The sequence below is a fragment of the Harpia harpyja genome, chromosome 6 (assembly GCF_026419915.1).
Source record: "Harpia harpyja isolate bHarHar1 chromosome 6, bHarHar1 primary haplotype, whole genome shotgun sequence".
NCBI classification, from domain to species: domain Eukaryota; kingdom Metazoa; phylum Chordata; class Aves; order Accipitriformes; family Accipitridae; genus Harpia; species Harpia harpyja.
Window position 1 is genome coordinate 40,674,720 of NC_068945.1, and position 72,089 is coordinate 40,746,808.

Consider the following 72,089-nt stretch of genomic DNA (forward strand, 5'->3'; position numbering starts at 1 on the left):
TGTTCATTATAGCACAGTCTCACACTATAGGCAGGTCAAAGAAACATATATTATATATGCACAGATATTGAGAAATGAAGTTGTCAGCATCCTTCAGTATGTCACATAAATATTTCTCTCAAGAATTATCTACTGCTTGGTGGAGTTTTGTATTTGTATTCATAAGTATGTCTCCTTTCTGATAAAAAACAAGATTATATAAATTCTGTTTTTCCCCCAGTGCCTGCAAAACATTCTAATACCATGGTGCTCTTTGCAGTTTCTCTGTCATGTACTTACTTTACTGTTTTCTGATTCTCACCGATGTTTATTCCTGATTTTAAATTACTTTTTACCACTCTGATGCACAAACCCAGGCTTGCTGCATACTTTCTGTGGTCTGCTTCTGTTCTTTCAATCTCTGCAGAACTGCAACTTTAATTAAAGTGAAATATAAAAAAAGTCAATATTTACAAAAAATGGTCTAGGTTCTGGATGTGTTGATTTCAGGATTTATACCACTTTAATTTTGTTAGAGGAAACTAACATTTTAGTGGCTGCTCTGACTCCACATTGCTAAGTGTTTAATTCATAGTAATTGCTATAAAAATATCTGATGTTTGTCCATACACAGTGTGGTTAGACTAGAGAGCAAGGATATCACTCCCATCGTGCGATCAGTTCTCCCCAAAATACCTTAAAGTTTTCTGCTCTCTTTAGATGGCCAGATGGATTGGATTTAACTCAAATAAAGCTTTCTGGGAGTTCTTTACCTGGTACGAACAATGCTCCTGATGGCATTCTGTGGTCTCCTGTCTTATCTCAGAATAATGAGGACAATTTGGATCAATTTGTCAGAGTATTCCTATATTTTTATCCTTTTCAGAAAACTAAGGTATGGTAAAACCAATTGGTCAAACCCTGTCCACACCTCATAGAAAGAAAACTACCCAAAAGTAAAGCAAACAAATGAGTGTACTAGGTAGCAGCTGTCTTCTTATTGATCCACCGTTCTTGGCAATCTTCAATATATTTTCCCCCATTATATTTTAAATTTGTAACTTAGAATGATCAGTAAATGAGCATGTCTCAGTATATTTGGATTTGCTTAAGTTTCAGCCCACATTGCTTAAATCAGGAAATGTGACTCCGTAACAACAATCTCCCTCTTTTTACCTGTTTATTTTCTAGAGAATAAAAGTTTCAGGAGTAACTTTCTGGCCACATTAATCACAAACACATTATTTTCAAATGCTGTGCGTTCTGGATATGGAGAGGGAATAACAAATTGGGTAAATTTCCTAGTGTAAATGCTTGTCTCTTCAGGCCAGTTAATTTTTGACCATTTCAGAAGTAGATGCCTCTGTTGGTAAAAATACTGTTCCCTGTTCTTCCTATCTGATTCTTTTCTTTCTTGTTTGCTTGCTTTCTTGCAGGAATTACTTCTCCCCAGTCTTTTAGGAACTTGAATAGATGAAAAAATAATGCTGTTGAGACACCTTTTTAATGCAAGACTTCCATTCCTTGCAGCCTGCCATTTCAGGCAAGGCTAATTTCTGCAGGTGGCTGTGTCATGTGATTTGTCCTTATCTTTTAGAAATAGAAAAAAAGCCCAGCAGTTCCTGCATCAGGAATATTAATAGAGCATTGAAGTTAAAAGCCAAGTTACATTGCTGTAGCAACAGGGCTTGCACATTGGAGGGCTAAACAGTTCCCAAAGTGTCCTGTGGCAGGATAAATCCTGGCTGTTGAATGAGAAAGGTTTAAAATGAAATACTCTACAGCTCAAATAAAGGGAAAGAAAACAAAAAAGCCTGACTGGGAAAAGATGGCATGCTGGCTCTGGGAAGCTGTGTCTCATCAGTTGTACTTACCCCACTCCAAGACCCCCTGTCACACAACGTGGCCACACACACGTGTGTGAACTGGAACACCTCAACTTACTCAAGTTACTCAATTGTAACTTACAATTACAGAAAATGCACTTTTCTGTTAAAATAACTTTCTTTTGTTATCTGTGAGATACAGTAAGATTATGGTGGCCAAGCTGATGTCTCCAAATGCTCATGCCACCGCTGTTTCAGAGCACTCCCATCAGACAGGGTTGCATTACTAGGGATGCACAAGGGGCACAGCTGAAGATCTACCAGCTACTGACTGAATATTAATTATCATTACCTAGTAAACAACTGCTAGATAATCTAAGCAGCATAAAGGGCAATGCTGGAACAATTCCAGTGTGGGAGATGGATGGATTTTCATTTGGTTACTATTGTGTTCTCTTCTAATGGTGCTTGCTTCGAGCGTAGGTATATGCTTCCTCTGAGAACAGCGAGTTATGCCTCTAATAGGTAAATCTGGCAGTATAATTTTTAGACCCTCAGAGTGAAATACTCACTTGTGTGCTGAGGCACTTGGCTTTCTTTACAGAAAGGGAATCAGGCACCTCAGAAAAGGATGTAAACAGCAGGGAGCCCTTAAAGCATTGCATGGTATTTGTGGCAGTGTGCTTGAAAACTCATTTCTCTCCAGAGCCAAAGTTCTCTGGAGAAAATCAGTGCTGAAGGAAACTGCATTTGGGATTTAGAAGACAAAAATATGTTATTTTTCAGTAGCACATTCATAGCATTATTCTTTCAAAAAGCCTAAGGAGGCTGCCTCTTTTGTTGAAGGGGGTGGCATCCACCATTTATGATAACCTTGTGGTTGGACCTAGGAAAGCTGAGTTTGATTTCCTCCTCCTTTCTTCTGAAAGACTGCCTTAGCTACCAGGGGTTCTCAGATATTCAAAGCAAGAAGGGTGCAATTCTGGCATTAGAAAGATTAATGCATAAATGGCCCCACATGCATTGCTCTAGTTAGAAGAACCTCTTGGGAGTGCCAGGACATCACTGTGATTGTGAGTGTCTGCCCTCACCCAGTATCAGATAACCTGAGCTCATCTACTTGAAAATAGTGATCAATCTTAATTTTGTCATGTGGCTTTTATATTAGGAAGTAAAATTTGCACCAACACCCCCCCCCCCCAGGTTTAACCTAATAACACAATCCACATGCAAAAAGTCATGGGGCAGAAAAAGCTGAGCAAAATCTCCTTGCTCAGTCCTGATTATGCTGTACCTCCTCCCACTCTGCCTGTTTTGATGATAGGCTTTGTAAGCAGAGATCTTTTCTTTAGTTTTTAACTGTGAAGCAGCTAGCATGCTGCTGGTGTCATAAGATAAATGATTAATAATCATCATTATGAGAGAGAGCAAAAGGGCAAATGATGGCCCCATATCAGTACTGAATCCTATTTTTGGCTGACAGCAGCAAGTTACAAGTCTGACAGGTTTAATAAACTGGTACTGATATTTACCAAATTTTTTTCAAGTTTGTTTCAGCTGGATACAGAAGGATATGCATTTGATCAAAAAATATGCAGCAATAGCCAAAAGATCTCAGTGCCAGGAGGCATTATTCGGATCCACATGTTTAGAAGGAATCAAAGTAGGATTAGACATTAAAACTGGTAGTGATAACAGGTACTAGAATACTGTGCTAGAAAAAATGGGTCATAAGACTCCATGTTTCAAGACTGTTTTGAAGCATATGTGTATTCGGGAAGAGCAGCCAACAAGAAGGTGTAGGTCCCTGAACTTTATTTTTCCCTTCTGCCTGAATAGAGGTAGGGCCTTTCTCAACTCCCACACTCTTTTTTTTTAAATGATTATTTAATCCCTCAAAACCATGATCACTGCGCACTGTGTCTTGTTAATGGCAACACTGTAATGCCTGGAAGTCCAGACTGCAAGGTGTTGTACAAAGAGTACAAGAAAGATATAAAGCCACAGAAGGAAAAGGGCTGAACAGTCACAAGCCAAAGGAGATGCTGGCCACATCTTGGCTCCTTGGCCCCTAAAAATCACGCCATTCAGAGTGCCCAAGGCAGAGCATCTCACTGAATCAATAGCACAGACCTGGAGAACATCCTGGGGCCCTCCTGTTGAGTCCTCACAGCACATCACACATGTCGCATTAGTTAGATTTTAATCACAATACCTGCCAGGACCAAAGGAACACATTCTGTGAAGATCTAAGATTTAATTGACAACCTAGCTAACATTAATGAGCAAGCATTAGTGAACAACTTTTCACATCCAAATTGGTACTATAGACAATCTACGTCTACCCAGGACATTGCATTAATCTTCTCTGTATTAGTATAAATTAACAATATAGAGTTCCAGGTATGTGACTGCGTGTTCCTTGCCAACAGCATCTGTCCAAACATCTGGAAGTACAGACGTAAAAAAGTAAAAAAATGAAAAACAGAATAGTGGTTGGTAGTCAGTAAGAAATTGAAAAAACCTCAACTAGTCAAATCAATACTTTTTGTTCTAACATAATCTGCATTATTGAATATCAATATGGACTTGCAGAAAAGGACCGAATGTCCTTCTTAATTATAAATAAGGATTTACTTTTTTTTTCTAAAGCCCCATAGATAACTAGAATATTCTTAAGCAGCTTCTCAGAATACTCTAAACACATTGAAAACTCATGCCAAGACACTAATTTTTTAACCTAAATCACTCACCTTCAAGCACATGATCATTTAAATCACAATATGTAGCAGCATATCTACCTACATGTATACGTAGGTATGTAAAGGAATCCTCAGCTTGACAGAGTCAACGGAGCCTCTCCTGTAATATCCCCATCCTTGAGGCTGATGGAGAAGAGAACAGTCGGAAGAAAAGATGATAGATCAGGAAATTTTCAGAAGGGCACAAGGGGTCAGACAGTGGACTAAAGTTAGAGCAGCCCTCATACTGCTTTGTATAATATTTTTCATTTGGTCCAATGATAGAAACTTCCACTGATTACAGGATCTTCTGGCTTTTTAGTCTTCTCTCTTCTGGAATAATGAACATTTATGTAAGTCTCAGAATGATGATGAATATATTCCCTTCTGTTATCAGAACTGGCTGAAAAAAGCATCTTTGATTAGCCTGCTGGGTTGGACAATGAAGTCACTGTGAGGATCATTAGTGGCCAGGTAAGTGGAGGCTTTTTCTGAGCTGTCTGCCAAGCAAAGAGGGTAAGCATTTTACTCTTCCAAATTGGAGCCTTTTTCATTAAAACTGATAAAACTAAGAATCTGGTATTTTTTTCAGCCACAACCTCTAAAGCAGAATGTGCTTTTCAGCTATGCTTTTAATGTATGGCATAGTTCAGAGATGGATTTGAATCAAAGCAAAGGACAGACTATAGTTTGTTTTAAATGGGTGAACAAAGGGAAGAGGAAGCCTCTGGGGCTTGTCTGCCTTCATATTATGTATAACACACTGTAATATGTCTTATGATTATTAACAAGATCGCAGAATTCAACTAGCCAGAGTGTTCCTTGGGACTTCCTCTGGGACTTGGTCCTTTTCATACCCTTCATGTTCTTCCCTTCAGAGCAGTTTTGTGGTTTTAAGGGACAGTGTCAGCTTGCCCCTATGGCCTGTATGCATTTCTGTTGTCCCCACATGGAGAATGAAAGACTTAAATAACAAGAAAAACAGAATGGCTGAATAATTTCAGCACTACCCTCTTTGAGCCATTTTGTTGTCTAAGAGAAATTCCCTCCAATCTAAATATTTTTACACCTCCCCAAATCTGAAGAGGTTCTGCAGGTGCTGCTAGCTGATAACTGTTTATAGAAATCTAACTAAAGGTGATATTTCATACCAACAAAATCCAGTTTAGCTTAGCATAGCCCAGATATAGAAAGAAAATATTCCCATAAGAAGAATATATGGGCTGACCAAGACATGTTCTTTATTTATGGCCTCTCCATTTCTCATCGGAGTCATAGAAGAAGAGACTATAGTATAATGACTGTACAACAATTTGGAGTAGCAGTAGCATAGTAATCTACACTTACCTTTGAATACATGTCTGTGTGTGATTGATACATGTAGTTCTTACTCACTTCAAGCACGAGCACACTGATAATTAATAATGTTTAATGAAATGGGGATCACTGACACATGAAGTTTTCTTTCATAGTACACATTAAAAATACGTTTCTCTTGTAGTGATAATTTTGAACCCATCACCATCTGTCATTTCAATTAGTTGAGGTACAAATAATAATGTTTTAATGAATTTCTAACAACCCAATTGCATCAGTAATTCAAACAGTTGGCCAGTTAAAACATATCCTTTGTGATTGCACTAACCAAAAATCTGTTAACTCCAGAATGATAATTAATTCCAATATCTGTATTTTTTTCACTGTCATCCTGGACTCTCTTTTTCTTTGCTTGGTTTTGTATTTTTTACATAGTCGGCTACACGCTTGCGTTCTGACATTACCCTTGAAAATCCCATACTGCAAAAATATTTCCTTTAGAGAGACTTTACACAGAGCCAGTCAGTCCTCTGCCAGAAGAAAAACTGGGTTCCCTGTTGCGGTGCTGGAACTAGGCTGAAGCTAGGTCATGTTTTAATAGCTGAGCGAGTGCATGTGTGACTGGATGTGTGGGTGGGTATGCCATTTCCTGCCTACACTGTTGAAGGTCATTTCTCACTGCGTGAAAAAAGGCAAACTTTGATATTAGCCATTGTATAGGACCAATTTTTCATCTAGACAGTTAAAATCAATGAAGCAGTGGCAATTTAGTCCAGAAAAGAATAAAGAATAATATCTTGTGAAATTAAGATTATTTTACCTAGAAATTTCTCTCTCTTTTTTTTTTTTTTTTTTAAATTTTGAAAGAATCATGTTGGAAATAAAAAACAGAAAGAACTGCTTTTTAACTGAACATCCCAGTGGTGATCCAGTCAAAGTAAGCAAAGGAATATTTCCCAATACTAGAATTTTATTTCTTAATTTTCCAGTCTATTTCTTGCGAAATGTGCATATATTTCAAGCACTTAAGTCTCTCATATCAATATTACTTACCTCAATAAATATGAACGTTTATCTATAATGAAGACCTGAGGAGATGAAGCAGCAACTTAGATATATCTGCAAAGACACGCTGTTTCTTGTGGCAGAGATGCTGGGGAGATCTATTTTTGTATTCCATATTATAGAGGATTTCTGACTCTGATTCTTTTGGGGAAAAATGATTCTTTTAGTCACAAACATCAAAAGAATTTTTTTTGGCACATGCATGGAGCCAAAACTAATACCAGATGTGAGCAAAGTGACAATATTGCAGTGATGAGATTGAAGTTAGAGCAAAGAATTATACAATACTGCAAAATTACTGGCAGGAAGGAAAAAAACCCACTTCCTAAGAGCTGGAAGTAGCTCTGTCCTCACCCTGTTTTGACTGATTAGCCTCCTGTTCACCCAGGTGATGTATAATCGTATTTGTCCTGTTGGATTTAGGTCTGTTCATAGACAGTCTCTCAACCAGTAAGATTGATGTCTGGATAACGACTTCTTGAATGAAGACTTCTTTTGCTGGATGGCATCTAATATATTTGTACCAATATATTTATAGGAAGTGCAACATATTAATGCAAATTGAAAACAGAGAGATGATTGTATTCTGTCTTTGCACTTTTTATCTCATCTTTGACATAGGTTTATCCTCCAGACAATATCCACCGTGAAACATTTCCCTGATATGGCCTTCACATGCTCTTGCCCTCTCTTTCCCTTGTAGTATTGATTTTTGCTCCTCTCCTGGAAGCACAGCTCGACAGGTCATTCTTCCAAATCCCAGTGCTGCAGCACTGAGGCTATTTTTTATCAGTGGTCAGGGAACATGAGTTACATTTTCTGACTGGACAGAGTTCTGTTAAAGGGTCTTTTGAAGCACTGTACCGAGCTTGTAAAACACAGTAGATCCTGTGCATTGATTTCTGAAAGAACACTTGCAGCAAATTAGTCACAAATTCCTTAGCCCGTAAAGAGGTTTCCAGGTTAACATCCTCACACCTGGGAGGAAGGTTTGGAAACCTAATATTTATTAGTATCTAATTAACAATTTTAACTTGCTTGCCATAGCTGCTTGACACCAGTAGCTTACAGCAGTTTCAGTGAGAAAGCAATAGTCCTCAATATCAGCACTTTGCCTTCATCCACCTTGGAGTATAGTGAAGTGCCTATAGATTAGACCTTAATAATATCTTTAGATCCTAATTACTAATTGTTAGAGTCTGCAGTTTATAATATATACATTTCCTTATAATATATTTATATATTTATATATAGTACCATATCCCATTATATAATAATATACTATTTATTTTCATATATAATACAATACAATATAATATAATATACAGTCTGAGGTGACATGGGTTTCCCTCCTCTGCTACTCTTGGAGAATCTTGAGTTCAAATTTTCAAACTAAAAGGATGTTTAAATCATCATCATCCCTTCACGTGACTCACCTGCTCTAGGTATTTCTTTGTCAGTTTTCCTTTAGTAATTTCATAAAAATAAAAGTCCTCCTCATTTGTTTTTGGAGGAACCCCTACCAATAACAGTGGTCATCTTAATCAGAGGCGAGATTAACATCTACCTGTTTTCCACCATTTTCAGTTTCCAGAGAAACAGCATTTAAAGTGTGAAGTACTCCGTCATGTACAGCTGAGCTGAGGCAGGAGAATATGAACCTGTCATCTTCCAGTCCACCCTGCTCTCCCACCTTTCCAGAAGTCAGCTTATTATTTGCTGATTCTGCACGCTTGATTGAAATTTGGTTTCTACAGCATTCACAGGCTTATGCAGACCCCAGCATTACATAGAAGGTTGAATAATAATACATGAATGAAATCTTAGAGCATAAGCTCCAGAGTATAGTAATGAGGATGCAGGGTGCTAACTTTATTAATCTCACACTTGTCAAGAAATTTAGCTGTGCATAGCAATAAATGATATAGTCTTGTTAAGCAGTGTGATTCATTGGATTACGGATATCAGAGATTCAGAAAGAAATCAATCTATTTTAGAGCCATCAAACCAATTACAGCTGCAACTGCAATATTTTCAGGGGGCCTAAAGCTTTATTTATTTTACCATTTTTATACCTTAAATGGGATTGCTTGTATAGTAACATGCAGTGCTGTGCAAGTGTATATATTTCATAACCAAACCCAAACTCTTTGTTTCCTATGCCTGATGACATTAAAATGAGTGCTCCTTAGTGAGAGATTACCGGCTGATTTTCTGCCACTTCTTTCAATTCTAAACAAGGCAATAACTTCTCCTTGAGAAGAAATAAAAGTTTATTTATGGTCTTTAGAGCCATGATATTCTCCTTAGTGGCATACTGAGTGATGATAGCCTGAAAGATTTTGATGTAGTCATAGTAAGATTTCATTCATTTGGCTGTTTGTGAAAAAGATGATCTTGAAGCAGATTTCTGAATACATCTTTGAGGCTTTGAAAGTATAACTTCTCTGAGGGTGCATAAACAAGAATTTAGTGTATTTAATATGAACAAATTCTTGTCAAGGCCTTACATAACACAATATGTAAATCCATTGAAGGATGAAATGGAACTAGTTAGATGCAAGTCAAAACACTTTGATAAGTCACAGCTAATCAGATACAAATAAAAATAGGTGCTGAATTTTTAAACAAGATTCAGTTGATTAGATTGGGATCATTCCATATTATTCAGGGGCAACAATTTTATGCAAGATGAGCAAACATCAGGAGCATTCATTGTTCTTTGTTTTTTTAAAAGTTTACCTGTGCATGAGTTCAAATTTGTCTTTCTTATTATTATTGCTGAATTAAAGTGATATAATATTACAAACTGGAAAACATTGATTACACTAAAATAGGTTTTAAATATAGTGTTGTATATAAAAATTTGTATTTTTATTAAATATCTGGCTGGAGACAGGCATTAAGTAAACAGAAAGGCACTGCAGAAGAGACTTCAGCCATTATTGCCTTGTGATTGGGTTATCATTAAGTTTCATCATCCTTCTTGCTAAATCCTCTATTTGACGTCCCTCTTTTAGCAGAAGACAAAAGCAAGAACAATTTGCTATATAGAAGTTAACCTGTTTTTCACAGAGTTCTTCATTCTCATGGCTTTGAACACTGCTCACAGAAGGAGCTTTCCAGCACACTCTCTAAGACACAGAAAAGTTCGTTCCAAGCCTCTGCCAAGTTCTCTGCACAGACAATTTCAGTTTAAAGAGAGGGTTAGCCTGCACATTCTTTGGAAGAAAAGCTACTTCTTACTCTGTTTGCCTAACACTAAACACATCAGAAGCCAGAGATTTGCCTTAGTCAACGCACATGTGGACTGTGCAATTAGCAAACTTGATAAACCATCTTGCAATCCAGATGAAACAAAGTTTAAGTGTCCAAAAGAGAGTATGCTCCCATTTGTAAGTACTTCATAATTCTGGCTGATAAAATAAAGCTGTCAGAAAATAAATGTCAAAAATGCCAGTGGGCAATGAGAGTTATTCCTAGATTGTGCAATCAGTTGGGGAATATGGTTCAATAGGCCGTACCAGATCTGGGTTATCTTCCTGCTTATGTTATTTCCACCACTCATGCTAATTCACTTATACTTAGCCGTTAGACTCCTGTTTGGACATGTGTCTGGGTTTTATTTCTCCATCAAAACTAAGATGTCAGAGGAGGCTGGCTTGTGAGAGGAAGTAGAGAGCACTCTTGGACTTAGCTCCTCAGAGGTAATCCTAGATGCTGTGTGTTGTATATGGCCTTTCAGACAAGGATAACACGACACTTGTTAAGTGCTTAGCAATGTGGATCTTCCCTCATAAATCAGGACCTAAAAGGCATATCTCAGTTGAAAGGGAAAACATTCTGTTCTTCAGAGAGGTGCTTTTTGGATAACCATTCTTAATTTCTATGATGTGCTCAGCTGCCACCAGAACGGATGCTACACAAATGCTTAGAGCTATCCAAAATTACCACTCATTCCAAGGGTACCTAGATGAGCTGGTACCTTTTGTATTCTGAACAGTTCATAAATATCTCGGGCATAAGAAGTGTTTGATCATTATGAATTCACATGCCATTAATTGTAATATACTGATGAAAGGAAATCATTTTATGTTCATGCAGCTGTAATGCGTACTGCCAGGGCTGTTATATTCTACTTTAGTGCTAGTCAATGGGCATAATAAAGGTGTTACTCATCAAATCTTGAACATGCTATATTTGTGTATCCTACACTGCAACCAAAGCAGAGGGCAGACGTAAATAGCTTCACACTGACATAAGCATGCTATAATTTCATGGCATCTTTAATGTCTATGCATCATGAAGATAAACTGGTAGAACGGAATAATTAATTAAATTGCAGTTTATTTTTAACAGAAACTGAGCTTCGTATTACACTTTCACCTAAATTGAATCTACCTGATTAGTATTATAGAATTAAAGCTGCTCTAAGATGAATTGGTTTCATATCTTTAGTTTCTTCATGCTTCTAGTATCTGTGAATTGCATTGTACTGCCTAGATATCCTGCCATCTTTTCAAACTGCAATACATACAAACAAAGATTGCTTAGCTCTTCTTTAACAAAATAGCTAAGCAAGGAAGAACACAATAAATGAAAAATATGTTACGCAATTCTCAAAGTCCTATACTTTAGGCCCACCACAAAAAATGGGCTTTGTGGCATGCCCTTCATGCACGAAATTAAAACTATTTTATATCCAGGAAAAAAAAAATTAAATTCAAGAGTCAGGAAATCCCTGAAGTATGCTGCCTCTGTTCTAAACCTCTGGTTCTGCTATATCACCAGGCTGTGACTGGTCATGAGCAGAAGAGCCATTCAAGGGCTGACAGTCCATATGTGACTTGTAAAGTGAAGGTGTGATGGAGCTCAAGAAATTAATTAAGACACAGATTGAATTAATGGTTAATATGGACTCATCAGCTCCAAAGGGAATATCAGATAACCTTCAGCATGGTTTATGCCTATTACTCGCATTATATTCTGTATAAACTCAATGGATGTACTATTAGTATTATCTATGAAGAATAAATCATTTGTTATGAACTGTGAATCTCAAACAGAAACCAGCTATAGATCACTAGTCTGAAATGTAAAAATGTTTCATGCAAAAAAATGTTGGACATTTCTGGCATAGGAAAATAAAGTATCCTGCATAAATTAATTGTATTTGTTAATTTTGATGGCATGAGCCCCTGAGGGAAAGACATTAACAGTTATGCCATTGTGCAGCATTAAATATTTAAATGTAGTTTGGTATACAGGGACACAGAGTGTATCCCCTGAGTAGTTCATAGGCAATAGTCCCTAGCTTTAGTCCAAAAGCAAAATACACTAGAAAATTAATACCAAAGTTTGGAAATGAATTCTTGAGAGCCCACAGCTCAGCAAGGAACAAAACCAAAATGTACAGTACTTCAAAGTTAGAAAAGTGTTTATAAATCTTGATCGAACCCTACTCCAATGCACTGGTTAGAGGGAGCATTCAGATGATGACATAAATTGTGTAAACCCAACAAAAACTGGGAGGAATTTAAGTCTCTACATCCATGAGAGCAATCAAAAAAGCTTTTTCTCTAGCACTGTCCAACCAGTAAAGTACCTGTCGAAACTCATCAGGTACCTCCTTGCACAACATGAAGGTTTCTGCTAGGAACCAGTGTCACGGTCTCTTTCACCAAAAGCCTAGCTGAGGATCAAGGCCTGTGCTCTTCTTGTGATAACTCTTGCCAAAGCTATAAGCTGAAGAGCTGCTTTTTGTTTCCATCTCAGCCTGCAGATGAAGTTAAAGGGGAGCACTTTCCAAACCTGTTCACAGATTACTGCTCGAACAACTAGGCTGTTGGCTAACGCACATGGTGGGTGGTCTCCCCTTGATGCTGTGCTACTGTGCAGCTAAAAACGCAAGTATCCCTGAGCCAAATTCAAGCAACCAAAGAGCAGTAGGACTCTATAACCTCAGAGTTATGATGCTTTGCTGTGTGAGATCATGACCTTGTTCCTGTCATTGTCTGCCTATGTGGTACACAGTAACTCAAAAGTAGATAGAAAATAACCCTCCCATTACCTTCAATTTAACTTGCTTTTTTGGTTGTGATTTTTTGGAAAAAAAAAAAAAATGCCAGGGCACAGAGAGATTTGTGTGGGATTGCTGAGACCCGGATCCTTTGGGCACAGGAAATTCTGAACCCTCTCCTAACGTAAGTAATGATATGTCATACTCATGACATCAGACGTTTCCAGACTCCTTTTCTGAAAGTGTTTATTTTCAGTGATTTCCTCCTGAGATAGCAGAGGTGGTTTCAAATAGTGCACTCTGAATGCAAAACAAAAGGCCAGTGCCCTCTGACCAGTGAAGATGGGAAAAAGCCATCCTAATTAATGTTGTTATTCGTTTGCCTAAAAGCAGCTGGGAATTTAATTAGTTCTGTAACTTGTTAGTTTTGATGGATATCTGCCCTCTGCCATGGAGCAGCTGTTATCTCACCTCCAGCTGCTTCTTGCAGATCAGCAGCTCGTAGTCTTTTTGGAGCCAGCCTCACTGCTACCTGCCTGGCCTTGCTCCTCTGACCCAGCACGCTTCCTCGCTAGCTTTCGCCAGGGCTGGATGCTGCTCCCTTCATCCCTGCAGCCTCCTTGCTTCTCCCTCAATGCTGAAACCCTGCTGCACCTTGCCTTGCCACGCTCCTGACGTTTGCTGGTTCTCTGGAGTCCCCCCAGCCAGCTCTTCCTCCCTCCCTCTCCTCTGATATTTAATGCTATGTTAACAGAGAGATCTGTGCCAACGAGCCCAGCAGAGCTTATGAGACTGGGCTCAATCCTGTTTTTCACTGCGACTCATCTCCGCTGTAACCCTCCCTCATGGATCAACAGCCCTAAACCTGCTGCTTCAAGAGTGGACATGGTAGAGCTAGAGAGCTGGGTGTTATCAGCTCAGGCAAAGTGATTCCCCTCATGAAAAGAATGGGGGGAAAAAGTATATTTTATATGTATATATAAACTAAAAAAATAATTTGGAAAATGAATTTCTGGTCAATCTGAAACAGAAAATATTAGCTTCATCCCACTGGAATGAAAATAAAAGGGGAAAAAAACAAATATTTCAATTAAATGCTTAATTCAGTCCAAAGCAAAGTTTTCATGTCTTTTTGCTGTGTAATCCTTTTAAATGTATTTGGCTAAATTCAAAAGAAAATTTATTTAAGTGGTTCTATTTTTGTATTTTCAAAAGTTTTTGATCTTTCTTTTCTGGACCTATCAAAGCTGTTCATATTCCAATCATTTTGGTACTCTCTGAAGCACAGTTTTCGGAAAATAAATGATTCATGATAACAACTTTGCCCAAGTCTGTCATTCACAATTTTCCCTCTTCCTTTTCCCTTAGTGGACTTGTAAAATAGATGGTCTTGGAAACACACCTTATTGTGTTCCAGCTGAATGCCCTGCTAAACTGAGACATTGCTTGGAGTTTGCATAAGAAATGTCTTTTCTCTATGTCTGTGTAAGAAAGGGGAAAAAACTATAACAAAAGGGTTGTGCTAATTTTATATTTATATTTTTGTAAAATTAAAAAGCCCCAAGAGATTTAACCTACATTCAAACAAGCCTGTGCTTTCTCATCTAGCTCTGTATATTGTAATTATTATATTATATTATTTGTTACTATGACTAGCATTAAATTGGGGATTAACTTGGCTAGATGGTCAATATTTTCATACAACACTGTTGGGCATAGAAAAACTTTCTTGAGAATAAAAGAGAATCTTCTCTTAGGACTATTTCTAGTATGAACACAGTATTACTCCCTTTTTCTCAACTGTTCTCTTTCTCGAATTTTTTTAATGATCCAAAATTTGCCCTTGTCATCCACAGCACAGAAAAAAGCATTTTAAGATGTTTTACTGGAATGACTCTGTGCTCACAAAGTCATTTTTCACAGATTATATCAGACCACATACTAATAACATATGCATACTCACTACCAGCTTGTCTGGGACAAATGATAATTTTGACACTCTCTAATGCATCACTTTCACTGTGTTCAAGGATTTATTATCCTGCAAATGTTCATGGGCACTGTAGGGGAATCAGATCTTACAGCCTTTCAGTAATTTTCTGAAATCTCTTAATCAACATTTCTGTTCTTTAGAGCTAAAGGTATTGTCAAAGTTAACTATAAAGTAATGCCAACCTGCTACATCTGGACTTTTTGCTTTACATTTTTGCTGAATCTCTTTTTAGGCTTGAGTGTATTTTCATCTCTCACCTTCAAAAAGTAAAAATCCATGAGGATCCAGATGTTGCTAGTATGGCCACCTGTAACCCAAATATAAGATTTTTGGAGTAATGAGATACTGACTTCAGGTGGCAAATACGTTGCTATCAGCCATTTGAACATTGCACATTTAGCCTCAGCAAATTGCTACTCAGACTAATTTATTAGTCTCAGTAAGTCTCATGCTGGTGAAATTTTAAAGTTGTTGTAAACTACATCAGTAGAAATGCATCATTAATTTTTCCCTGTATTCTTGATGCTTTGGTTAAAATGTACAATTTAGGAGATAATGTTTGAGGCTGGATCGAACCCCTCTGAAACTGGTAGGTTGGCATATTTACACAATACAAAGCTCTTCAGTGCTCTTGGAAAAACAGCTCCTTGCAGGTGCTGTTTGGGAAGGGACATACACAGCACGGCGAGAGGGGACAGAAAGGGGTGTACAGAAATGAAGGGCTATGGCCGCAGCCCGACGCAATGCCACGTGGACATACTGCTGCTCTTCAGCTCCAGAAAAGTACCCATGCCAAACTGCTTTGAGCATCTCACTCTCCTCTTTAGTTACCTGTATTTAGTTATTGAGCACAGAATTATGCTGTGATGATCTACGATAAAAGACCAGGAAACCTTGGTACAGTCTGACCGAGCACTAACATATGACTCACAAGGAAATAAGCTAGATGGTGGGCTCTCAGCTTGAGTGCTCATTGAAAATGTTTGTGTTGTGAATAGAGAAACTCTTTGTTTGTCTGATTACCCCGAATCTCAAGAACATAAAAGGAGATACTTTTTTCCCACTCATAAATCCATAGAATTGTATCAGAGGTACCTGAATGATTCTTTTTCTCCCCCCCCCCCCGCCCTTTTTTTTTTTTTTTTTTTTCAAATTTATGAACACTAAAATAACCTTCAGAGCCCTAAATTTTAACTTTTTACTAGCCTGGAATGGACCAGCAATACTTCTTCTTACAGCTTTCAAAATCAGGTTTCACCAAGTAAAAGGAGTTCTGGACACTGAAAATATAGGTCTTTGTCTGAAATTTGTTCTCAGATAAAACGTCAGGTATACTCAAGGATCAGAAGTCTGTCATTAAGTCTTACAGACTGCAAAAGGTTCTGAGCAGGCTTAATGTTTTTCACCAAAACAGTTACACAGAAGTTAAGTTTGCAAGTGTCAGAATCTTACAACTGAATGCTATGGCTCTAGTTAGAGGTAAAAAACTCCTGTGAAACCTGACATAAGCCAGTGGAACAAAGTACAGATGTAGTTACATACGTGTGTAAGGATTTCAAAGCTAAAACCCTGAAATGCAGCAGTCTGAAACCTTTCCAGAATTATTCCACATCTGCAAGATACCTTTCCCTACTCTCAGTTAGTTCTCTCTGTTCTGATACTCAGTCCTGATCGCAAATGCAAGCAGCAATGAAAGCAAAGTAACTTTCTGCTTACACAGAGAGTGAGACAATCTGGGGTGGCATTTTCACCTGTCCCATTTAAGAAGAAACTTTTGGGACATCTTTCACACTCTCCACACATCAATGCAAAATGATAGCAAAGAATCAGCAAGCTCTGTATCTGTAACTGAAAACTGAAGTTCTCCCATATTTAGATTCCTTTAGGCATTTCGTGGCTACCTGCACTGCATTAAACCATCTCACAATTTTATGTATTAAATCTTTCTCTTTTCCCTTCTGGACTTAAAATATGACAAATACAAAGCTCAGATACTTTTATAATCCATAAAATAAAGAGATTAATAATGGGATATTTTTGAGTCAAATTCTTTCCATGTTTCTCCTGTAAATATGTTTTTTTAAAAAAGTAGCCTCATGACTAACAAATACAGGTTTCAGATAACAAAGTGAATATTCAACTTAAAATAAAAGCCAATCCTTTCAAACAGCTGAAATCTGAAAATAGAATAAAAGAAAACAACAATTCTACAAAGGAGGAGAAAACCTGGTCCCACAACAGTGATAGTCTTCAGAATGAATCTCTGTGTGCATGTGTGTGTGCATATATGTATGTTTGTATTTTTTGTTCACGCATCCTATACTCCTAATTAAAGAAGCATTAGCAAACCCACAGAAATTGTTACTCTAACTAAAACTCCATTAAAATGGTAACTTCTTTCATTCATCTTTTCCAGTCATCGTTGCTTCATGTGTATGTATGTTCATCATAAAACTAGATTACCCAAAATACTTGATGCTACTGAATTCAAATGATTTTAGAAGAATAAATATACTTCTTTAAAAAAAATCTTTTGATCTCTCTGTTCTGAGAATTCAAAAGTTAGGACTTTAGTTATAATATCCCAGTGGCAGATAGAACTAAGAATGTCTTTCATGCTTCAATGTTAATGCATTTCTTACATTAACATATCTAGGTATATGAGTAACGTCAAGGCTTCCCAAGTTTGCAAAATGTCTTTCACTGAAATGTGGAATGCTTTGTACTTTCAAATACACACTCTCAACCCCCCTCTAATGTAACATAATATTTATCTGACCATATAGTAAGATAGTTGTGGGATATGTTGTAAGTTTAGGAGACACTTTTCAGGTGAACTTCATGACAACATAGTTCTTTTCCATTAAGAGCAGCAGACTTCACTTCACTCTAAAGAACTTCCTTTTGTATATATATTCCTTCCAGGTATAAGAAAAGATGTGCTATATAATAGCCTAGTCTAACATAATGCTTAACATGAATTAAGACCTCACATATCTAACTGAAAAAGCATGACATACATTTAACCATGTATGCCAACACTCAATGTGTACTGATGCTGAAATTGTAATGAGAAGTGCAATTTCTTGTGTCACACAGTGGCAGTTTTGAAAGTTAAGAAATACAATGGTAAATAGTGAAAAATAACCACCTTTTTAAGGAAACAACAGAGAATATATTTGTCTTAACTAACGGTAAAACTAGTGTAATGACAGCAACTTCCTTGTGGGTATCCCTCAGTTTCATTGGGAACACTAGCAAATTGTTACTTTTTTGATTTTCATTCTTTGTCTACAGACAGTTTCTACAACAGTACTGAAGTTCTTCCTGCAGAGAACAACATCTACCTGCAAAAGGATAGACACAATGATCAGTAATGTTCCTCAAAATCGTCATTCTGAGAAGCTGGAAGAGTTTAGAAGAGTTATATTTTTCTTTACATTAGTGCATTAGCCTCAAATAAATTAGACAGAGACAATTAGGTAATAGAAAGGGCATAAAAGCCCCTAGGAAAGGAGCAATCAATTAATGTCTAAAATTTCAAATACTCAGCTTATATTAAAGCTGTGAGAGAGCGTGTGAGAAGTTCTCTCACTTTTTACTTTACCTTCTCTGCTCTCAAATCCTGACACCAACTACTCCATGTATGACTGCAAATATGCACGGCATGGCCATTATTTTAATTATAGTGGGACAGGAATCTTTTCTTCCTTTTAATAAACCAGGTGGATCAGGGAGTGAATCCCTCCAGAAATACCTATTTTCTAACTGACTGTGTAATAAATGTGTCTAGTTTTACATATGTGTGTTGACTTTTTGTTTCACATTTAAGGTTACAAATGAAATGAAAGGCAAACATTAGCAGTGATGTCACCCGGTATCGCTTTATGATTCTGTATGAGTTTTGAATTTTTGTTTGTGACAATCACAGCCAAGCTTTAGAAAGACACATGGATTTGACAGGATCGTTTTGACTATAAGATATAAGCCAGTTCTGCTATGGAAATTCAAAAGACACTTTACACACTGCAGTCTGACTTCTATGTTATTTAACATGTCAAAGGGCTAAAAGAAGAATGTCAAGCTTGACACTGAAATGTGTACTTTGCCTGACATAAAGAATGCCCTCCCTGTAAAGGGAAACTGATTCATAATCGAACTTCAGGGAACTTACTAATGTACTAGGTTGGGCCTTCATGGAGCTTTAATTTCCAAAGCAACTAACTGAAGAAAAGAAAACCTTTCACTGAAACAAAATATGGAAGAAAAGTATGTATTTGTTAATTCCTTTATATATCAAGTATTCTGATACCTGATATTAAGAGCATTGCTGAGAGTTATAAAACAGTTCTGAAAAGTTTAGATTTAGGTATGGCATTTATATTCAAGTTACATGAGATATGTATTGAATTTAATGAAATGTTTGACAATCAGCATTCATCAGTATCTGATGGGAATTTTTGTACTGTGTGAGACTGTAACATAGCATTAGTTCATACAGAATGAATACTGACTGCACTGTGTTAGTTAGCCAGGAAAAGAAGATCATAGCATATTAGTGTCAAAAATTGTGATGTTAGAATCTTGAAGACTGTAACTATTGCAATTATGAAAGCTACCCTGGCAAAAAAATGATATAACGTACTCGGAAAACATTAAATTGGCACATATACTATTGTTATTGAGGCATATTTAGACCCCTTGCAGTTCTATAGAAATGCAGAGACCTGTGTGCTATTACAACATGTACCATTAATGACCACTTACTTATGCAATTTTTATTTATTACCTCTAAACTGCCAACAAAGCTTTCAGTTTTCTATACAACGCAGGAAAGAAAAAAGCATTATTACCACCACCCAGCCCAAAGGACAATGCTGAGGTTACAGTCAGAGCAAGAGACACGTTTCTCCTAAATTGGGATTCTGCCCTGAACTGATATCCATAAAAGCCTTTCCCTCTGCACTGAACAGATGAAGACTCTGGGAGGCTAAGTTTTTGGTTTAGGTACCTTAAACACCTAGCATAAGATATGCAGTGTAATTACATCCTTAGCAGCTTGTCTTGGTATTACTACAGTCTACAGGAGAACAATATATTCAGCACATGAAGACATGCTCAGAAGATGGAAGCTAAACTCCACGGGAAATCTCGGGAAGCAGTGGAGCACAGTGGCTTACAGCAGAGCAATGCATTGTCACCCAGCAGCGTCATTTTGGCTGTCATACAGCAATGGATACAATTCAGATCATCATGAAACTGTGGGAACAGATACGGGGGGAGGAGGATTTGTGCTAACTCTGTGTGCATGCATTTCATTCATTTGGAGGCTAACCTAGTGCTGGCTGATGCAAATGGTTCCATATCCAATTTCATTAGTATAAAACCTGGGGGAATTTTTGCACTGATCAGTAGCTAGAGATGGCCCAAGTCAGGCTATAGTCTAGCTCTAATAATTCACAAGGTTTGCAGATTGGCTACTCAAAGTTGCCAGTGATAGCATCAGAGCTCAGCATGCTCAGGTCTGGCGCTGTCCCCCTTAGCCATGGCAGACATTGCTCCCAGCAGGAAGACTGATGAGTGACTGAAGGAGTTAAAGAATGACTCTTGATAAGAAAGATCTAGTGTCAAGTTTTAAAGCACCGTAAATCCAGCCAATCGATTTTCTGACCCTTTAAAATTATTTTCTGGCTAGCATCATTCATATGTGGAGGTTTGAAAGAAAGCAATACCCTTCATCAAACAAAAAATTGCAGAATTAATTTCAAATTGGCTTAATGTGGTGACTAAAGCTAGAATTTGGCAAGTATCAACATATTTGTTTTCCCTAAATCTAGTTATATTTAAATCTATTTTCAGCAGCTAGAGACAGCAAACTTAAACATTTATGCTAGTCTAAAGCATTATCAATGCATATGCAGCCTTCTGAAGGTTTTCTATATTCCGACTATTTACAGTACAGTTAGTCACAGTGTGTCCAATGGACCATCTTTATGTTTATTGCTATGTATACAGCAAGAATTGTTTCCATGTCAGGTCTCTCTCCTCTCCTGTGGAGATTCTCACTGCCTTCTACCAGCCCAGCTCCCTAATACTAACCTGCCATGCCATCCTTTAATACTGAATTTTTCTACACGTTCGAGACTCCTAGACTTAGGATGGACAGACACCTGATTTAGATGAAGACCACTGTCTTGAGGTCTTCAGAAGTGACTACCTCTCTCTTAATTTATTTTAGTTTCAGTTTATCTTACAAGCAATCCAAGTTAGCTCCTTTGGAAGTACTGGATGACATCACTGTGTTGGATGCCAGTAATATTGGCAATGTAATGACTATGTTGGCGCATTAGCTTGGTTCAGAAATCCCTTCTCCACTTCCTCAAAGGTAGGAAACTACCCAAAGCCTACTTGGAAAATAGATTCCCAGTGAGTTTGGTGTTGGTGTTTGAGCCTCTCACTGAACATGGATAGGTGCTGCCCTTCTGTGTTCCCTGTCTGACAGCAGCCTGAAATCTGCCCTCTCCCAGATGAGTGCAGGAACAGGCAGAAAAGGACAGGAACAGATGCCCTTTTCCAATTCATCCTTCAACAACAACAACAACAAAATCTAACCCTTTTGAGAAAAATCTCTCCAGTGTTTGGCAGCCTGTATGGAAAATCAAAAGCCACTTTTGACAGTGCTTACTGGTATGAAGAAAAGAACAATATTTTAATACATATAAATCAAACTCTCTTCATCCTTCAATAAAAGGCATTTAAAAGTAGGCAATGAATTTGACCCACTGTGGCCCACAGTATGTGATGGAACATACCTACACTCCTCTTTTGTTTATTCCAGACTCTAATACAAGCCACTTCTGCAAGAGAGAATTGTTCAGTAATCTCAAGGACTAAGCTAAATCGATTTTTTAAACCAAAGTATTAATAGTTCAAATGTGTACCATTTGAGAAATTGTATTATTATATTAATTCTGAGCGACTATGCTTATTTTGGCTGTCACCTTTCTTTAAAGCCTTTCCTTTAATTAATAAGGAATTGGAAAGAAGAAAAAATTGATCATTAAAAAAAATAATAATCGTACATACTCAGTGGGAGTCCTTAAGTGAGTTGTAATGGTTCATTTTAATATATAAAATTACTTACTGAGTATATATGTTAATCTAGAACACAAATATTGCACAATTTTAACCCTAGAAAATCTCCTGTAAAAAAACCCCAACAACTGTACTGAAGATTGTGAAATAATTAAATTGTCAACAAAAAGATGACATGTGAATATGGGGCATTTTTCTTGTTGCAGAAGAAAATACTTGTTCAGTAAGAACTTAAAAATAAATCAGGAATAAATATTCATGGGTTATAGATGGTCAAGAGTAAACTCACTGGCAGTTTGAGAACTTCTTATCATGTTTATGTTCGAGTCTCACAGGTATGCTTTTTGAAGGAATACGAGAAAAAAAGCCAGTTAGGCAAACCCAACTGACCCCTTCAACACTGGGTTCCTTCATGTAGTTTTTTTATCTAAATATTACCAACAGAGCTGAATGTATATCCCTGATTAACGTAAGAGCTCTCTGTGTGGTGGGACATAGAAGTGGGTAAAAGCAAAGCATCAGCTGGCTGAGATGAGACAAATAAGAGTATCCACTCAAGTGTGTGTATCATGCCCTCATCAATGTGAGGCATATGTCCAGCAGTTCCAGCACTGATGGGAGACTGAAATCAGTCTCTTGAAATCAGTGGCAGCGGTAGGGTTTTTTAGCAGGCTGGGACCTTAAAAGAAAATTCTGCAGGGCAAGTCTGTGTGCACACACAGACACACAGGCATATAATACAACAGAGCTTCAGAGGACAATATTGTGCAAAATATAAAAAGTGTAGGTCATTCATTATCAAAATAATATTAACAAGACATGAATATTTAGTTATTATATGCTGGAAAGCAAAAATGTTCATTACTTGTAAAGGACCTTGTAACTTTCTCCAGTGTTCCCTCTTTTGTGCTTAGCCCCGGTTCCCCCATGCCCATCTCAGCAAACCTGGGGATAGCCAGAGAAATCCCCACGGACAGCTACTGCGCAAGTGCAGATGCATAAGGACTCTGTTACACATTTAAACATTAACAAATAATAATAAAAAACTATAGAAACTTTTCCAAGTTGCAACAGGTATCCTGAGACAGATGTCTGCTTGAAAGAAATCCACTGGTCATTTCGTCACTTTGACAGAAAGGTTTCTCCCTGGTCCATCCCTTTGAAGGTGCCACTGACCCACAGTTTCTCCTTGAATCCTCTTGCTTTCTCCAGAAAGCATTTCTTAACAATGACAAAAATTACATTTTCAAAGTTGTTTACAGGACACAAGTCGCTAAATTCCCTTTCAGAAGTAATGCCTTCAAGTCTCCAATAAAATACCATACACTGAGAAAAGTAAGAATGCACAACATTTTGAAAAAGGTGACATCCTCTGACGTTCTCTTCTTAGCCTGTTGCCTTTTTCTTCTATTACACTTGGTCAATATTTCTGCTTTACCTGTGTAGACATCTATCAGTTACTTACTTGCAGATATATATGAAGTATGAACCACAGTCCTATCCATTGGTTTAATTTACAGGAGACTCAAATTTTGATTAATACCATTAATAGCTGGCAGTCTAGTGTGATTAGTTCTGAATAAAATATCAAGAAACTTTTTATTTATTGATTATTACTTAATTGATTATACCATCTTACTAGACCAACAATTTTGCTTGCCAGTGAAAAACCTTAAATTTAAAACAGTGTGTGTGTTGGACTTCAGCTCTGAAATTGTTTTCCCTTGGCTTGTTAATGCTCAAGTATAAATCAGTAAGAAGTAAAACTGAGATGCAATTCTGAATGTAAAAGTCAGACCACCTGCATGAATTGTCTGAACATTCATACTCAGCTATAGCATATAGCCCCCAAAATCACCCATTTGGCCTCAGTTCCTTTATTTATAGGAACATGTTTCTATAGAAAGAATATAAGACGAAAGTCGAGGTAACCAAGCACAAATGTCTTCCATCAGTGCAATCAACAACATCATGTAGAACCTTTCACAAATATATCTGTTTTCATTCTAGGTCTTTTGACCCCCTATCTCCATTGAAAAACTTCAGTCATCTCACTATTTTAACATCTTGAATATTTATTTTTTTTAATTTCTAAAAACACATGTTCTTGTGGCAACAGTGTCCATTAGCTTTCTCTCACGGAAGACGTTCTTCTCTCTCTTCATTTTTTGTGAGATATTTATACAAAGCAATAATCTGCCCTCTTAACTTTCATTTTACACTTAGCTGTTGCTTAAAAAGAGAATTAAGGCATTGTTTGGTAGATGTTAACAGCATCAGCTAAAAATGCATCTGTCACTTAAAGTTACATTTCCTTTTCATCTGTGACTGCATAAATTTATCATACATACACTATCTCTTGACCTAAACAATAAACAACTGGAAGGAAGGACTCTTAAATCGGCCAGACTCTGGAAAAAATATATATGCATTTTACTGTAATTGATTGTGTTACTGAGATTAGAATTGTTGAAAACAGAACTTAAGCCTTCATTTATCAGACAAAAAGCTAGCGAGATGGAAAAGAACTAAGTAATTACTTCAGCAACTCATCTGTCAAACCTTTCACAATTCTTCAACACGGGTTTACTGAATGGAGACTCCAATGCACAGCAAAGAGTAATTGCAGTATGAAAAACTGATGCTCATTTTGGTGGACCTGTGTTTAATAGGACTGGGTTTTTTAAACTGTCATTCTATATTTAGTTTTCTCCTTTATCCTGTATTGCCCTAAAGCGTCTAATCAAAACAGTCTTAGATACTGCGTGAATTAGAAGTCACTCTAAAAGCAGTGAGATTATCACCAGCAATCAATGCTGCAATGTAATGACAGCTTAGCAAATTTCTGACCTGCATTTATTTTAAGTAATTTGAAACTCTATCTGGGAAGCAAAAATCAAAGGAAACTGGGGTAAAAGATAGAGTAGCATCTCAAAAATAATTCTTCAAAGGAGTCTCAAATTTAACTAAGGTATTTTTAAAATATTTAATATTTGATTAAACGGAATCAGAATTCATGCTAATCACAAATTTACTTCTGAACTAGAAAGACTACTTGAGTAGAAGATGTTGAAAAGTTCATTTTACAGATCACAGGCTAAAGATTTAGTAAGGAACTTGGTCCTTCAGGCAAGAAGTCAGATGGAATCAAAGCACCCAAGTCCCAAACTGTGACCTATAAATCCAATCACTGTTATTAAACTTCATTCTACTTTCCTTGCCCCAAGCCCCCTTCTTCAATCCCCGAGACCAGAACTCTTATCAGTATTATTGCAATATGCTTGTTACACACCGATGAGATCAGGCTGCTTATAAAACAAACATTTGGTTACATTCTTTTAAAAAGACCTCTAGGCTCTTCTAAGCAAGATGGTAATGCCTCCTACTCCAAAAGAACTAGAACCAGAAATTCCTTTCAAACTATGAACAGTGACCCCTATTTCAGAAAAAGGATGCTCAAGGCCCATATGTGAACAGAGGTCATCAGATGCCAGAAAAAGGACAGTGGCAGTCATTCCCCTGGCGCTTTGTGTCTCCTGCTAGGGAGATCCTAGACATATGTGGTCTTTTGGATTGGGTAACAAGGCTCCTTCCTATCTACGTCCCCAAGGGGGGGAACCTAACTCAGGTTTCTGCTCCAGGTATTGCAGTTTAAACAGTAGACACTGAAACTTCTAATGTGTTGTCTTCAAAGTCCTTTACTGGATTAAGCTACAGGTAGCTAAGCATTAAGGTATAATTATTTGGATATTACCATAAAACTGTTACAATTAAAGCACGCAAGACAATGTGCTGTATGCATTGGCCTTTTGAACCCAGCATCACCTTGAGAACCGCTATAAAAAATTCTTCTCAGTGATACCCTAATTTATGGTATCATTTAAATGCGATGTTACCATGCATGAGTGCTTTGTCTTTCTCCTGAATTAATATCAAGCAGGTCAAAGCATGTGCTAGCAACTAGATTCAAATATTGGTGGTTTTGACACTAAAAATTTTGAAATGACAGTGACTCAGTGATGTCCTGAAGCAATGCAAAGCATTGAAGAGACAGTGTACAAATTTGGCCAGAACTGATTTTTGCCAATCAACAATTAAAGTGTAGCTCACTATCTCAAATACTGGACACTCCCTATATCTCATTAGTATAGAATGCCTTACCAGTTGGCTGTTACTTACTACCAACTAGCTTTTCAACTATGGAAAATAAAACAGATTTTTAATATCCATATTTACAGTGATACCTGAAAAATTCAGGGCTCTTTGAAATCTTTTTTTTTTTTTTTTATATAACGCAATGACAGTGATAGATGTAAGGCCCCCAGCAGGTGGCCTGGATCTTGACTATACAGCCTAAGATCAGAAGAGCATTTATGCTCCTGCACTTTACAACATTTTTATTTTAACGTTTCACAGAGGTCAGACTTTGGGGAAGCCAATGTGTCTGTCTCTGAGGTCTCAGACAGATTGCCTTTTGAAAATCAACCTTATCCCTTCCTTCTTTTGCTGAATCCCAAACCATATGCTGACTACTGTCACACATCTCTCCATAATGATGCGAGCAATGAAAAGCTATAGCTTGAGTCTACTTTTCTGGAGCTGAAAAGGCGTAGACTGTATGACCTACCTGCAGACGAAATAAAGTGCCAAAAAGTGAATCCTAGTCAGGCTCAAACAAAGTAACAATGTCTGTGGGTTTTCCCCCCTTCCTCTGTAGTATTGCAGAGATGTACTAGAGAGGGCTTTCCTTGCGGTGTCCGAGGGCTAGCTTGGCTATTGGAATAGCAGAGAAATATTATTACATGTTTATGGGTTTGGAGATAAAAGTGATGCACAAATACAGAATAGCATGCTTGACTTTGGTACTGTGTTTCTGATGGGCAGAGGACAACTAAAAGTGTTATATACTAAACATTTGAGTCATGCATTTAGACAACTTTGTATATTTAATCATAGGCGTGGTACGTCTCAAGGAGTTAAATATATATAGCTTGTTCTGAACAAAGCACTGAATCCCCGCAAATGAGAGTCAAAGAAATTACTTCCTTGGACTTTGCATGACTTTGTAACAGTATCTCAAGTTAAGATTTTAATTCAGTTCATATTTTTAATAGGTACTTGTTAATTTTGTTTTAACCATAAAATATTTGTGTAACAGTTGCATAAAGAACATTCTTTAATGTTATGATAAAGAAGGTTACAAAATCTTCATCATGGGTCAAAGATTTATGCTATCACGGCAATCAGTTTTTGTTTGACCTGAAAATACAATGGCGAAGCTAATAACTTGGAAAAAAAAAAAGCAGCTAATTTTGGGAAAAAAAAAAGAATACATTGTAAAAAACTTTTCATCCTGGTACACGACTATTAATGATTTCTACACCTAATAACCAGAACTAATATACTATCTTCTTTTGCAGGTATCAATTCATGATTTCTTTAAATATAATATTCCTTTTTTGTAGTTCCCTGTAACATGTCAGAAGCCTACTCCTATTTTGGTAGAAAAACCAAGTTATTTCTGTGCATGGTAAATGTGTAAAACAATACATCTATCAGCTCTTTGTAGGAAGTTGCTGACCTATTATGTAAACAGTCTCCGTAAGATAAATTTAAGCCTTCCACTGTTACCAGTTGCAAACAAAAAACAAAAAGGGGATGTGCTATACCGAGGTCACTCCTGAAATAGGCAGTGTTTTAAAGCGAGTGGACAGGGTACTCCAGGGCATGGTTTAGGGGGCATGGTTAATGGTTGGACTCGATGATTTGAAGGTCTTTTCCAACCAAAATGATTCTATGATTCTATGATTCTATGATTCTAAGTGATTTGGAGGCAAGTCTGTGTGCAGAAGAGACAGAACTTTCCTTAGCTGTAGGAATGCGTAGCTCAGCCGGAGACCCCTCCTGCTCCAGGACAGAGAGCTCTCCAGGGAGCTCCTCAGCAGTGTCTCTCTGGTCTGCCTCTCCCTGTCTTCACAACTCTTACTTCAGACTGACAGTGCAGCAACTCATTTGCGCTGCCCTTACTAGGAGTTTTATTTGTGTGTGTGATGTAAGGGCACGCAGGTTTCTGTAGCTGAGCTGTAACCCTCTCCTACATTAGCGATAATCTAGTAACTCTAGCAGTTTCTCTTTCCAATAAAAGATTTTTTTCCAATAGTCTTATTATTATTCCTGGCTCTAGTGAGCTCATGGCTGACAGCTCATCACATATTCCCCAGGGAATCTCTTCTGCTGCAAGAATAGATATCTGTATCTTTTCCACTGTCCACTGAGATCTTTCTAAATTTTTCCTTGCCAATATTGCTAAGATCTGATCAGATAATCCTAATAAACACAACTCTAACCTAAGAGCATTATTGTCAATGCGCCTGGTCCTTCAAAGATCCAGAAATATGGAGGTAAAACAAATTGCACAGAGTCATTTTCCATGAGGGAAAAGAACAGAGGATTTCACTATGCCTAAAGGTTCACAATCCTTCTGGCAACTCTTCTGGAGAAAAACAAAATCATTGAGAAAAGCATTTACCTACTGTACTTTTTATATAAAGTACTTATATCAAGAGGGTTTTCTTTGAAAATGGAAAAGATTAATCCCCAAGGAAATTTAATTCTATTACAGAGAAAACATTTTATTTAGTTCTTAATTTTGGAAATAATGATAGAGGTAATTCCATGCAATTTATTTCCAAGTAAAATTAAGATGTTTACTCTCCAAGCTAATTTTTCTTTGAGAGAGAAACAGTGTTGAGTGCTTCTTCCTACAGAACAACAGCTTAATATGAGTTGGCTCTAATAGAAGACCTGGGCACATGGAGCTTCCAGCATCTAAAGGGCTGCAGAGATAATTATTTCCTGTGAAAAATGCAAAAAATCCTGATGCTGTTGAGTTGTTCAGAGCCCTGGCTCACACATGCTCTGGTGGGATTCACAGACAACATATTTCCCACCAGACTCACCCACAGGCTCACTACATGAGTTGTTTTCCAAGTATTCAAAATGTGAATACAGTGGAAGGACAAAGCCTTAGAATCTGCTGCCCATGACAGCAACTATTACGCACATTACTGCAAAAACAAGCATGTAGGAAACATGCATTCAAGATGTTGCTCCAAATCCAACTGCGCTCCTCAAAACAATTTTCTTTTGGTCCAGCTGGCCATGCACATAGGCCACTGGGTTTTGCTTTTCCCTGAAGGAATTGATTAGGTACTTTATTCCTCTATCGTCTACCTGACTCTCTGCTGGAACAGGCTCTATGCTCAGCATTGCTTTATGAAACTCCTTGTCCGGCACCTAACTTGCTCCTTGTGTTTTGTGGGGAACTGGGCTCCCTCACTTGGACTTGAAGTTACTTTACAAAAGGGGAATATATACACTTTAAGGAAAAAGCCTTTGTTATCTATGAAACTAATTTGTACACTCTCAAAAACCTGAATGGTTTTCTATTTTTAAAAATGTTTACCCTCTTTCATACAACAATTTGTCTACGTTTTTGGAGAGTAGTGAGGGGCAAGCAGAAGTTTGAGAAAATGTGAATTGTGATAAATTGCTCCTTTTGTTCTTAAGACCTAGAGTAAACAACATGTAATTGGAACTGATGGAGGTACTGAAGTTTAGCCGTGGTGTAATTAAGAGCAAAACATGGGTCATCACATCTAAGAAAGCTTCACCTTTTTTCCTGAAGCATCTGCAGAAAAGCACTAAAATCAGTTGTCTGCAGACTGAACTGAAATGTGAGGAATTAACTATTACAGCTTTGCCCATTTCATTTTTTTCTTTTCTTGAGCCTGATTTTCTCCGATATTATGGGTTATTCCTTGGACTTATCTATAAGATCAGTGACAGAGATGCCTTTATATATCAAAAATCTACCATATACTATAATTTCTTGGATGCACGGAAAGACAGATGTTAATTCTTACAATGCTCCATTTAATTAATAGAAATTAGTGAAACTTAAAGCATAAATATTTAGAAAAATATATTTAAAAATAAGTACTGCTGGATAGTTATTGCTGAGGGACAATTAGTTGGCCACAGATGGTTACTGTGTGCAATTTGTGCCTAGCTGCACCGAGTAAACATGTTTAGAAATTAATGTAACTTTTTTTTTAGAGGTTAGAACCCTCTTCATGCTTCTTCCATTCAGATCCAGCTGTTTTCCTACCAACCATGACTTTCAGACATGTCCCTTTCTCACAACTTTTTAAGCATCTTTTATCTGCAGAGCCCAAAGATTTCAATGGAGAACAGCATTTCCCCACCTGGAGCAAGTCTTTGGAGAAATACTAGGTGAAAAAAACTCTGCAGGCAATGACAGGAGACACAAATGCAGCAAGAGGCAGAGCATCACTCAGCCATGTAAGGAAAGGGAGTTTCACAATCCCTATTATACCTCGGTAGTGACGCACGACCTCCATCTTCAGGGAACTGATCAAACCCACCCCACTTGGGTCATGTAAATTACCCAGTAATTGATCTTGCTGTAGTTTAGAGGATTAACAGCACATGAGACATAGCAAACTAGAAGGTAATGTTGAGCTGAAGCCCCACAAGCTGTGGAGGAGCCATTTGTTTACAAATAAACATAAGCTCATACAATTAGCTAATGAAAGTAGATGCTTATGCAGAAGATAATTTTTGCGCAGTGTGTTAAGCCAGGGACCCAAGAATGAATTAGCCTAGTATGGTAGCACAGGGATGAAAGTGGAGTCCACTGTGGCTCCACTGCCTCCTTCTGCATGGCCATGGTGTGTGGGTGGAAGGGAGTCTTCTCTGGAGATGGGAGTAAGCTGCAACTGGGGGTGCCAGGAGCAGGGATGGGCTTCGGCTGGGGGAGCAGCACCAAACTCAGGGAAAAACGGCATAACCCTCTCTCACTGGGTGCTTCCACTTTTCACTTTGTGCAAGGAGACTTTTCAAGCAGAATATAACCAATTTAAGAGTAAAGTGCAATTATTTATTGGCTAATACACATGATATATATCTAGGATTAATGAGTTACTGAACTAAGTATTAATATTCTCACCAACCTTAATGAGATATTCAATGCATCTTCGCTGGCCTGGCAGTCATCAGTCATGTCAGATAGGGCTGGTCGCCATTGCTCCTTTGAATGGGCTGATCATTAGGGATGCTGAGTTTTGGCCTAATTTTCTGCTTTATTCCTGGGATTTTATAGACTTGAAGGCAGTGTCTTCCCCATTGAATCACTTCCTGCTAGCTACTGCAGTATCAAAAATTTTACTTCTACGTATTTCTTTTCTTATCTTGCACAGTTTCAGCTCACAGCTTCAGGATAATTTTCTCAGTAAAACCAAGCCAAGGTTACAGAGCTCTGCTGCACCAACCTAGGCCTTGCAACACAGACAACTGAATCCCTCTGCTGTTAAATTATCCTACTTTTTCCAAGTTATCCCTACCCTTTTCCCCCTACATTTTAACTAGTTAGTGTTCCTAGCGGGCTAGCGGACTTTGTTTCTCATTCTATATTCACACCCTGTTGACTCAAAGGCAAAATTTGCTGGGCGTGAGGAAGGGGAGGAATAAGAGAACGCTGTCTTTGAAAAGTCACAGCTGGTGAGGATCCTCCTTGTTTTGCACACAGGTTGTGAAGTTTGCATCCCAGGGCCTAGGTAATGAATCTGATTCCCTGCAAATGTCTGGTTTCAGCATATTCTGAAGTAGCCCAGGAAGAAAAATCGCTCGGTCAAGTGACCTGGACAGCTTTGTCCTACTTCAACACGAGGAGAGCTGCTTCTATCCAAAGTGGTTGGGTTTTTTGTTTTGCCCAATTGAAGGGGGTTTCGCCTCCCTTGCAGTGCTCACAAGCCCTTTCAGGAGTGACCTGGGGCAGCCAGCCCCTGCCAGGGTAACCTAGACACTCTCTCAGAGAAATGAGAAAGCATCTTGAGCAAAAAGTGGTGCAGAATAAAAGAAAAGGCGTAAAGAAAAAGGAGAAGGTCATCTTTCATATTCCATCATTCTTTCACTCAACCGTGCAGTACAACAGCAATTTTATAAATGACTCCCTCTGAGAACTAAGTCAACTCTGCCAGATCAACAAAAAGTTAATCTTCCTTAAAATATTTCACTCAGGGTTATACTTATTCCGTAACTTCTTCAAGAATATTCATCATTCAAATTCTCATTTAAATCCTCAAAATGGGGCTTCAGTGATACATAGATGTAAATAGAAAGAGAAACTAAGAGCTATTATGTATTTTGTCAATTTTATCTCATTATTTCAGTTTTTTTCATACACAGTAGGGGTGTTCGTGTTTCACTTTCCATACAATCTCAGCTTTCTTTTCCAGGCTGACAAGTTTTTGATGACATAAAGGATGAGCGTGAAGTATTTTATAAGGTCTCTCTGGTACCTAATTCATTCTTTATTCACTAAGAAAAACCAATATTGAAAAACGCCTTTTGCCTCTAGTGTAGTTTTAACATTGATCAGTTTAAAGAAACAAAAATTTTGTTCCCAAAATCGCACATAGAACCTTTTATTTTGAAGGACCTGCAGCACTTACACTTGTAAAGAAGTAATTTTCTGTTTTCAATTAATGTGTACTTTTCCTTGAGTTCTTAAAGTAAGTTTTTCGCAATATACACACAGATGTAAAAAATAAAAAAAAATCGGTTGCAGCTTCAGGGTTTAAAATATATATTTTCTAATAAATTTTGCATAGATCATTAAATAAATACAATCTTTAGCACAGCCTATTTTTCCAACGTCTTCTGCTAGGATAGCTTCTTCAATATAAAGCTGGAATAATCTGAGTTGTTCTCTTGAAATATTGTTCCTAAACATATACCTTCCAAGAAGAGAGAAATCAGATTATGTTTAATTTTAAAGAGATGTTATGATAATTCAGAATCTGTCACTATGTGGTTTGTGAGTGCCAGTTTAAGCTCAAGTCCTGTTCCCTTAAGTCATATAACTCTTTTCCTGTTTTCTGCCTCATTCATCTCGCACTGAGAAGGCAAGGCAGTGCTGTCACAGGCTGATATTAAAAACTATTAACAGCTGAAAAGATCTGACTGTAGGGTGAGCATCTTACCTCCAAGATAAAGCCTATTTTTACCCTGCAAGGAGCTGAAGGTTGAAGAGAACAGATGTTTCAGAAAATTCAGGATCTGAAAAACATAGTAAAGTTAGTTAACTTAGCAGCTCACACAGACATGTGCAAACTGATGACTGGTAACAAGAGAGCTAACAGTGTAAGCACAGTGGAAAACAGCTCACCGTGGGTCAGCCACTCACAAATTCACCCAGTTCTTTGAGATATACTGATATTACATCCATACTGCTAGTGGCATCCGAACTAGCTAGCCTAAAATTACATCACGTGTGTAACTCTGTGAGCTGAAGTCATAAAGGGAAAAATAGATCAGATAAAACAGACCTACAGATTTTTTGTAGCAAAAGGCCCTTTCTAACTGAGGAACAATAGAAAGCTGGGTGGTTTCAAAGTACGTCTATTCCAAAACCCCCTCCAGCAACTGAGATGCTTAGAGAAATGCATTGGAAGACAGCAGCCACATGATGGTGATGCTTTTCCAGAATATTTCCTCAGACTGAACAATCTGTGGCTTGGGGACTTTCTGAAAAAAGCAGCAAACTGATGGCACAGGAAAGAGAAAGGCAGAAAGACACAGGAGAGCCTGTATATACTCATGAAGAAGATCCTGGACTTCTGTAAAAGGCACAGCTCTCAGGAGAGGGTTCAGGCAAGAAGAGTGGCGTGTTGTGAGAGCAAGCTTGATCCTTTGCTGTTCCTAAGCAAGGACCCAGTCGTGCCTTGTAGTGTGTTTGGGCCAATGTATTGGGTTCACATGGCAAAGCTTTGGTAGCAGGGGAGTTGCAGAAGTGGCTTCTCTAAGAAGAGATCAGGAGCTTCCCCCATGTCAGACACAGACAGTTTCAGCCAGTTCCAAGACCAACCCGCTGCTGGCCAAAGCTGAGCCAATTGGCAACGTTGGTAGGACTTCTGTGATAATATATTTAAGAAAGGGTAAAAATGCTGTGCAGTAGCTGGGAGAGAGGAATGAGAAAAATGTGAGAGAAACAGCCCCGCAGACCCCCAGGTCAGTGAAGAAGGAGGGGGAGGAGGTGCTGCAGGCACGGAGCAGAGATTCCCCCGCAGCCTGTGGGGAAGACCATGGTCAACATGGTCAACAGTTGGTTGTCTCTCTACAGCCCATGGAGGACCACGGTGGAGCAGACATCCACACTGCAGGCCATGGAGGACTGCATGCTGGAGCAGGTGGACATGCCCTGAAGGAAGCTGCAGCCTGTGGAGAAGAGTCCATGCCAGAACATGGGCCTGGCAGGAGCTGCAGTCCATGGGTGACCCACACTGGAGCAGTCTGTTCCTGAAGTACCCTGTGGAGAGGACCTATGCTGGAGCAGTTCTTGAAGAACTGCAGCCTGTGGAAAGGACCCATGCTGGAGCGGTTTGTGGACTGTATCCCATGGGAGGGACCCCACACTGGAGCAGGAAAACAGTGTGAGGAGGAAGGAGCAGCAGAGATGAAGTGTTATGAACTGACCACAATTCCCATTCCCCATTCTCTCTGCTCTGCTCGGGTGGGGAGGAGAAGGAGAAGTTGGGAGTGAAGTTGAGCCTGGGAAGAAGGGGATAGGGGGAAGGTATTTTTAGGGTTTTTTTTTTCTTTTTCACTATCCTAGTCTGTTATTAATTGGCAATAAATTAAATTAATCTTCCACAGGTTGAGTCTTTTTTGCCCATGACGGTAATTGGTGAGTGATCTCCTTGTCCTTATCTTGACCCACAAGCTTTTCATCTTATTTTCTCCCCTGTCTTACTGAGGAGGAGGAGTGAGAGAGCAGCTGGGTGGGTGTCTGGCAGCTGGCCAAGGCTAACCCACCACAACCATTCACTCTCCAAACCAGACACTCATCATCCCAGAAGCAACGTTTTGGGGCCAAAGTTAAGCCAATTTGACTTTGTGGCATTAGGGTTCTTACTAAAAGGGCCTAAACATTGCCTGTCACAAAAGCAGCTGTAATGCAAGCAAACTGGACTGGATGACCTTTGTGTGGGCTCCCATGGCCACGTGCATCCTGCAGGTGACATTGAGAAGGTGGGCCACTGAGCACACTGGGCTTTAGATATTACCATAGAGATCAACTACAGCCTCCATAGACAACTTCTGGAAGACTACCAACAAATAAGAAATAGTTACTTGTGAGATTATGTCACAGGGAACAGGCAGCGTCCTACCATCTGTTGTCACTTCTGAGGTTCTTCTGTCAGAAAATCTTATTTTCATTTTCTTTCTCTGCTTGAGGGCTTTCAGATCCATATCTCCAAGGAATGACTCTTACCCACCTGTTTATAGAGGCATCTAAGGGCATAGGAAAGTGCTGTCAGCTCTACCTCTCGACATTGTTTCACAGGGCATGAAAACAAACCAAGGTCCCAATCTTCAAGCATTAAGTATTTTGTCCAGTCCTTAGAACATGGAATGTAAGAGTTTCAAATGTCCTAAGTCACCAGGCAAGAGAATTTTTTTTTATTTTCCTTTTCTGACCTAATAAATCCTGAATACTTTTCTGCCTGACAGAAGGATCTCAGCTGGAAGAGTGGAAATTATCTTCTCCCTCAACAAAACACACAAAAAGCTGGCAGCTGATGCACGCTTCAGAGCACTGGGAGTCAAATCTCTTCAGCAAGGGAGGAAACTGCACAAGACATATCTGATGGGAGCTGCTGCTATTCGCAGAAAAGAAAGGACTCCTCCAAGTCCAGCTGTGTGATAAAAAAATCTGCTGCTGCTGTAATTCCCAATTTGGTAAAGCTCCAGTAGGAATTGCACAACACATCCACAGGGACACAGAAAAACCCCTCACTTCAGAGACAGGTGCAAGCCTGGCACTGCATTGCTCTATGCTATGGAAACTAAGTCAAAGCCTCTTATCAGTCCTGGTTTGTATTGGTGGCAGATGAGGAAGATACTGGGAGCTGCAGTACTGTCCACAGAATCACAAGGCAGTAGTACCTCAGGAGCACTGCAATCATATGATGGTACCACACAGCATTGTGACTTGAAGTTACTAGTCTAGAAAAATAGTTTGTTAGATAAATAAAGGTAAGTAAATTCATTGGATGAATTCAGAGAAATTTGAGATGATTTTGAAAATTTGTAACAATATATTGGCTTTTTATCTTAAAATCATGTCTGTACTGGTGACATTCTGTATTTACCACATAGGCAAGCATAGTATATGTTCCCATCTGATTAGCTATTCAAGTATTTGCTCTTGATTTACTATTGATAGTATAGTATAAAATATATGATTATGTGCACATGTGGAAACTTCCTCTGACGTTCTTCCACCCATGCAATATATTTCACAATTTCTGAAGTCACATAGAACACAAAGAAACCTAAAAATATACAAATGAAATTAACAGTATTTTCATTAAACTTTAGGGCTTCCCATCCTACTAAACCCAAACATTTTCTGTACCTGAATTTTTATCACAAGAACTAACACCTAACTTTCCTATGAATCACCATTACATCACATTTTTTAAGACAGATCTATTTGCAAGCATAATGGCAGTTGCTGAATGCTTTGAATTCCAAATGATGCTTGATATGGCAGCTTTGCACGTATAAGTGCAGTCACTAAATCTACTTTACAGTTAGAGCTCAACAGCAGTAGAGAAAGATGATAGCTGTTTGAGAGAAGAATGAAGTGCTCTACCCATAGCAATGTCCTCAGCAGACTCACTTCAATACAGGTTCTCAGTATTTGACCCATGGCAGCCTAAACTGTAGATATGATCTTTCAAACTGTTATTCTGAAAAATATAACACAAAAAAAGTCATCTTAAAAGTTACCATGCTACCTTGCAATGACTAAGTTGACCCATATTTCACACACAGGTTTCTTATTCTATAACATTTAAGTGTGGGGAAAGTCCTGTGTGGAGTAAAGAAAACTGACTTTTGGGAAAACTCACTGGAACTCCAGGGGACAAAGACAGGGAGGCTCTGCACTGCCAGGGTTGCAACCTAGGAATCATCTTACACATTTATTTTTTGTCATTCTGTAATATTATACCCGCAATATAACTCAAATTACTAATTTTTTTTTTAAATTTCCTGGCAAGTTATGAAATTATATATGAGCTGCCAAATGCTATGTACCAATATCCTTCAATGACGTGCATAAATTTTACTAGGTGAAGTTGTTGACCTATAAATAGTTGTCCACTACATTTCAGTTGAGGGGCATCTGGATGATGATAGAGAGATTTTATATAGTCTTCATGCATAGATAGTAGGATTGTGGCATGGTGGCTAGAATTTTAATGCAGTGATTTAGCATCGTTCAGCTGGTTGCCATTCCGTGGTGAGTGTTGTAATAAACCCAGACTGACAAAGGGTGGGAAGGAAAGCTAATTTTCCCATGATGTCTTTTTCACAAAATGATTTATTTTAATGCTTATATTTGTTGTCACTGTAAGCCTTAGAAACCTTTTGATGGCCAAATCCCTATGAGGTCAGTCATTTGAGATCTGAAGATAATTTTCTAGGATGCCAAGCTTATGTTTCCTCCAGAGGTGATTTCATTAGTGATGTCATGACATAAAGCATTTAAGACTGCTGCAACTAGTTAAATGTGTCATTGGTGGATGCTCTGAGATAAACACAGAGATTTACCCAAAGCAGCAAACCTCACACATACATCTTCTACAGACGTCTGTCAGATTGCTAGCAGCCAGGCAGGAAGAGAGAAAGTTCCATCATTTATTAAATAAAAAGGATAATGTAATTTTCACTAAATGTCAGACATACCTCAGGAAACAATCCTCTTATGGAGTCTTTAATTTTTTTGGTATGTTTATTCAGCTCTCCAGTTACTAATCTGATTTGATTTTTCATTAGATCTTCTCAATCTAACCTTGTTGATTGATATTAGAGCTGATTTAAGAAATTAAAAAGTGAAAGCAAATATAAGAAATTAAAAGCAATCAAGGAAACTGCATCACATTTCATGATTTGTTACTTTTGACAAATGACAAATCCACTCATTTAGAAACAATACTTTGATTCTATTAGATCAAGTTTTACTGATCCAGAACAATTTTTTATAGCATAACAGAAAATGACCAACATGAACATTTGATAGAACTATTAATCACAGCATAAGGCTTCCACATAAGACTTCCTAGTAACAAAAGATCTCATTTTGCTGTTGCTTGCTATTTCTACTGAGACCAAATCCTAATCTCAGGTAAACTGAAACTAACCGCTATGAAGGGACTCCATTTTGCCAGCAAAAAAAATCCCCATTCACATTCCTGAACATAAAAATGGAATTTGGCCCATTTTTGGTTAAAATGCAATTACAGTACAACAGAACAAGAAGATTAAAGGAAGGTGGATCCATCTCGTGTGGTACATTGCTATTTGCATCCTCTAGAACCCCAAGTTTCCCTCCATATATCTTTCATTCTTTCTCTGTCTCCAACTGAAAGAGGCTTGAGCAGCTGGGTGCTTTTTCATACCTGTTGACAGCTCCTCAGCGACATTTAAGAGTAAATAGTGACACTGAAACCCCCAGAGCTTGCCTTGACTTTAAATGCAGCTGATTCTAGCTTCTTGATCTGAAACCAGTTTCTGAAAGCATCCTGCAACACCTAATAATGAGGTCTTTTGCTATTCACTAATGACAACTGCAAATTTTTTAAAAATACAGTTTAAGTCCAATTATTTTTACGATTAGTCCTTTCTTTAGCAAGAAAACTAAAGAATATTTGAAATAGAGCTAGGTGCTATATTTCTAATCATGTCTAATTTTAAAATATTTTTTCTAGCTGCCTTTATTGACATGTTATGTTACCAATTTTTTCCCTCTCACAAATGTCACTGTAGCAAATGAATTGTCAGCTTGTCACAGTGAATCAGAAAGTTCCTTCCTGTGTCCCTCACCTTGGATGTAGCATCACGATAGCAACGCACAGTCTGAATATTTTGTGGCCCTTTCTAAAACAGTAATTCCCACCACCATGAACCCAAAGCCAAAGGCTACATCCCCCAAAAGAACTTACTCTTCACATGCCTTTTTGGGGGTGCTTCGATCCATTACTTTTGTTTCTGCTCACTTGCAGAAATATTACCCTTCGCCTAATGCCTGACCCTTACAGCGCCTCTTTTTCTGCCACAGGGGAAGGCCCATCCGCACCTAATTGATGGCGCCAGGCAACGCTGGCTTCTTCTCTCATGGGATTTCACGTCCGCCACCCCTGTCAGCTCCTCCTTCTGGATGCGGCCCTTGCTGAGCCTGACCCTGAGCTGCCTGACCAGCCGTCCCGCAGGCAGGTGCAGGCAGGGCCACGGAGAGGCCAGCGGGGAAGCCTCCCGCTCCGGCAGCGCCCGCCATGCTCTTGCATGGTTGTGCCGCGCCACGCCGTGCCGCGCCGGTTAGTGCTGCGTGTGGGACATGCCCGGCGGTGCCCGGTCCTGGCTGTCATTCCCACCGCCCTCCTAAGGGACGCGGCAGGCAAAGCACCGGGCTGTTTGCTCTGCATAGCCGGCGGCCCTGTTGAGGTAGCGCTGGCAGGATGAGTTGGGTGGGTGGGTAGAGGCTGCCATGATTCCGTGAGAGATAGAGGCCCCGAGGACTGAGATCAAAGGTTAAATAGCTTTTTGCTGCCATCTCTTGATAAACCAGAGGAAAAGGCAGCAGAAACAGATACCGTGTCTGGGCAACACCCACTAGGCCGGGGCAGGCATTTAGCACTTGCTGATGAGGATGAATTTACCTTCTGGGTGGACAGAGCACTAACGAGTTGTCACGAGTGTTTGACGGATGAGCATCAGAGCTGCACTGGGAGAGAGGTTCATTATAAATAAACCTCATCCTCGCTGCCCTGACTCAGGGCTGTGGGAGACTGGGAGGGAAACGTGGCTCCTGCCTTTGAGGAAATGAGTAATCTCCTAATGGCACAGTCTCTGTGTACTACAGACAGAGCTTTCCACTGTAAAAACAGGCTTGAAACGCAGGCTCTGTCATCATAAGAGACACTAGGTGTGGACCCTGGGGCGGCCCAGGATCAGTGGCTGCAGAGCTCCATTGGGACCCCGAGTCCCCGCCAAATCTCAGGATGGGGACGTTTCTGTGGCTAGACTATTCAATCAGCTCCCCACAATTTCACGTGTCCCACAGCCTCCCTCTGGTACCTACACAGCTCCCATTTTGCTGGCTAGCTAAATCTTCTGTGTTCACACGTATGGATCATCCACTGTAGTAAATACCCACCGCTACAGATCAAGCAGGTCTGCAGATCAGGCCTCGGAAGCAATGAAATCTAAATAAGCACACGTCCTTTTCCTTTCTTTTTGGAAATTATTGTGAAAACTTTGGCCCATGAATACTGTTTTCATAAGCTCCAAGGCTGCCATAATTTCTGCTTAGCCAATGCTAAGCCCCTGCTTCCCCAGGATGTGGAAAAAAATGAAAGTAGAATAAATTCAAATCAGCAGACGATTTACTGAGAAATTCTTTTAAACAGGCATTGCATAAAATGCAGCTGTCATCCCTGAACAGAACCCAGGATCCCTGCAGAAAGCTCAGAGCTCTGCAATGCCAAGTCACATTCCTCCTTGCTCTCTTTTCTGCTCCTCTGCCACCACTCAAATTAAGATATTGCCTGATGCTTTGGTACTCTTCAGGGTGAAGTTGGATTGAGGCAGCTGAATAAATCCTCACTAGCTGGTGGGTTCTGAAATGTGTAAGTCACACAAATACTCCATAAAATAAAGTTTTCCTGGAAAGTTTTCCAGTGAGACCTTGAGCGAGATGGTGTGCCTCCATCATTAGGTGGCACCTGAGTAAAGGGGGATTTTAGATTGAAGTTTTGGTCTCAGATACCTTCATCCTATCTAAATCCTTCTTTAAAGATGCAGGGTCTTCTATTGGATCTGACCCTGAGAAAGAAGAGTGAAGTGGCAGGACAGATTAGAAATAAGTTAGCAGAACACCAAAGGGATTAAGATTGTGATAACCTAAACTAGTAAAAAATCAATAGAGGAATTTCTGCTTTTTACTTCAATTATTTGTCCTTCACTTTTCTCTGGAAATCATTTACCATTGTTGAAGCTTGCTTGGAAAGTTTAAAATATTAATAGCATTTTTACTGAGGTAGCCATCAGCAGAATTAAAACTAAATTATAATAACAAGAATCAATACTTTCCTAATTTCTAAGACGTGAAATAGGTATCATCACCAACATGCATACAGGAAATACATACTTTTCATTTAGTTAGACTGATGTTCATATACAACATTTCGCACTATCCGACAAATTGAGAAAGCAATGCAACACTATTGTGTCTGGTCTAAACCCATTAATGTAAAGAAACACAGTCACAGTTTGAAAAACAAGAAACAAAACACTAAAATACCTGTTACATTGCTGGTGGTGGCCTAGGCATATTCTGACTGCTGATTGAACAACCTTTACAATTAAACATAGAAATTACCTTGTTAAGCCTATGAATGTTCTCGAGGATCTCCTTTTTAACATAACTTTGTACCCTATCCAGGATAATAATAATGTTTATTTTAATGGATAGGAGAAAGTTTCAGTCCCCTTCTTTCTAAAAATGGCTAATGCAAATACAGTAAAGAGTAGTGCACACTTCTTAAAAAAGGAGGAGGCTGGAAAAGCCAAGCAGTTCCCCTCCCCTCCCTTAGTCACTCATTTTATATAAAGTAAGTCAGTTTTAATTGTGTTAGAAAATTATGCCTCTTTCCCAATTTTAACTTTTTTATGTCATGTCCATAATATTTCAATGTCATGGCCTCAGCTGTAGTGACTTTGAGTTGTCGTAGACCATCTAGTAACACTCACGGTTGCACAGGGGAGAGTTAGACCAATGGCTTTCTAGTATGAATTGCTTAATCCCTGCAGGACGCTTGGAGAAAAGAATCCTTTTGAACAGGAACGTGATTCCTGTACATGTAATTAGAGCCATACTCCAATGCCCTGCTGTATCCTCTAGGAAATTCTAATTGTGTTTAGCTGTCATCTTAAGTTCTTATGTGGTTTAATGATATGGGATAAGAAGATTATTCTGATAGGATATTAAGGGGAAATATCAATTTGATTTAATCCCATGTTTCTGCATCAGCATCCTCAAATGACCTGTGCTGCTGAGCCACTGTACTTTCTAACAAGAACTAAGCTTTCTGTCATTGTTCCTGTAAAACTTCCAACTGGAAACACCAGTCCAAGAGCTGTATGTCAACTTACTCAACTGTGGCCTGAGACAGACAGGCAGATAAATGCAGTGATACAAAAGCTTTCATTAAGAAAGAGACAAAAATCACACTAAGAGATTAAAGATAAAAATGGGTTTTGACAGTGTACTGTCCTACTGTCCTACCTCATGACCCGCAAGTAATCATAACTGAAGTTTTCATATTGATGACCAGAAAGTACATGCTTTCTTAAGTATGAATCATGTTGTCTCCATATGGCTCCATGCATTATAAAATGTTGCTAAATTACTGCTTAGCTGTGCCCCATTTTCTTTAACGGCCAACTAGAAAATGAGAGTCCTGTTGAATCTTGGGAAATTATACAAGGCTAAAAAGAAGTCTAATAATGGAAGAACAAACTAGAACTCCTACCTTCTGCCCCTGATTGTCTAGATGGCCTCAGACAAATTACTTTATTGTAGGCCAAAATAATTTGTGTGTCAAAAATGAAAACCCTCCTTTTCTTTACTTTTGTTCATGTCATGCTATTAGATGACCCAGTATAATTTCATAGCTTTATAAGCACATGTTTACTGGATCAGATTAAAGCACAGGCCGGTGCTCTGTCTCTGACAGCAGTTCCCCCTCCCTCCCCGTGCGCATTCCCAAACAACCGCTTCAGCTTAGGATAGATTATAAAAAAGAAGGCAGTGAAATTTCCTTCAGAGTACATCTAGACTCCTGCAAATCTATGGGTTAAGGTATCACTTCCTATCAATTCAAGAGGCAATTAGCTGTGAAGATAAAAATACACTATCAGGCTCCATTAATTAAGATCAATATGCCAAGCAGTAGCAGGTTTAGATCCAAATTCATACACACTGTTGACCACTTTTAGCTCTTATGTGCTAGATTATTCCAATGTTGTCATGTTGCACGATAGCATGTTACAATGCAAAATGGACATAAAGCTTTGTCAGAACCTAATCTTATGGCAATTAAAATTTTAAGGACAATGACTGGATTTTTTTTAGAACAGATAACCCGGCTCTCCAAATACCTCATAGCAATCTAAACATCACATAACCTGAGTAAATGGAAATATACTTTCTTGTTTCAGTGCTTTGAGATTTGCTATTCCCCTTTTTCTCTTCAAATAACAGATGAGTTTCAGCATAAAAATGGAAGAGAAAAATGGATGAGAGAGAGGAGAAATGGACTTTTCTTCCAGGGCACATCCAACATAGACTGGATTTTCTGCAGCAGTAATAGCCAACCTAGATGGAGCTATTCTGAGGACTTTAATATACTGATAATCTCACATTTAAAGACATGTTAAAGAACACTAATATAGCCATTACTTTGCTATAATAAAGGAATTTAAAAGATAAGCTATTTTTCAAGAGATTTTCATCTGTTGAGTCCAATCCTTTGCCTACTAGGAGACTACATGATCAGAGTGGGAACTATGAAGTCACTGAGACTCGAGGAGGCCTCTGCTGAATGCAATCGTCCATCAGGAGCTTATGGAACATACTGGGACACAGGTTAACTTTTCCTGTATCCAAAATATAAAAAAATAAGGAGTATGTAGACTTGAAGACTTTAACTCTGTGGCGTAAAATAAGGATTCCTTTACAAAAATTAAATAATCAAACATTTCAGTATGTGGAACAAATTAATGTCCAGTAAATGTCCCATGAAATTTTAAATCTTTGGGACAAAAGTACAGTGAAAACACAGTCAAACATTTTTATGGTACTTGTTTTAGAAGAAGGGACAATTACATAATGATGAATAATCTGTTAACATTTAAAAGATACAATCAATAAATACAGGCATGACTGCAATTATTTTACTACCCTAAAAAATCTCAGTATGAAGAGTTCACCAAACAGCAAAACTATGAGGAATATACAGAATTGTGGAATTCTTTAGTCAGAAAACAATTCTACCTTTCTAATTTTGCTGATTTTAAGAACTTTTCACCAAATCTTTAATTATTATGCAACTATCAATGTATCCTACTAAAGATTAGCCTGATGTACGAGCCACCCTAAACTTAATATTGCCTATTGACGGTGCGTGTTGACATGACTTCTTCACTGTTCTGTTGTTTCTTTCTTTCTTGTCTAGACCTTAGTTTATTTTGTGTACATACAGTCCCCTAGAAATCCTCTGTTAATTCCAGTGAAATATTTCCACCCCATCGCAGAACAGATCCCAGTATAACACAACAGCCAAAGCAAAGAAACCTGCATATGGATTCGCATGCTCAATGCATTAAAAACAACATAAGGCCTGCAACTAAGATTTGATTCACAGAAAATTCAGAAAATTTTATCCTTTATATTAAAAAAATGCATCAGAGGTTTGTAAATTAATGCCTACAGATGCAAGGTAATGCACAATTAAGTAATGTAATCTAACATATGTCCTACATACTTAGGTACAGTGGGGGGCAGCCATAGTATTAAAGCACCAATCTCTGTATTGTAGACCATATGTCACATTTGTAGACCACTTGGAAGCTGCAGCTGGTGCAGAATGAAGTTCCTAGTTGCTTAGCAGATCTGGCAGTAGGAGAATACCTTATGCTAGTGTTATTTTTACGATATATTCCCACAGTACAAATTCACACTGTTGATGCTGATTGCTAAACCTGTGTATGTTTTTGATGCTTGTTACCTGAAAAGCTCCTTTTTCTTCATGGTGAATCTCTTGCAATTCATCTTATGTCTGCAGTATTGTCTCTCTTTTTCTTTATATCTTACCTCTCTTAATTTTAGGACAATTATGGTGCTAAAACCTTTTTTGACCTTGGTGCTACTCTCTTTCATTCTTCATAGCAGTTTTTAAATCTCTCTTCTCATCCCACCAAATTTTTAATTAAAATAATCACTACATCTTTCCAGGAAATGGTTCTTCAAGGCCTGCTTTCTAGAATGCCATTAATTACTGGAAGATTAGGAAATATTGATGATTTAAGCTTCTCAGTTATTAAGAGCTAGGTCTGAAAAAGTGTCGTGCCTTATTTAAACAAATTGCTATATCCTACATCATTCTCTAGAGCCAGGAAAAAAAGTCTTACTTTAGATCTTGATCCTCTCTATAATTCAATTTATTTGTCTATATATATAATTTTTTTGTCCTATGGGGCTATTTTTTTTCGTTTTTCACTAGGTGATGTGCGACAGGCTTCCCCAATATACTGCCAAACACAGTACACCAGAACTTCCTAATAAGTCCAGGTCAGTAATTAATTTCTTCTACCAGTCTCCATCGGAGTACGCCCTGCGATCGATCAATCTTATTATGATACAGTATCAGAGCTATACATGCTTGATTAATTACCCAGTTTTTCAAGGGTGTCGTGTGCTACTAGAGAGAAAGAAATGTTTCCTCCCCCAGCAAATCCCTCTGGCATACACAAAGCACTTGATTATTTCAATTTTAGAGGAAGAATGATGGGCTAGGGTGGTGACTGTGGTACACCTAACAGTACTTGCCGATCTTTCCTGAAGATGCCAAGCTCCATCCTTAGCTTGTGCAACTCCACTGAATGTTTGTATCTGTGTAGTTCATATCTGTTGACCTTCATCAGATCAACGTCTGGTTCATTCTCTAGTTCTCCTCCCCTGATTCTGATGCACATCTTTTAAAACAGAGGATTCTTCTTCTTGTTTCAGAAAAATGGGGTAATGCTGAAAGCCTGTCAGAATCTAACAACAATTTTTCATAGAAAATTAGTTTCAGAAAGCTGCCAGTTTTTCACCCTGCCTCTATAACAACCAACCTACATAACCCCATAAAGTTCAAGAACAACACCAAAACATATTAAAGACACATTTTGACTCTCTGAGGTGAAGTAGGGAATCTCAGGTTCTCCTGGTGTCTGTCTTTCTCATATTCAAAACTGTCCCATTAACATTTTGAATAAACAGGAAGAAAACTTTTCTTTCACTTGTGGTATTACTGTCATACCCCTGAGAAGAAACCTATAGGATGTGCATTTATGCAAGCGTGCAGTGTTCCAATCAGATCTGGTCTGTAAAGTACCAAACTCCGTTGGTAATAGTCCCCTCAGGTCCAAAACCCTCTTGTCGAGATGGAGGTACAAGCCCAGGGCTGACATTTCTGTGCATCCGTGGTCTCAAATGCAGCAAAGCCCTTACAGACATATTTAACTTCAAGCATTTGCTTAAGCCCCTCCTGTTTCTGGAAAGCACTGAAACTTTCGCTTTAACACTTTGCTGAATCAGACTGCTGGTTGGGTGCCAGCTGTTGGCAGAGATGTTAAATTGAAACCCCTTCTGCCTGGTTTCTTTGACCAGCAGCTGGGAAAGAAGAACAGTCCATGTCAGTTTAAAAAAAAAAAAAAAAAAAGGAAAGGTGTTGGGATTTTTTTGGTAACAGTTTTGACATGGAAGTATATGAAGGGGTCCTTGCTGAGTGCGTAGAGTTACTGTTCTGCCTGTGCCCTTGCAGAAAATAATTAGTCTTGAAGGTTTTCAGGAGCTTAAAGTAAAAAAAAAAAAAAAAAAATCACATGATGTTCTATTACACCATTTTTCAAGTGCATCACTCTTCTGTTTCCTTTAAGACGCGGCTTCCAACTTCCCAGAAAAGCACCCCCAGTGACTGACGCCACAGTTCTATGTCCGCCCTTTTAGCTAGAGGGAGGTCCAGCTGTGCGCAGGATGCCTTCCACCACCCATTTAACACATTCTTACACTTTTTTTGAAGCGGAGAAAGCAATCAGGGAGGCCACACCTCAGCCCTCGCTGGCGCTCACGGCCGCTGCTGCCTCAAGCCCGACAGGTTGCATCATCTCGTCGGTCCCGCGCAGCACCATGTCAGCGGGAGGTGCGAGCATCCCGAGCCCCGAACGGCGGCGGGGAGCTGCCGGGCAGCGGGGCCGCGGGCCGTCGAAGCCGCCGGCGCGGAGCCGGAGGCGGGGGGGAAAGAACCGCCGGCGGCGGGGGCGCAGGGAGCCTCGGCGGCCGGCCGGCTCTGCGCCCGGTCCTGCGCCCGCCTCTGCGCCCGGCCCTGCGCCTGTCTTCCGGCGCCCTCTGCAGGGGCCGGCGCGGAGGCGCAGGCAGGGCGCGGGCGAAGGGGAAAAAGGCGGGCTCCTCCGCAAGGCTGCCTCCACGCTCTTTCAGAATGACGGGTGTTCGGCTGCGGCGTAAGCGTGCCAGGTTTTAGCGGTGGCGGGGCAAGTGGTGAAGTTTTAGAAGTGTTTCCCCAAGCGCCCACGGAATACGTGGTGCTTAATGCTTTTAGCCATTGGACTCTTTACGATTTCCCCGCTACTTTTACATCTCCCTCTGTTGACAGAATGCGTTGCCTTGTTACTGGAAAGGCTCTAGCTCTGGGCCTTCTCAGGAAGAATCACGCATGAATCTTACATAAAGTACAACTTAATTTATGAGGAACAGACCACATGCTTATGGCTGTGGAGCGTTACTCATAGCCTAAACTTGGGGTTTGTATTGCAAAGCTGGTTTTTTGCCCTGTCTGTATTGATGACAGGCAATATACTGTTATGATGGTATTGCTGCAGCTCTAAATGACAGTGATACTGACAATACTGAAATTAAAGGTGCCGATAGCACTACCATAGCCGCAGCACTCTGTGGACTGCTCTGGCCCCCTTCACCTAACCCTCTCATGCTCCTGCATCTTCTGCTCCCTATTCCTCATCTCAGAGTGAAGTGGTGGTGATATCTGGAGGGTATATCTAATAATAGGGAAAAGAGCGGTGGGGAAGAAAGATTAGGTTCCCTTGCTGCTGAAACTTTTCTTTAGTAAATGCTGGATCAGATGTGAGGTAAAGGGGCATCATGGAGTCCCACAGGGAGAAGAACGAGGCAGGGAGGTGTGAAGGGGCAGATCTCCCATGGGGAGATTGCTAGGAAGAGGTCCTGACATCCTACATTGTGGAGGAGGTAGTAAGGGGAGAGATCCCCACATCAGCCCCCTTGAAATACCTTTGGCCCCTGTCCAAAGGCAGGACATTACTGGAGAGCGTATCGAGACAATTATGCAGCAGTATTAGACAACTGGTATTACCCGACGCTAGCTGGGATGACTTCTGGCAGAGCGGGTCCTTGGCCCATGGTTGGAGCCGGTAGGCACTGACGTAATGTCAGTGGAGCTTCTTGCTGTGACTTCTCCATCTGTACATCTGCAGAACCGCTTTATCTGAGTTATTGATAGCCTGCATTCACAACTATAGCTCCTCTCCAGTTAGTGTAGAGAAATATATTAACCCAGAGCACAGTACATAATGTAGACCTGTTTATCACAGATGAAAGACTGAATGCAGACAATTCTACTTTTGTGAGCACTGGAGACACTGCCTCCCAATACACAGAAAGCTCCTACTTGCTTAGAGCATATATCAAGTAGCTGTACAAGACAAAAGCCTATTTTGGTTGTGACGCTTTGCCTTAGAGAAGTATTAGATTGCTGAACGTCCTCCATTTGTTAGGCCAGTTGTGTTTGATTGAATGCATTTGAACTGCACTGGTTTGCTCTGGCACATTCACTATGTAGGGCTTGAACAGGCAGGGGAGAAGGCTTTGGGGTGGGAAGGAGAAACTAAAGACAGTGAGGCAGCAAACTGACCTCCCTGTATGCTTGTTTCTTCTGCTTTCCTGTGTTCCACTGACAGCCAGTCCCACATGATGCATGGTGATCGCTGAAACCTGCTACCTGCTGTGTGAGTCTCCTACTTTCCAAAGGCTGATTGTAGCTGAGAAATGGATGACCCTTGCTCTCACACACAATATGAATAATATTTCTTGGGCAGGAACAAGATGGGCCTTGTCTTCCTCTTCTTCACATGGGGAAGGCATGGCCTATTATTGACTAACCTCAGTTATAGACTCTGGGCTAGTTTGATATAGCATGTAGCATTTTGTGGTCTGTCACATCTGTTATTATACTGTTTGTTTTTCCCTTGATGTGGCTGCCGGACATGGAAATGCCTGTGAACAGGATGCATGCAAACAATTCTTTACTCATAGTAGCATCCCAAGTGGTACTTTCATTGGCTTCGCGTTTACCTCCTGTAATATGATTTATTTTGTTGGCAGTTGGAATGGTCCCTGCTGTGAAGCTCATGTGCTCTTTCTCCAGTGCTCATGTTCCCTTTCTGTTATATGCCCTCAACAGATGTGAGAAAGAAGAATGAGACATATGATGCAAATGTCTTGCAGAGAGCATGAACTCAGCATGTTTCACAGGCTGCCCAGGTAAAATATGAGCTGTCATTAGGTGTTACTAATCATGTTGTGGGGCAAGATTTTTAATAACTTATGAAAGACACACATTCATGAACTGCAAACAGACTAGGACTAATGAATGAGAGTCCACTTTCAGCAACAGATGTGATTTAAGAGTTTCCCCCTCACCTTTGAGGTGCTCATTCCTCATCTCCTGCAAGAGATCGCTGATCCTTGGTTGTGCCCCTTCAACGGTGTGACTGCACCATCCATCAGATCTATGCATGCATCTTTCTCAAAAAATAATAAAGACTGGTTTTTTTGAAAAACATGTAATTTCCCAGATCACACAAGCAGTGTAATTGGCACAAATAAGGGGGGGGTGTGATAACCTCTTGGAGAAGAACCAGAAATAATTGTCAGTGAGTGGGAAATTGGCAAAGACACATCTTAAATCAGATGTGCTGCAACCAGAATAGTAGTATGGAAACATACTGTGGTAATGTCTGAAACATATTGTGTGCTAACAAAGCATAACCCTGTAAGAGACATGCATAATCCTATCCAGAACATACAGTTTAAGGAAAAAAAAATAAAGATGGTGGGAAAAGAGATACTGTTTGCAGTTAATCAAGCCATCGATGGCATCTTAAGCCTTATTAGATGCAAAATGATTTTAATGCTACCTTAAATATATTCAAAGGATATATTACATATCATCTTCTCACCTACCCTCTTACCCTCTTTTCTTCAGCACCAGTCACAGAAATTCTTAACCAATATTCCAAAACTAAAAAAAATTCACAGTTTTCCTTTCAAACTAAAAGTATCTAAGATTAAGGGAATGTTGTAACATTATCAATGCAGAGTTGGGAAAATAAAGAAATTATGCAATTGCTCCATGTTCCTCAGTTCCTAATAAGTTTTGATTACATGGTTGAGTGGAGAAGAAATCTGTCAAAAAGTTGTGAAATTTTAAAATCTGGGGGTTTTAATTAATATTTTGAGGCACGTCAATGTTGGGGTTTATAAAATGATGAACTTTTCAACAAAAAAAAGCATCTATTTGATAAAGGGAATAATATACAAATAAAAAGTTCATAAAATGTGACTTGTAATGTTTCAAAACACACACATAGCAAACCACTGTTCTGTGATCTTTGCATTAGCCATGGTGTTTTCACAAATCGTAAGTCAAGAGTTAGTTTTGCCTTGCCGTAAGAGAAGGAGCCATCTAATTCAGGCCACAGGAGGCCCCCACAGAGCAGGCAAAAAAGCAAACTTCCACAGCCTCCCTGGATTTCATATTAATAGATGTGCTGAATATCTGCTCTGTGGTCTTAGCATGCAGAGGAGACTCACAGCTGACAAGATGAATAGAGCATTAGCAGTTCTGTCAAGGAGTAGACACAGAGTCTATACTTTGGATGCTGATAAACAACAAAGCTCAGTAAAATAGTCACTTTAGATTAGTTATTAGAACACTAAGTACAGTACCTTTCACACTTTGAAATAATTTCTCTAGTAATAAAAGTCACTGTGACAATATAGTACCATTGTTGCAAATTTCATCTATTCCTCTCTTGTTTATAAGCTCCGCTGTAATAATACTTTGCCCATCAGAATTCATTGAAATGCATTTCATTATCCCAATCAGCCCCCTGAGTCAATGCTTTATTGTATTACATTTCCTTCCTACTGTATTTGAACTTTCTTCTAATACTAAAGCTGATTCCAAGCCCATTACAACCAGTTGCAAATAAGCTTTTATTCTGCTCTGACTGCTGAAGTGTGTTTTAATAAATTCATGCCAATAATTTTATAACCTAATATTCATGCATTTTATCTTTTAATTACTCTACCCTAAATTAATCTAGTTATATTTCTGATTTATTTCATGCTTTTTCTTGGTCCCAGGGTGGGCTAGCGTCTTTCCCATTCTCTTGAGCACGGGCAGTTGTAGTATTATGTTCTCCCTGATTTTAGGACTAGAAATTAGCATGATGTACCAACGTTTTATAAGGGGAAAGGAATACACCATATTTTGTGGGCATGTTTTCTTGGGAACACACTTTTGGAATAACCTGGAAAAGCTCTACAAGTGTGAGAGAGAGAGAGAGAGAGAGAGAGAGAGATACAAGTAGAAAACATACTCATGAACAATTTGTTGAGAGCAAGAAGGAAGGTCTAGCTCCCTGATTAGCTCCAGCCAATGTGCTACGTGCATTTGGAGAAGTTAACTGCATAGTCCTCCTTCCTCATCATTCAGCTCTTCCAGTGGATACCACCACACGGATACTCACTGAACCTCCACAGCTCAGGATTATGTTTGCAGTATCTATGCACACTTCACAGATTTGAAGTATGCTCATAAGAGGACTAGGCCTTTAAAGCAGTGAGTGGCAGGGCCAGAAAATATATAGAACTGCTTTAGCCACGCAGTTAGAATAACTTAAATTCTACACTTTCCAGTAGCGTTTTTTCTTCCAGAAAAATTCATTCATGTTGTGATATTCTTTGTTGATTAAAGCCTTGTCTTGGATCAGAAGGATAAGAAATATAATGCTAGATTTTTCTGCAAATGTCTGTTTGGTACTAGTGTATGAAGACATACAGATATGTCTTCATCTAGCCAGAGAAGAGATCCATTAGGAGAGAAACAAGACGAGGGGAGTCAGCAAGTCCCGTCTTTCAGCTGTCTGACGCTTTCCACTGTGAAAGATTTTGGAGAATATTTTCTTTGAGAAGTTCCCACACCTCTGAGGCTATCAGCAATGCTGAGACTTACTTGACAGGGATATGCTCTTAGACTGGGGAGTACACATTCCTTACCTCACAAAATACTCTATATGTTTGCTGAGATAGAAGTTGCTAATAATCACTTTTTCCTGCCTTTGCCTACATTTTCCAGGTCAACTTTTGTAGCATGTTAAAAGTAATGAAAGAGACCTTGCTACTGAATTTGTAACAGCAACACCTATAGTGAATCCACATGGGTGTTAAAAGTGGGAAGAGAGTCAGGGCCCACATTTGGTTTCTTGACCCTTTTTTCTTTTTTTTTTCTCCAAGTCATTCAAATGGCTTGAGATTCTTAAATGGGATGGGAAAAATGGTTTTTATTTATGGGGCTAATTCCATTAGCTCCACAAATATATTCCTCCGTGCCAATAGCTTATATCTAAAACTGAAGCATGCAAGGTCATAGAGAATGTGCTGAACTTTGACACGCTGGTATCTTGCCCGAAATGTCATTTGCGGGGGATCTTAGTTCTCTCTGCTTTAAGCAGCAATGAATTTTTGCATGCCTGGTCTCAGAACAAAAGATTTAGCTGGAGGTAAAACTTTCCTCCCAGCATATGATGCTAAGAGCACTGCTGCCATGTCCTGGCTCCACTGAGAGGACTTGCTTGACTTGCCTGTACTTGCTAACATCCCATGTGTTTCTAGTATGGTATGAACTGCTGGTACGACTTAAGTGTCCAGAGAAAAAAACAGTTAAACTAGGTCTACAGTCACAGTCTTATTCTAAACTAGAAGAAAGTGAGACTAAGATAGGGAGAGTGGATTGGGAAGAACAGCTGTAAGCAACTCCAGAAGAGAGGAAAGACTCTAAAGAAAAGAAGGAAGATGTAAGAGATATATTCTACAACAATGAGAAAAAAGAAAGAAAACACATCTCTGGAGCAGACTAGTTGGAGAGAGACAATAAAATGGAAGAAAAAAGAAAAACATGGAACCCCAATTTTTTAAGCATGAAATAATTGTTATTGTAATTTGCTTTATTGATATTTCACTGCTTTCTTCTACATTTGCATTTCAGACAATAGGAAAATTGACATTGTTTCTAAGAACTGCTTTTACTACTTCCTTCAAGATCATTCATATTCTGGGTTCCACCCATATTTTTCTTTTCTACCTTTATCTTTTATCTTTGCATCCTCGTCCTTCTCCATATTACCTTTCTGGAATCAAGACTAACCACTAGAATTAGAATAACAAGTTCTTCTGTCCCTCAGACAGTATTGCTCTCTATGCAGTTAAAGATTCAAAAGTGTTTATTTATACTGGAAATAATTTTCCTATTAATTCCAAGTTGTCAAATATGATCCTTCTCCACTGACTTACCATATATCTGCACTTGGCAATGTGCTGCTCTTCAGATAAAAAGACTCCCTGTTTCCTTAGTATTTTTTTTTTCTTTTTATTTTCCACTGTAAACCCTTCTAGCTCAGGTTGACAGTATCTTTTAAGGTTGACCTTTTCCACTAGATGGCACATGGGGCCATATGAGTGGCAGAAGATACACAGGTTGCTGGACCATGGTGTAAAATGCTTAAATAATGTATAATGTGTAATGCTTAAAAAAGAAATATTCAATTTAAAAGCAATACATTCCTTAACTACTGCTAACTGGAGTAGCTCCATTGGTTTCACTGGTATATGTTGATCTATAATAGCCCAAACTTAATATGTTCTGCATATAAAATTGTTTTCTAAGCTGTGTTATATTTTCGTCTTGGAAGTGGAGAATTTCTGTGTTTAATATGAAAAATGTCCCATATATTATATCCTAATACCTCATTCTATGTAGGTCCTTAGAGACTGTTGGTAAGAAGATTTGAGGGTCAGATAGAATTGTACCTGCTTACTATATCAAAATGCTAGTAAAAGAGTGTACAGGCACAGTGTAATGGATGAAACTATGCAGATGACTTCAGTGAAAAGGAATAAAAATGAAACACATCATTAATTCTTTGGAGATTGGATATCTCTTTAAAGCTGGCCTGAATTATGGTCCTTGCTTTTAGTTCCTCCAACCTCTTCAGTGATAATTACTGAAGCCTATACTTTAGCTAAGAATTTCTGAGCCAGAATTTGTATATCCTTCTTTGCTGCCAGAGAACTCGTTGCCCAACAGCCTTTGACTGCCCATCTGCTGTTGGAAGAGTTGGTATTCAAGCCTATCTGTTAGATCAATTTAAAAAACCTTGCCTGACCTGGAGGGTGAGAACCTTGGAGGCAGAACTTCTGGGTGAATCTCAAGCCCCTTATTTGTCTGGGAGCTACAGAAATCACCCCTGTAAAGACCCCCTTGTTGCTCTAATGGCTCGGATTACATTTGGCTTATACCAAATATAGCAACTTCTGTCTTTCATTTCTTGTCTCAGGCCACAGTGGAATTGCTGATAGCTGGGAAGCTGTCCAGCTCACCAAATGAAGTACGTGACTACATTCCACAGGGTCCATGACGCTTACCCAGGTCCTCCCAACTGACATTTTCCGCATATGGAAAGTCTTTAAAGAGATTTACACTTAAAAGCCTTTACGCAACTGGTGCAATCACATAACATGTGTTGCTGTAGAGTGTTTTCCAGCTATTTTTTGTCCCGAAGTGAACTCCAAGCAGTGTCTAAAAATAGGCTTTCAATTTTGTTTTTTTATTATCACACTGACCATTGTGCTGTTGATGACTTCTGCAGTTATCGAGACTCTAGAATAACCACTATCAAAAACTGGCACAAACCAAACCATCCTAGTGCTATCTTTCTTTCTTCTTTGGCTGTTTGCCCAGGCTAAGGAAAACCTAGAGTAAGTAAATGTGACTTTTATCTAAGCTACAAATCTGAGCTACAGAGGAGGTGACAATTCCCATAGCAAGGACTTTCCATGAGAAATGTTCAGTTATTTCTTCCCCAAAAGAAAAGAGCTGACAGAAGTGGTCAATAAGATATTAGATTTCAAATGCTATGTAGAAACAAAGATGCATAGCACAGAGACTGCATGTTCATCCCAGCCGTTCCCACATAAAAAGCAAGAACTGCTTTAGATGAGCTGGGTTTTTAAGTGGTCTCTAGAATTCATCTGGAGAACAGACTGTTGCAATTGTCCACCTTTGTGATATGAAGGCAAAGACCTAAACAACTGCAGCTTCTGACATTCATTTAATAGTCATATTAATTATCAGTGGAGTAGTTCATAAAAAATAACATAAAAGAGCCACTTTAAGCAGTCAAACACTGCTTACTCAGCATATCTTGAATCTTGCTCTGTGAGCATGAATGAAATGTGAACCAGGATTTTATTTTTATCTCTGACTGCTCAGTCACTGTTTCAGCGGAGTCCAACTAACTGCAGTGTCATAGGTCTGAAGAGAGCTGGTTAGTACTTTCAGGATTTTCTTCTTCCTGGAAAATTGCTTTTAAACAAAAATGGTTAGATAGGAGCTTGTATATTTGTGTAAACCTCTTCTGAAATACAGGCAGCTTTTCCATCTAAAATCTGCCTTGTTTCCTAAAAGTTTGTTTTGGATGTTGCTGAGGACTAGAGAAAGCTAGTGAGCCTCTTGCCTGAGGAGACCAAGGATTGCAAGGGCTGCATAGACAGCAATGATATTCCTCCATGTCCAAGGAGCCTCATTTACTGTCTTTACAACTGAAGCCCAGAGCTTCTCAAGTCCTTAATGTGCAGCAAGAGCCCAAAAGCCCAGGAAGACGCAGAAGCAGCTCAAATGCTCAGAAATTGTAGGCATCCCTTTTGTCGCTGTTTTCTTTCTCTGGTTGTTCCCAGTTTACATATCCTGACAGATCTGTAACAGTTGTGGCAGCCAGCTGCCATATTTTGTTCAAGGGGGGGAAAAATCAATGTCACTAACGACACATGGTTTATTATTTTCTTCTTTTTTTGATAGAGTTCTGATAGGTCAGGTTTTGCATGAAAGCTTTCAAAATTTTGAAATTTCCTTCAAAACAGACATACAAAGTTGCATCACTAGTAATTTAGAATTGTCAGATTTTTTAATTTCTTTTGAAACTGATGGAAAATGTGCTAAGAAAGGTAATGTGTTCCGTTTTTAATGGGTTACAAATGGATCTTATTGGCTTCATAACCCTGTTGAAACTGTAACAGCATTGTTCTACAGCTTAAAGTTCCTTGGTTATACAATAGGTATATTATAAATATTAAATGTGTGTTATGATTTGTTGCAAAGGTCCTTTACATAACCATGAAGTCCTAAACATACCTGGGCTAAGGAAGTTCACATTTATTAAGCTTTTTGTTGCTATTCATCTGCCAGTGAATATTCGCCTGTAATTTCCTCTCAGTCTGAGGAATGATGATGAGTCCTGAGAGGTTCCCCTGGCAATACTGTCCTCAGATGCTTAGGGTGTGAACTCTCCCTTCAGTTTTGCATGGCAGTTATTGCCTGTCATAGATGGAGGTGCAAATTTATGTTGCTTCTTTGCTCCAAGAATTTCATATTAGTAAGTACAGCAAACTAAAACCACAGGAAATGTAAACAGCAGTAGGGCAAATGCAAAGCCATATTCTCCTATCTGGCTTCTTATAAATATGAGGTCATTTTTACTTGCTTCCTTGTTAGGTTTCCTGAGTGCTTTTTCATGTTGTTGACCTTGAGAGTTTGCAAGGACTTTACTTGACACATTTCCTCAGTATTAACTTGATTTCCACTCCTCTCTCTCCCTTTCGCCCCGTATGTCTTTTATTCAGTGAATTGGGCATGAATCATGAAAATAGAACTACAATGATGAATATGATTTTTATGCATTTTAGTAGAAATTTCATCTCAAACTGTACAGCAAATGAACATGAATTTTATTATTATTTATACTGGTGTAGCAGAGAGGACCAATTAAGCTATTTCCCTGAGTTCCCAGCAGAGTTACTGGAAAGAGATAGAGAGCAGGGGCCTAGTTTAACTGATCTCCATGCCCCCTGAAGGAAACTATTTCTCTCCACTGCAAAGGAGTTAAAGATTGACTTTGTGAATGCCTGTCTCACCCTATCTGTTGCAGTTTCAGAGTGCTGGAACTGGTCCAGCCCAGTGGGCACCCCCAGGCTCCTCCAAATATCACCCACTTCCAAGCCAAAGAGCAAAAAACTGAGCAACCCTTCCACCTGTTAAAACATATGGACAGTATAGCAGGGATTCCCAGCTGGCCAAATCTGACCCTTTCTAAGCTCCTTTGTACAGGCAGACCAATCTGGTGGGCTCAGAGCATACCAGAAAAGGAGAGTCATTCTTTTACCCTTTCCTACATTTTCCATGGCTCCTGGAATTTCACAACCTAGCATCTAGGATTCCTAATGGGTTTTTTCAAGCTTATTTCAAAGAAAATTAAACCTTCTGAGAGCAAGTAATGTTATGATAAGTTTGTTTTGTGATGCTATAAATTGTTCACATTTAAAAATATATTTCCTCATATTGTAAAACATATTGCTACATCATAAAAGAGTGTTCAGTGGCCCTGAAGAGCAGCTGATCATATGGGTTTCAAAACCTAACTTGAAAAATAGTACATTTCAAGGTCTGTTTTCAGTTTCTTTAGCAAGCAATTGTTTATGGTATTAGAAAACTTCAACCCCAGTAGCAAAGGATGCCAGGCAAACAGTTGGATAGCTTCATCTGAAGGAGCAGTAGCAGCTGTATGGCAATAATGATATGTATGGCAATAGCAATATGCTATAATACCACACGGTGGACATTTTACTGCTTACCTGCAGTAGTGCTGTCAGTAAACCTACAGTACCCAGGAGCACCAAGTCTAGTGATGTACAGATGATGCAGTTTTTCTCACATGGTCAGTAATAAAGTGCCTCGAGAGAAAACTCCCACCTAAGTGTCCTGGTTTCAGCTGGGATAGAGTTAATTTTCTTTCTAGTAGCTGGTATAATGCTGTGTTTTGGATTTAGTATGAGAAGTATGTTGATAACACACTGACATTTTCAGTTGTTGCTAAGCAGTGTTTAGACTAAGTCAAGGACTTTTCAGCTTCTCCTGCCCAGCCAGCAAGAAGGCTGGAGGGGCACAAGAAGCTGGGAGGGGACACAGCCAGGACAGCTGACCCAAACTGGCCAAAGGAATATTCCATACCATATGATGTCATGTCCAGTATATAAACCAGGGGCAGTTGGCTGGGGCGGGGGGTGTGGATCGCTGCTCGGGAGCTAACTGGGTATTGGTCGGTGAGTGGTGAGCAGTTGCATTGTGCATCACTTATCTTTCTTGTGTTATATTTCACTCTCTTTTTGTTATCTTCCTTTTCATTACAATTATTATTATTTTTTTTTTAATTTCAATTATTAAACTTTTCTTATCTCAACCCAGGAGTTTTACTTGTTTTCAATTCTCCTCCCCATCCCCCTGGGGGGGGGGGGGGGGGGAGTGAGCAAGTGGCTGCGTGGTGTTTAGTTGCTGGCTGGGGTTAAACCACAGCACTAAGTAAGAGAAGATATGCCACTGCCAGAACTGTAAATCCAATTACTCTGAGATGTGGCAATTTGTATTTCCATCTTCAGCAAGAAGACCATAACTGTCTCTACTCCCAAATCTTTTATTTAAATACCTACAAATTCCAAGTAGACAATTAAACTTGCAATTAACTCCACAATCCTCTCTGTATTTATTAATAAAATCCTATCTGTATTTATTTTTTTATATATTATATATGTAAATATAATCAGCTAGAATTTGTAGTGAATTCTGCTCAGGACTAAGGAGAAGGACCTAGTGAGTCCCCATTTTGAGTCACATCTTCTATGAGGTGACATAATCCTGCAGAAGAGTCAGGGCAGCTCTCAGATCTGGGGCAAAATTCTTGATAGACGTCAATTTTAGATTTTGAACAGGGCTGTTACCTTAGGCCCTCAGGATCCCCCCTGAGTTTACACATTGGGTATAGGGATAAATCACCCTGTGCTACTGGTGAAGGACAGGTCCTAACCACTAATTTCAGCCTGCATCCTCCAGAAGTCTAATACTTCAGACTTCTTGCTTAGCTTTGTCAAAGAGATCCTGTCACTTCCTTTGTCATATAAATCTAACTGAGGTCTCCAGTGTTTACACACTGCTAAGCAAGCAAAGAAATCTGAACATACATCTTCAAACAATCTGATAATATGAAATCTGATGGATTATGGAAAATAGTACTTGTGAAAGACACAGGAAGATAAGGAAGATTTCTCTGGAAAAAAAGAAAGACAAGAACAGTGAGTAATATCTTTGTCAATAGCTAGTGGGCACATAACAAATTAAGTGAGTCTGCTTGCAGTTTAAGATCAGCCCTGAGAATTTAAATGAGTTTTGCTCAGGAAATGTGAACCTGCCTGAAAATGTTTCAGTTCTTAAATTCACAGACCAAAAATTTGCACTGCACAGAGTGCTTGCCCGCTCTGGAGTTAAAGGCATCTGGGTCTCTAAGTGTGTTACATGCTACGGCTTCCGAGGTCTAGGATACAGTTATGACTACCTTAGAAAAATACGAAGGGCAGAGTGTTTATGACCCTCCCTCATGCATCTTTTCAAACGTACATGCTGCATATCCAGTTGTCATCCAATCAACTCTCTCATGAAATGAAAAGCTGGAGAGATCAGCAAGCAAGTTCAAGGGAAACTCAAGGGGAGAGGAGAACAAAAGCCGAGCTGAGAGCGATGTCAAATGCTGCAAAAGTTCTGCCTTCAGCTACATCCTAGGGGGTAGTGGTGACAGAGGTACTGGCTCCTTGCTGCCTCGGTGGCTGTCCTTCTGCCCTCCGCTGCACCCCTGCTCGCCCCACACACACACCGTGGGCTGGAGCCCAGCTGTGGGCTCCCACCAGCCCAAGCCAACACTCAGTGGATGGCATGATGGGCCAATTTAATTCATTAAAACTGCAGAAAACAAATCTAGCGAAACAAACAAGCAAAAATTTTTTTTTTTTGCAAGGTTAGTAAATTGACGCAGCTTACCGTGTGATCAGTTGAGTATCAGAGTGACGCAAAGGAGGAAAAGATCAAGCAGCTGGGAGCAGAGGCAAGGGGAGGAAGGAACAGAGTAGGTGAGAGAGGGACTGACACCTCCTGCTTTTACTGGAAGCAAGCCCTTAGTTTAGTTTAGCTGTAATGTGAAACTGTACCCTGGGTATATATACCCTGACTAAGTGTCGTTGCTATGTGAGGACAGTGCTCAAGGCACCTCTTGAAGTGAATGAATAACGTACATCTCATAAGACTAGTTTTTCAGGCCCTCTGCTGATTCAAATGGGCATCCCCGCACCAAATTCTGTTTACAGGTGATTTATAGAGCCATGTTTTCAAAGTCATATCCAGCACACCCAACTGAAAAGGACTATCGGAAAGGAGGGTACAGAAGGAGAAGATCATTGTCATTCTCTGCACACCTAGACAGGAGTCATGGCCCTGTGTCTGAGAAACCCCATTGTAGAAGAAAAAAAATATATTTGGGAATAATTTTTTGCTGATAGATATACTGTGGGAAACCCTTGCTGTATGTCGTATTGGAGTTCAAAAAATTGGCGAAATCTGAACACACACTGTGCCAAAGGATAATGATGTCAGATCACGATGGTCCTTTCTGTTATTCCCTTTCAGATCAGTAGAAAAAGTAAAGGCTGGAGCCTGCAAACAGTGAAGTCAACGTGAGGTCTGTCCCTGCCAGGTTTACAGGATCAGCCCATATGTCTCACAGGATGGGAAATGGTAACATCGTGACAATGCCACAGGTGAGAAATCTGAAGTGTAAATCTGGTGGCATAGGCTGAATTTGACACAATCCACAGGATCACTGTAGTTGGTGATGCTAAATGTATTTTCTTTTCATAACACGTTTGAAAACTTCATTTTCTTTCAGAAGAGAAAGAAAGAGTACAGAGGGTTGAGGGAAGGGCGAAGCTATATGACTGTAGTATGCTTGTTAAAAATGAAGGGTTTTGCATGCTTTAATATAGCTCAAACTTCATAGTTTTACTAGTGAGTTCTACTTACACAAAATATTTATTAAAAACTGCAAACATACCAAATATTTCTGAATGTAAAAACAACATGGCATTTGTTTTCAGGTCCACACCTAACCTGAAAAACCTTTGACTGAACACTAACAGCCTACACTGAAAATCTGGATACATGTAGTAATAAAATAAACCTCTGATTTGTCCATTTCTTTATACGATGTAAAGGTGTTGGGGGTTAGATCCCCAAAAGGACAAAGGGGCCACAGCACCAAGTGTTGCAATGCCCAGCCCGTATGTGCCCTGCATTGCAGTGATCGATTAGGCTCCAGGTTTGTATGGCACGTGGGAGAGGTAAGCCAGTAAAAATGGAATAACCCACTGCCAACAAGCAGGGCAGGAGCTGTGTAAACTGACCAGCAGCAAATGCTGGTGTTAATCAATATTCATAGACCCATAGGAAATGACAGTAACTTGGTAATACAGTATCTGGGAACTCAGCTGAGGTCTGCGTGCTAATTAACAGCTATTTTACATGGACAATTTTAACACTGATAGACGTTGAAGGTCTCTGCTCCAGGACACACAACAGCCTGGGAGCCCTGAGAAGCAGAAGTGCAGCCAGCAGTCTGCTCCAGGTGGGATGAAGGAGGGACTTCTGTCACTGACCCTCAAGCAAATGACTTCATATCTTGTATTATTTACTTTGAAAACATTGGGTCATTTCATTTTTTTATTTATGTTAGTCCCGTTTTCTATATTGAAGATTAATCACAACTTGCCAGTATAACCTGGAGGAACTCAAACACAAGCTTTCCAAACTCACCGTTCATGAGTCCATGTCAACAACCACCCAGGAACATCCCAGCCATTTCCCTGTCTGCTTTACTGCTAATGCCCACCTTCTATATCTTATCTAACAACTAACTTCTACATGACACAGTGCTTTATGACCTCTTCTTAGAGAAGATCCATCACGTTTCCTTTGTTTATAAAATCTATTATCTGATCAAAGTAAAATACCAGGCTTTTCTATGGTGATGATCCTGAAAAATCCATATTGCATCATATTACATTTTCTGTTTACTCACATGTCTTTAATTATTAACATCTATCCATTTATTCTAGCAGTCTTGTGTAACCTTAAGACGAGGCTACAATTTTTTCAGGTATTCAGTTTAATTTTTTTTTTTTTCTGAAATACTGTATGTGCTGCTCTCCAACTAGGCAGTAACCATGTAGGTTTATTTAGAATACCTGCTGTTTCATTTATCAGCTTTTTAGAACTATAAGATAGAAATTTTTGGATTCCTTCATCAAAAGAGTGTTAACTATTTGAGTAAATACTTTCATCATGTTTTAGGCAATCTGCTCTCCAAATCCGCATCCTTATTACCAGTCTTGTCTTTACCCCCACTTTCTACACTATTGTCTTTATTGAAATGTGCTGCCTGGCATAGTAGGACATAACTAAGCGCTGCCTCTAGTAGCAGGATTTTTTCTCCATTCAGTACCGGGGAATTCCAGAGCACCCCATAGTGACATGGGGCTTCTCATGGGAATTCTGGTAGTATTTTTCTGTATAATATTCTAAATATATCTACCCCTGTTAAAACTCAGCTGTGGATATTTATAGCAGAGTCTGATTCCCATTGCTATGCAGGAGAAGGGTTTTTTTCATCTTACGCTTTTCCTCACTTTCCTCTAAAAATTTTTAGACTCGATAAAATTCTATATTATACTTTATCTCTCTTTGTTTCTTTACAAACTTTTACATAATGACTTTAACCAAAAGACACAAAATTAGTATTATATTAACAAATAAATATCAAACTATCACAGGTACAAACTAGCACTGCGCAATGCATTTACTACACCTTAACTGAAATAGTTGCATAAACGGTGTGCCAGTTTTCCTCTGATGTTGCCGTGAGTTTGTCAGTGAAAGCCAGAGAGATCTGTGGGTGCTCTCCTTCTCTTAAAATGGGGCTTCAAATCTCCTTGTTTCTCCACTGCTGAATCATTGTTGTGTTAACACCCAGTCTTGAGTCAAAATCCAGTCAGTGCCATCATAAACTCATTTTGATTCATGAATTAACTGGTAAATTGGGTTTTTTCAGGGAATACTTGTGCATGGCCTTCCAGTTGTCTCTGAACTGCAAAAATGACTGTCCCATCACATTATCCCACAATGTGAACGGAAGTGGAGAAGCCTGGTAGGACTATTCAGTTTTGGAATGTATTCACTGTTTCTGGGGGGCAAATCAGTAACAAATCTAGGTTGGTCTTTCTTAACCATTCATTCAGTATTAAAACCATGCTCCTATCCATGCCTAAATGTCAGAGACAGAAACTAACGAACACATGAATAAATTGAAAAACCGCACACTTTATTTTATGCTCTCCTACAGCACCATTTCGAATTAGAAACAGACTTTAAACCATTAACCTATTTCATTTTGTAAAGATAGTTCTATAACACACAGAAAATGTTAAGGAGCTATTTCTTAAATTTTTAAAACTAATTTCCAAGCTAATATGAAAGTTATTACTTGAAGCTTAATATTATCATATGCACCTGTAAAGGTTGGTCAATTACAAGTTACCCATAAACCCTTTTTTGTTATTTTAACATCATAAATAGTAATCTGGCATTAAATATTTGTGATCTGGGCCAGTAACCTTTTTCAGTCTCACAGGACTTTTTTTAATTAAACTATATCTTTGTCCCATGTCTATAATCCTCTCTTTGACATTTTATATACAAGACACCTTGCTGCAAAAAGGTCAAGCAGTACAGTTATAAATGGAAAAGAGATTAAAAGTATTCTCAAGCCACAGTGATCTAAAAGAGAGTTAAATATGGAGTGTTCTTCACAGGCTTCCTTAGATGAGTTAAGAGGAAACCCTGTTGGCAGATTTTTATTATAAAAGCAGCAAAGCAAATGAAAATTATTTGACAAAAAAATGAATAATGCACAATTTTAATTTGCATATTGGAATAATTATCTCTAAAAGAACCCTATAGGGTTCTGTCTCCATAAAACTTTTATGTAGACCATTGCCAAATGCGACTTATGTGTTTATATAATTTTTCTTTCTAACATAGTTTCATTATAAAAATAAAACCCCCAAACAACTACAGTAGCATCCTGCTACAGTTAATTACATCTCTTTTTTTTTTTTCCCCCCCTGCAAAAGAAACATGATGGAAATAAATCACTCCTTCCTGAAAAGTCTGTGAGAAATTCAAGAATGGGAAATGGCAAGAGATACCACAGGAGCCAGTGTAAGTCAGAGAAGGGTAGTTATAAAGTAGTGTAAGTAAACATATCCACAGTACAAGTGAGTGGCTTCTTTATTTTCATCAGAACATTAAGCAGAAATTGAAGGAACATTTTTCCCTAATATTCTCCAGCTGGCATATTATGACCTCAACTTGCTCCCTCTATGCCACACTGGAATAGCTTTAATGGTGTATATGGGTACAACTAAACAATACATTATTTGTAATGTCTTAAGTAACCTAGCAAAGCATGGTACCCAATTGCTGAAATGCTGTTGTGTATCTTTCAGAGTCTACTTTGTTACCCCCAAGAGGCCAAACCCTGATTTGGAAACTCTTTACTGCTAATTTCTTTCTATCAATTTTGTCTAGTCCAGTGAAAGAAGGATATTTCTTCTAACTCTATGTCATCAGAGTGCCTGTTGTTTAGATGCAAATGCTGGAGACAGCATGGTTTGCAATGACCCCTACTTCTCCATTTCACTTTCGTATGGTCTGTTAGTACGTGCGTTTTAAAATGGTCCACTGACTGACTTAGGTACAAAAGAGCGTTTTTACACCATCTGCTTAAGACTATCTGAGGCATCTAACCGAGGTGTGATGCAGAGGACTTAAGTTTAGGAGCTGAGTTCCCTGTAGTGTCTCTTCACAGACAGCTATTCAATGTGCCTGAATTAGAAGAGTTAGTGGGGATACCCCAAAAAATCCCAGTGCAGACACAGTGTTTGCGGGGATAGCAAAACCAGAGTCAGTATACTTGTATTACAGACCTAAATTTACATCAGAATGCTACTATTCAAAATCTTAAATATAATAAGAGCTTCAATCCTGTTGTTTCTTTCTTCCTTTCTGCCACTTCAATCTTTGTCCTAAATAGAAGGTTTCCAATTTCTTTCAGCTGTTAGGAGATTGCATAAAGCAACCAAACTGTTGGTATCCAACAAATCCAGCCCCTGTCCAAAGAAACTAGACACCCTGTTTGTAGAACGTCATATCTGACAGGGCTAGATTAACAGCTCTGAGCCTGTTGACTCAGTCTTACTAGATCTGTGTGCTACTGAAATAAACATTCAAAAGAGAATCCCTAGCAATTTAGAAGGCAAAAACTTGCCAGTAGTGCAAAGGCAAAATATAACAAATGTGAAGCTCAACTACACATTAGTGTGAAGAAGCAATGTGATAAATTGGTCACCCTCCCCACATGCACACAGCTTCGTTATGCATGTGAAGACCTAACTGCTTACTTCTGTACAGAGTTTTCTGTTGTCTTTTCAGCTGTTCAGAATAAAAGCAAGCTTGTGACGATCACACTCCACATACCTCTAAGGCAGCTCTTGCTAGATGAGGGAGCTCCATTACAAAGGGCACACTGCAGAGCTTGGGCTTAGGGCTTGGCATGCTGTGAGAGTCCCCATCTCGTCTCTCAATCACTTATGTGCTCTGGTACTCCTATGACTCAGGATTTTTGACAGCTTTCATAAAGCACCATACATTAGAAATCTGTAAGGGGAAAGCAAATGCCATTAATCATTTTTGTATTACTCAAAGTGTGTTTCCACTGGAAAAGACAACTCTAACTGTATTGTAAGCATATTGTTGACATTGCAATGGTCCAAAATTGTTTTAAAACCAGCCGATCCATCCACCTGAGAATAGAGTTTTAAATTACACTTTAGTCAACCTAAAAGCAAACTGCTGCAAAAAGTGTCTCATTTTTACCATTCTTCCAGTCTTCTCCCTTTGTGCTGGCTTTGGCACTTGCTCACTTCCAGAGTGAACTTGTTCAGCTCACTAAACTGACAGAAAAATGTTTGGTTACTTAGCTGTCATTATTCATCTCTTTGCAAATGTTTTCTGCTGATTTAGCTCCCTAAATCTGGTTTCCATGGAATCCCAGAGACAGTCCCAGGAAGTGGCAGAAGGATATGGCTGGGATCAGGGAGGAAGGGGACATAGCCTGCTACTGTATAGGCTCAATAGTGACACAAAACTTTTTCCTCTGGCTCTCTTCTGCCCATGGTGATTCTCACGTGACATGTGGTTTGCCTTGGCACTTCTAGGTTGCACTCTTTCTTGTTGCCCTTGCAGATGGAATAGTTAAAGAACAAGGAACATAATCATGTTTTGATCACTTTCTGGTTGTCTGGGGGTTCATGGGATCAGTGAGCCCGAAATTTGCCCCAAGAACCTATGGCATTGCACTTCTGCCTCAATTTCTGTAACCATGCCAAATACATCTGGGTTTCTTTCTGAACATATCTTTGGCAATACTGTGAGTAGCAACACTGTATTTATAAGAAGTGAGAGAACATCAAACATCAAAACAATATAAAGTGTCATTTGCTAGGTTCCATGAAAATGCTGAAATGATGTTTTAGGAAAACTGCATTATTTCATTATTCACTGAATACTAAATAGCAGTCACTATTCAATTGACTAAACAAAGTTGGGTGTTGGCATTTCCAGTGCATAAGGAGTCCCACCTGGCCTCCAGCTTCCACTCCTAAAAGTCTCAGGACTGTGTGACATCTGCCAGCCCCATGTGGATGTCTCAGATAACCCCAAGGGTATCTCAAATTGCACTGTGTTTTGGCAACTGATTTGAATCCCATGGTTTATTACTGGGATTTAGGTACTCAGGTCATGTGTCAACAGCTACATGTAGCATGTAGTTGTCTACATCCAGGTGTCTTAATCTCAAGCTGAACCCCTTCCTGAAAGCTCAGTTTATTTCTTAAACATAGGTGTCTAGTGCCATTTTAGAGGTTCCAGAGCATCTCAGATATCTACATGGGGGTGCCAGATATAACATAGGATATATGTAAGATATCCATGCCCTCTTGCAATGACAGCTGGAGTCAAACGATCTCTGAGATGGCACTAGATCTTATGTTTAGGCAAGTGAATTGAGTCCTGAGCTGTCCAGAGTCACAAGTAGACTCTCTGAAAGGAATTGTCCCAAAATATAGCAGCCTAAACACTTTTCACAAGTGGGGTTTTTGGGGTTTTTTTTTGTTTTTTTTTTCTGGACCCCTTTTCTTCCATTAAATAATTTGGGCATCTCTTTCTCCTAGCTCCATGCCTACAAATGGGTGAATGCCCACACTTTTCCTGTCTGCTTCAAATTCCTGCAGCCCCAGCCTGCAGTCCCTCATCTCCCTTTGCAGGTGTATGCTGCTGAAGGCATGTCTGTCTCTTGGTGGGCTGTTGCTAGGGAGCTGGCAGAAAAACACCCTTGCACCTCAAGCTCCAGCAAATCTGTCCCCAACCTTGCTTTCTTGTGGTCCCTCAGAGGAAGCGTTCTGTTTTCACATGGCTTCAAAAGAAGACATGGAGAAAATGCAAGGGAAAAGGAAAGACATAGGCCAGCTGACATATTCATAGAGGCTTCAAGGATATACTGCACACTCCCCTGAGGTTGCTCACCTTGACAGTTGAGAATCAGCAATTTAGAACTAAAACTATAGAAACACGGCAGGAAGCACAATAGGGAAACAAAGAGTATATTAGTTTCTTAATCACTGCTTTCTCTTCTTTGAAATTAAGAAATCTATGAAACTGCATATATGTTTTTCCCTCCATGGAATTCAAACATATTGCGTATGTGATAAAAATGACTTTCCCATATAATTTACTTTCCCATTCACATCAATATTCATACCCTAGTGTAGGGTTTTAAACAGATTTTTCCATTGCATCTGTCCACAGAGCAAACAAATCTTTATGCATGTTCTTCAATTAACTTTACTTGGAGCAGACTCCATTAACATGTAAATGAAAAAGTCACTCTGGCCTGGTCTACAATGCCCTAGAAGCTTTCACCAGCCTATTTGGTTACAATTATGAAGAAATCATACCTTTAGCAAATACAGCTAAACTGCCCAAAGCCCTAATATGGTGTGGTTACATTAAGAAATAGTTTAATTTACTATTGTCTCCCCTCTCGGAAAGTAGCAACATCTCATTAGTTATATAACTACAGCAAAACTTTAAAGCAGAGTTATCTATACTTTGCTAGCTCAGCAACAAAAAGAATAGTACATAAATGTAAAAAAGCTACAATTCTTCTTTTTAAAGGTTAGCAAAATCTATAAAGGTTAACTTTAAGCCAGCATTGAGGTTGTTACAATATCAAAAGCTATATTGCTCTACCCCCACTGTTGTTGATAATCAGTGGGAGCTATAGTTACCGTTTTGCTAAACACTGTTCAAGACCTTAACTGTGATCACAGTAAGCAAGTTAGCACCTGCTGAAACTTGTAGTTCTGCTAATGAAAAATTTCACACAAAGTGCTGGATTTAGCTGCAGACCACTTTTCGCCATCAATTGATTTCTATCACAGGTGGTCATAGGGTATGAGAGAGCTTGGGATGCAAAATTATTTGCGAAATATTTTCCATCTAGTAATTCATTGTGTATAGCTTTGCATATCATCCCTAATGATTTAATGTGCCACAGAATAAGCCTATCTCCATTATTCATTGTGATTTTCACAGTCTTTCTTTCTGCTACATTCTCCAACAATTTAATATCCCTAGCAAAGTAAATATCTTCAAAAAATAGTTATTTCTTTCATGAAAGAAAGGCCTTTAGCTAACTGCAGTAGCGAGGTAAAACATAAGAACAACCTGGATATGTGGCTTGAAGAGCTTCCTTGGTATTTTTGCCTTCTTTTGGGGGGCAAACCTATTTCTACACACCAAAAGGTAGCCTATGCCCTCCTTCAGTAGTTTTGTTCCTGCAGGTTACAGTTTATTTTTAAAAGCTGAGCCCGCAGCTCTGCAGCAGCTGTGCTGCCCTTCTGTGCAGCACGTCCCACTGGACATGCTGAGGAGTGAGTATTCATCTTGTGTTCTCCAGACACGCACATGCCCCACAGCTCAAGGGTCCCCCTGGGAAGTGGTGGGCTGTCCCAAAGATTGCTGCATGTATTGCTGGTGGGGTTGTTTTTTTAAGTGATACAGCTCTCCTGGCCTCTGCAAAGTAAGAATTTGCCTGGAAAAATTGACCATCCTTCCTGCAGACCATTTGTGAATTTACAGTATGTTAAATCTTGAGTCGCTCAGATAGGCTGTCTGCTGAGTACTCACAAACCATATTCCATCCACCAACCAGTTTTTGATACATGACAGAATTTTTTGTTCTCAGTCTGCTGTCATTAGTATTTGGCAACAGTCTTTAGCAAGGGACGTCAGAACCTTTCTGGAACTCAAAATAAATTATACTTACTTGTATTCCTAGCTAAACCTCTGTGGCTTCCTTCCTGGATTTCTCTGAGGTTGGAAAAATAAAAATTACACCCAGAGAAGCTGTGAAGATCGATTTAAAAATATATCATACATTTATAGCAATAATAACTAGGTAGTTTTAAAAAGGTCCTTTAATGGCTGGTTATGGAAATAGTTTTGGACAATTTCAGTGGTACTAAAGCACTGTTCCCTTTTCTATAATTCCCAAGGTCATCCTTTGTTCTTTCTTTCTTTAGATAAAAATCAATCCTTGAGAATGGCTTCTGCTACTAGAGGTATATTACATATTTTAGTTAGTAGTTCAGCTACTTTTTGTTTTTCCCTTTTAAAACTCTCAAATTAATACTATCCAGCCCCAGGGATTTTCTACCATTAACTTTATCTAGTTGCTCTAATGCCTCATTTTCAGAGGCCACTCTCTCTGACAATGCCTCATCTGTAAAAATTAACCTTGAGTTAGGAATGTCTGCCTCATCCTCATTAGTGAAGACTGATTACAAAGAATTCATGTAATTTCTCCACAATCTCTTCATCCTTTTTAATTACAACTTTAGTGGTCCAGTTGACCTAGACACTTATTTAGTGTGTTCTTCCTGATACAGATAAAGAATTTCTTACTGTTGGTTTTAATGCATTTTGACTATTAGCCTTTTTAAAAAACTTTTCATTGAAAATTATAATTCAGTGTATACAAAAATGATTTTTTCCTCATGAGAAGTCTAACTGCTTATAACAAGATTGATATCTGGTTTTACTTTTGTATAACTTTCTTAAGAGAAGTGTTAAGCAGGCAAGCCAGCAGATACTAAGGGATGTTGCCCAACATGACGTCTATCATTCAGGTCACTACATGCAAGAATTTTGGGAACTGCAAACACAAACACCACTTGGAGGAAAGGGATTCTTTCTGTCCACACCATCCAGCAAGATGCATCAACATTAGGAAACACATACTGGATCCCAGCTGGATCAGGTACCACCTGTAGGGTATTCTGTAGAAGCTGACTTTGTCCAAGCGCACAAGGCATGCCTCTATTTGGTTAACCTTCCTGTCTTCCCCTTCTTGATTAATTTTTTTGTACAGTTTAGGAATCAACCCTTTTCTCTTGAGTTTGTGTATTATGATTGAAGACAAAAACTTCTACTGCATTTGGTCATTGTATATTCCCTGGCAACTTTTAAATCCTTTACCAGAAGAGATGGTCTGAGAGGTACCTGTACAGACCCAGTCATGTCTTCACGTCTAATAGGTTTTTAGAGAGAAATTCTGCATTTTTAATAGAGGTTGCATAAGGAGAACAAAAAACCTTTCATCTACACCTAACTATCACAGGGTACCCTGAATAAAGATGTCTGTTTTTATTTTCTGTATGAAATTGTATCTTACCCAGCATTTCTGAGAAATCCACTTTCCCAAGCCATTCCTACTTTGTGACAATTGCAGACCATTGAATAAGGTTTCATAATAGTTTATAATACTTCCTAACTGAGCGATATAATTATATAGTTTCAGGTATTCCAGTACTTTCCAGTTTAGAAAGTAGAATGCTGAGACGTTCCCCTTTATTCATATTTCCAGAAGTCACTGTCATGTCTCTAAACACAGACACATAACACACACAAAATAGAAGAAATGTTGGTACTAATACCTGCTCTACCCATTCAAGAAAATGTCATCCCTACATATTCTGCAAGGGCTTTTGTTATTTTAAAATAGTTGCATATAACAATATTCTAATTTTTTTCTTTAAATTTTTCATACATTCTTCCTCCATGTATTTTTAATATTCAAATTTACTTTTCCCAGGAATCCAAATTTGTACATTTCTGATTTATCCTAAAGAATTAAATATCCAGAAACTAAACAGAATTTTCATATTTAGAAATTTGCTTTTAAGCAGAAAACAGTCTTGAAGAAAATGCAGCATATCTACTGCAGAGAAAACTGTATTATATTCTGACTTTGATCTGTCCTAGCTGCTAGTCTTTATATTACTGAATTATTCTCTGTATATCTGTCTTTGACCTCATATTAATCACACTGTAGCTCTATTCCTTAATGTTTAGTAAACTGTTTGTAATACCTATTGTTCTCTTTGTCTGGCTTTTAGGTGTTCTACTGCTTTATACTAACCATATAAATATTTATTGGCATATAAGAAGTATGACTCTATATGCTGATTGGGGTTTTGCCTGGGAGTGGGTACTTCTGTATCAAGTCTGTGTCCCAGCTCAGCTGGGTATGGAAACCAAGAGGCAGTCCTCCTGCTCTTTCCCTTCTTCAGCCTGGAA

At 39.0% G+C, this 72,089-nt stretch overlaps 1 long non-coding RNA gene across 2 annotated transcripts; it reads right to left on the minus strand.

Annotated features, from left to right (window-relative positions):
- Positions 1 to 4,551: 4,551 nt before the first annotated feature.
- LOC128143429 (uncharacterized) lies at positions 4,552 to 60,391 on the minus strand. 2 transcript variants are annotated; one of them, XR_008235751.1, is made up of 3 exons: positions 60,264 to 60,391; positions 33,102 to 33,177; positions 4,552 to 4,879 (listed from the first exon to the last, which is right to left on the minus strand). It is a non-coding gene; the product is annotated as an uncharacterized LOC128143429 (long non-coding RNA). The 2 variants fall into 2 exon arrangements; XR_008235750.1 differs by lacking the exon at positions 4,552 to 4,879 and adding an exon at positions 26,669 to 26,808.
- Positions 60,392 to 72,089: the final 11,698 nt, after the last annotated feature.